Source organism: Trachemys scripta, chromosome 4 (assembly GCF_013100865.1).
Source record: "Trachemys scripta elegans isolate TJP31775 chromosome 4, CAS_Tse_1.0, whole genome shotgun sequence".
Taxonomy (NCBI): Eukaryota; Metazoa; Chordata; order Testudines; family Emydidae; genus Trachemys; species Trachemys scripta.
The window spans coordinates 61,208,491-61,280,579 of NC_048301.1; the positions used below are offsets into that span (position 1 = coordinate 61,208,491).

General features: G+C 43.9%; 1 protein-coding gene and 2 long non-coding RNA genes across 4 annotated transcripts in view; all 3 read right to left on the reverse strand.

Annotated features, from left to right (window-relative positions):
* The window catches only part of LTK (leukocyte receptor tyrosine kinase), a 169,277-nt gene extending 159,876 nt beyond the window's left edge, over positions 1 to 9,401 (reverse strand). Inside the window, exon 1 of the mRNA XM_034769117.1 lies at positions 9,317 to 9,401. The gene's annotated coding sequence lies outside the window, so the exon portion shown is untranslated. The remainder of the gene's footprint in view (positions 1 to 9,316) is intronic.
* Positions 9,402 to 19,126: 9,725 nt separating this feature from the next.
* Positions 19,127 to 33,457, reverse strand: LOC117876627. Of its 2 annotated transcripts, none has more exons than XR_004645499.1 (3): positions 33,419 to 33,457; positions 28,762 to 28,945; positions 19,127 to 19,600 (listed from the first exon to the last, which is right to left on the reverse strand). It is a non-coding gene; the product is annotated as an uncharacterized LOC117876627 (long non-coding RNA). The 2 variants fall into 2 exon arrangements; XR_004645500.1 differs by having other exon boundaries at positions 28,762 to 28,949.
* A 10,243-nt stretch (positions 33,458 to 43,700) lies between these two features.
* On the reverse strand, positions 43,701 to 56,277 carry LOC117876912. The gene is made up of 4 exons (XR_004645571.1): positions 56,101 to 56,277; positions 47,805 to 47,881; positions 47,260 to 47,361; positions 43,701 to 43,949 (listed from the first exon to the last, which is right to left on the reverse strand). It is a non-coding gene; the product is annotated as an uncharacterized LOC117876912 (long non-coding RNA).
* Positions 56,278 to 72,089: the final 15,812 nt, after the last annotated feature.

The window sequence follows — 72,089 nt, forward strand, 5'->3', positions numbered from 1 at the left end:
CGTGGGGCTGCTTCCTTGCAACCTGTACTTAACACAGCCTCCTCTGATTCCCAGTTAGGCTTTTTCCTAGGTCCTCCCTGCTCCTTTCTTACTATAACACTGCCCTCAGGACTGCCTCTCTGTGCCTTGCCCCCTTTCCAGGGCCCACCCCAGGGATTAATTCCATCCCTGTGGCCTTCTTCAGCCTGCCTTCCACAGAGAGAGGGATCACCCTGTCTCCTGGGTTTCTCTATCTTGGATCCTTCTACTAGACTCCCTAGTCACTCACTTCTTTCTTTTATGAAAAAGACCCAGTTCCTCCTCAGGTGGGCCTAATAACAAATCAATCCTAAAACACTCTCCAGGTGGGTCACTGAGTTGTCAGACTCCTGTTAAACCTTGTTCACCTATGGGGGGTAGACATCCCATCATAGAGACATGTAAGTAACCAAGATAAATAGATAGGCCTGAAGACTGAAATCCTCTTATGTTCAGAAATGGCAGTAGCTTTTCCTTATCACCCCATCTTTAATGTAAGGGGACCACTTCTGTGGATGAGGGAACAGTTTGTTCCTCATGACATATTCATAAAGTAGATTTGAATCAGTACTTAGGTTTAACACCCTTTATATCAGATGTTACAAGAGCATTACTTAGACACTTGTTCCCCCACAAAAGAGTTTTGATAAGGCATGAGGTAAAGTTGCTGCTGCCTCACACTCACTCCCTGCCTTCTACATCACAATGATGTAAAAGTTAAAAAAAAAAAACCCCTCAAATATAGCAAACCAGGAAAAACAGAATTAAGATTCCCTTCTCCCAGTCTGACCACACTACCATAATTGTGGCCACAGACAGAGACTACCAGGAGCTCCTTTTTCTCCCTCTACTCCAAGTGCTCCTAGTGCAGGACACAAGAGATATGCTGGGACAGAAAGAGGGCATTTCAGGGGTGGAAAGGAGTGTGGCTGGCGCTGTCTACACACAGCTGTCCACTGCTCCTATGATGTCAATGGGACTACTCACGTGTAAAATTAAGCTGCTGCATAAGTGTTTGCAGGAGTGAGGCCCTAAGGGCTGATTCATCACTGCGTTCCTTCAGTTTCACACAGATACAATTCCATCCATACTGCGTTCATCTGTTTTATGCCGGTGTAACTCCCCGAGTGAGGTTGCAGTGACTGAAACTCATAGACTTGTCACTGTAATTTTAAAAAGCTGTAACTGATTCATAATTTTCCTTCCCTCCAGAGGTCTCCCAAAGGCCAAGAATTTATTATTAAATCTAAGCAAATAATATTAGACTAAACGGGAAGGTTGGTTTGTATATTGACAGACCTACAGTGCTCTGTTTAACTACAAATGGGTTTTATGATGCAATTAAAAAAATAAAGAAACTAGCGAGAGAGGGAGAGAGAGAGTGCGCCAGGTCACAGAAACAAAACCTCCTGGTTTTTTCATTGTTAGTGAGAACTTCAATAGCAGAGAAAGCAGCAGTGAGATAGTTGTGTGTCTTGATTCCTGGCCTCTTAGGGGTCGAGGCATCCCAGGCCCATGACCCTAGCTTCTGGGCTCTTTGATGTGACCTCACTTGGAGATAGGGATTCAGACATTTTAGTACTTTATTTATCCCATTATCTGAGCATCTTGCTCTAGATCAGAAGTGTCCAACCTCTGGACCTTGGGGCCCTCAAGACTCTTAATTGTGACCCTCAAGGGAGACTGTGTTAAGAAGAAAATTTGCATTTGATTACAAAGGGGAATGAAGTACAAAGCAACCTCTGAGCTACTGTTCTGGACCCACTGTTTGGAGTTAGGAACCCAAGTTAGGAGCTGCTTTTAGGCTCCCAGTTCAATTTCTTAAGAACTTAGGAGAGCGAAGGGGCTAGAGAGGGTGCAGGGTGGGGTGGGAAAGGCAGCTTGAAGCAGAGCTGTGGTTCCTTGGCACATTGAAATAATATATTGGGCTACTGGCTGAGAAGGTTGGACCCACTGCTCTACATTGTCAGTCAGAAGGCACAAATTACTCCAGAGAGATTGGGAAAAGAAAGTACCTCAGGAGATGGGCAGACTGTTCCAAAAATCCATAAAAAGCTTCTCCATGGACAAAGGGAGGCAAATAGTGATGCTGATAAAAGCCAAGTCCCTTCAAGCAGGCGATAGACACAGCCTTCACTTATCTTCAACATGCCTGCATCTGTCTGCCTCTCTCATTAGTAAAAGAACTGAGAATATGACTGACTGCTACATGAGGATACAAGAGACATCTGTTCTCTCTTGCTGTCAGCAGCTGGAGATCCTGGAGCAGGAGAAGGAAGAGACTCTACAATGAAGGCAGCGAGAAGGTGCATTCAGGGCTGGCTCCAGGTTTCTTGCTGCCCCAAGCAAAAAAAAAAAAGCCAGAGTGCCTCAGCCAAAGCAAAAAAAAAGGCCAGAGTGCCGCCCCTTGAAAAGTGCCACTCCAAGCACATGCTTGGAAGGCTTGTCCCTGGAACCGACCCTGGATTCATTGGTCCAGTAGTGGGGGGAAGCTAACGTGTGTAGGTGGGCTTCATAGACTTGATGCTCTGGATTGGAACATGAGGCTGAGTGTTGAATACTGCTGGTCAAAGGAAAACCAGCAGACACCTGACATTTCTAACAGGAGAGGTACCAACCATCTGACATCATGGCTGAATTCCAGGGAGAATTCCTCCTCTGACATTTCTCGTTATTCCTGGCGGATTGGGAGACAACTGGCCACTTTTATCCCAAGATGTTTGGCTGCCTACATGTAAGTTCATTATCATTCAATTTGGCCTACTGGCCTGGAAGCTAAGCATGTGATCTTGTCATCAGGCAGACCTAGGACAGACTTTTACCAATTATTGCAGGTGTTTATGCATACTGATCAGAATCTATTATTTGACAGGAAAGGGCATAGGGAGGGGTCAACCCCTTACTGGCCTGTTACCATCTCTGTCCCTAGAGCAAGACATCTGTTAGACAGTAAGACTTGAGTGTTAATATAGGGTCATCAGGCAACCCACTCATTGCTTAAGCATGAGGACATTTATACTATTATAGGGATTTCCTTTCTGAATAAGACACCCATATATGGAAGAGTTGTGTTCTCCTTTGTTGTTTCTTTCACCTCTTCCCTTCTTTATCCATCCATCTTACATACTTATATGGCCCCCATTAACATAGTATTTGAGCATATTCACACAATGCCCCTCTAAAGTAGAGAAATACTATTATCCCTGCCACTTTTTTTAAACAGAGGGGGAACGGAGGCAGAGAGAGACTAAAGGTATGTCTACACTGTGTGCATGCTTATGCCCTGGATCATGTGCATGCAGGAGCAAGCCAGGCAAACCCTCCCTAGACTCCACATTTGCATGGAACCCTATTTATCCACATCCACATGGCTACGCTAGGGACACAAGCTGAGCGCTACGATTTTAGGAAGCATATTGCAGGTTCTTTGCATCAGATGCGGATACTCTAGGAACCAGTTTGTGGTGGTGTGTTGTGGATAGTATGTTCCTGTCATTCTGGTCCCCTGTGAGAAAGAGAGATTTTTCCTGCCTTCACATTTACTAGTGGCTCTTCCAGATGAGGTCACGCCTCATTTCTGTCCATTTAACAGTGGGTCAAAGCCATGGATCTATTGGATGAGCAGCTCCTGCTCCTTCTTCAGAGTAAAATGTTTATGCAGTGGGGTAGGCGCTAGTTGAGATGCCGGATAGCATTTCAGTAGCAGTTTTTGACACACTGAAGGCAGCAAGACTTGGAAGATGAAGACAGTTCAGTCATAACAGATTGCACAGGCATGAGGAATGCTGCTGTTGCCATGTGGAATCCCCTTTGGGTTTACCATCGCTTCTGGTGCAGGAGAACTAGCATGGGGTGGTGGGATCACATTGTGCGGCAGCCTCGGATGGCCAGCAGTGGCTCCAGAACTTGTGCATGAGAAAACAGACCCACATGGATATATGGGAGGAACATGCAATAACACTCCAGTGCAAGAACAGTCCATTGAAAGAAGCTTTATCGGTACAGAAGTGGGCTGCTATTGCCCTCTGGAAGCTGGCTACCCCAGCCAGCTACAGATCTGCAGTGGACCTTTTTGGTGTTGGCAAGTCAACTGCTGGGGGTGTGGTAATGGAGGTTTGTGATTAACACTGGGGTTTACCCCTGCAGACATACGAAATGTGCCTGAAATAAGAGCTGGCTTTCAGAAGATGGGGTTCCCAAACTGTGGTGGGGCCATTGATGGCACTCACGTGCCCATGGTTTGTCCGCCAGATGGGGCAAGTAAGTACGTGAACCACAAAGGGTACTATTCCATTGTTCTTTAGGGCTTTGGTCAAGGACAGAGGCAGGTTTATGATCACTAACATTGGCAGTATAGGAAAGACACATGATGCCAGGGTTCTGAGGCGATCTGGCTTGTACCTGAAGAAGAAAGCAGGGACCTTCTTCCACACGAATGATACTGTTATGAACAATGAATCTGTGCCAACTATTATTCTGGAGGATCTCGCATATCTCTTCCTGCCATGGCTCATGAAACCATACTCTAATGTCAGGGACCCTGGCAAAAGAGTGCAATTTTGTTGAAAACAATGGGCGCTACTACCCCTGAAATGGATCTTTACTGGCTCCCGGCAGAGCAGATTACTGTCTAGCCTCATGCAGTTCCTGCTTGGCAAACAGAGAAGGTGGTTATCAATTTTATAGATGGCTTCTTCTCTCCTTGTTTGTTCTTCTCAGCATTCTGGTCTGTCTCGGATTCTCTCGAGGCAAGGCCTTGGCTGCCTTGAGACCCCTCTGGTTCACAGTTCTACTCAAACCCACAGAGCAGAGTTTTGGCTACTCTGTTTAGCAGTGTTGCTTCTTTAAGCGTTAAGGAATCCCAACAGTAATTTAATTTGCTTGATTTTTATACTCTTTTTCCTCAAGGAGTCACATGTCTTAAAAGCATGTCCAGTGGGCATGTGGTTACTAATTTTTACCTAATTAGTATTTTTAGGAGGAGATTGCAGAGTGGTGCCAACTTAACATTACCCCACATTCACTCCCTTATAAATCATTCACTTCAGCTCCCTGCGTGATGTCCCTCAACAGGGTTGAGATGCCCTAGTCAGCCCATGCTCCACTCAGGATGTTCTACATGTGTTGTTTGCTTTGAAGTAGACCTGTTTGCTGACTTAAACATCAGTATTGATCATACACGCAGCATGGAGCCAATCAGTTTCATCTCTGCCATCTGCCTGATTCTAAGAGAAGGATTCTGCTCCCAGAATCCTCTTTCACAGTTCAGTCATGTCAAGCCATGTTCTCACACCAATTCAGCACCATCCCAACAGTCCCCCATTCAATATTCAGTTACCAAAGATAATTGTAGTATCGCATCAACCATACCCACAATTTGAATGCTATTAGACCATGTGTCTCCTTTTTTGTTTTTTATAAAACTTAAAGCATTATCTTATGATTTTAGTAGCATAATTCAACAATTTAATGTTATAATTTTTTGCATAGTTTTTTTTATATATAGTGCTTACACATCTGATATTCAAAACAGAAACATACAAGTAATAATGCTGCAGTTTCAGAAATTTAAAACAACATTGCCCTCTTAACTCCATATCATGCTGTTACTTGACATACAACATTATACCAAGTACACATTTGAGATCTTATTTTTTCTACAGCTTTTTCAACAATTTTATATTTTCGACCAAGCATACCTTTTACAGATATTATAGTGTCTAGCTGACTATTCTATTTGGTCTAGTGCATCTTGATTAGTTTGTATTTTCATATCCCACTCTGTATTATTTCACTCTATTTCCCTTAAATTTGGCAATGTTAATTTAGGGTAAGTCATAAAGATTTTAGTTATCTGAAGTTGCCATTGATATTGTTCGTACTGGAAATGACTTATATCTCCATGAGTACATCACATCCCTTGGTCCATAAACCAGGTTATTTATTACTACATTACCCTTTTCCTTTTTATGCCAACATATATCTTGGTTTATTTTATATAATTCCCACCAACCATTGTTCCACTGTAAATTCATGGTGAGGTTACCTCCTTTCCATTGCAAATTCCAATTTCCTTCTGTGATTAAGGTGCCCTGTTTTTACTGGGCTCCTATTATTTGTTTCCATTTCACTTTGGGCATTTACCATAATCCATTTCCTTTTGGTACTATTTTATAATACCCTGTTTTATTTTTTTTAGGTGCTGGCATATATTACCTGGTACACTTTTTGTTGTAAGTGAGTCTATGTGAGTTTTGACTGTTTTGCATAAATGTTGTGTGCTGCCTTAGTTTTTCTGTGTGTTGCACTAGATGTGTGATGTGCTAAGACCCGGTGCAGGGAGGGGGGGGGGCAGATAAGGCTACTCCAGTTGCCTGCACTGTAAGCTATAAAAGGTTTTCTTCGTAACCTAAAGCCTAGGAGGGGGGATGTGACCAGTTGACACTTTGCCTGGGAATTGAGCCAAAGACCAGGAGGAGGGGCAATGGGCGTGTTGGAGATTGGGTCACTAGAAGCTGGGCAGTCTGTGGTTGGGAGAGAAGCAAGGGAGTCCAAGATGGACTTGGCTAAAAGTTACCGATTCCCATGCCAACAAGTCTGTTCCACGTTGTGTACCTGTTAATTAATAAACCCTCCGTTTTACAATGTTGGCTGAGAGTTACAGCTGACTACGGAGTTGAAGTACAGGCTTCCCCAGGAGCCATGCCCAGGCAAATTCACTGAGGGGATGCCAAATGCCCCGAGGTCAGACACAGGAAGGCCAAGACTACTTAGGCTTTTTTGCCCCAGCAACAGTGTGAGGGGAGGCATGCCTTACCAGGATTTTGACTGGCTTTTTAGAGAGCAGTTTTAGAGCATTAGCCTGGTGACTCTGTGACAGACTGTTGATTATCCACTTTTTTGGGACTAAGATTACAGAAATCTTAAATTTAGATTTGTTGTGTATATATACACACTATGATTACAATCTGGAATCAACCATTTTATACTTTTAGGAGCATTGTCACATTCTTATGTTGATTTGGTTACATTAACCCATGTTTATCCTCCCATATATTACATATTGTCCCCATATGAGGTATGGCATCTTAAAGCATACTTATGTTAGGGTACTTTTGTTTGGACACTTTAAATACAGATTTATTTCCATACCCCCGTAAACATGTGTTCTGTGTGCACCAATTACATCTTCATTGACATATTTCCATATTCTCAGTGATGTTATACAATTTTACAGTTGATCCTATATTTATGACTGGAATTTTAGTTTTATTTTAAACCCAAGCCCCTTGAATTATATATTCTTTGGGTCCTTTTTCCTGATGGTGTTCGTGTGTCTGAGGGGTTCCTTATGTGGTGTAGGTGGGTCCCACAATTCCCCAAGTCTGAGATTAATTGCTTGGGATACTTTGGTCTCCCATGCATATGCACCATTTGTTACACTTGAGGTCCCTAAACACCTTTTGTTAGTTGGATTATATTCCCTCTTAACTACTAAAGTATGTTTTTCTGAAGTTTCTTGCCATCCTTTTGTTAATATCTTGGATGTTAATCCCTGTACCCACACAGAAATATATGCCTTATTTGGTACATGAAATGTCCACATTCCCTGAGTGTCTTTTATGGCATCAAAGGGAATGACAGATTCTGTTACCATAGAATGCCAGATTTCCCCATCTTCCACATTCTTCCTGATCATCCCCTTTACTGGGTTTAGCAACTTGATATTCCTGTATTGAGTTGTGGAGAGCTTTTGTACTGGAAAATCAGTTCTCTGGATAGAAATTTCTTTTATTCCCTTTTACTTTGCTTTCTTTTAGCCTCTTTTTCTCTCTTTGATCCTAGCGAAATAAATGCTGCTAGAGTGAACATTATCAGGGAAACAACTCTAACATGACTTTGGTACAGGACTTTTTGCAGAGGTTGGCTTCAAGTTGTTGCCCACAGTAAGGTTTACTCTGGCTAGGACTTTGATCAAATCTGCACCGTTATCTATCCCAATACTGGAATTTAGACTTTCCAAAAGCTTTTTTAAAACTTTCCCTTCCTCAGAGAATTAAGCCTGGAGGCTGCTTTTGGATTTTGAAATTTTCCTATACTGATAGTATATGAAAAGCAGGAAGCCTACTACACAACCAGTGAGGCCACTGGGTAATTAAGGTCTCCTTAACACCTTGGAACACCCAAGAAGAATAAAGCCGATATAGAAGAACTAAAGAAATTTGCATTCATCTTTACAGTTAAGAAATTATAGTAAAGATTAGTTGACTAGAATTCTTTGAGAGGATTAACAAGGATATAGAACCCTTATTGAAGGTTTTTAGGCAAGGTGAGCTGTTATAGGATAAGAGAGAAATTGGATCAATAACTGTTTAAAAGATAAGAGACAAAAGGCAAGAATAACTGGTTAGTTTTTAGAATGGAGAGAGGTAAACAGTGGTGTTTCCAGGGGTCTGTACTGAGAAAAGGCAGTACTGTTAAATGAGTCTATATAAAAAAAAGCAAACAATGAAGTGTCAAAAATTTGAAGATGATATAAAACTTCGAGATAGCCAAGTCCAAACCAGACTTTAAAGAGTTATAAAGGGATCTTACAAAACTGGGTGACTAAGCAGATGACATTCAATGCTGACAAATGCAAAGTAATGCATGTTGGAAAAACATAATTCCAACTAGACATATAAAAGAATGGGGTCTAAATTAGCTGTTACCACCCAAAAAAAGAGAAGGAGTAGTTCTGGAATCACTGTGTATAGATCCCTAAAAACATTCAGTTAATGTGCAATAGTCATATCTGAAACAAAGCACACCAAAAAAAAGCAACAAAAAAAATTAGGGGTCTGGAACAACTTTATATAAGAAAAGGTTAACAAGACTGGGACTTTCCAACTTGGAAAAGAGATAACTAAAGGGGGAATACAATAGAGGTCTATGCAATCCTGACTGTTGTTGAGAAAGTAAATAAGTTATTTACTTCTTTTTTTATAATACAAGAACTAGGGGTTACCAATTAAAATTGCTAAGCAGCAGGTTTCAAATACAAGGAAGAGATAAATTAATAGAGGCTATTAGCCAAGATGGGCAGGGATGGTGTCCCTGGCCTCTGTTTGCTAGAAGCTGGGAATGGGCTGCAATTATTACTTGATCATTGCCTGTTCTGTTCATTTTCTCTGAAACACCTGGCATTGGCCATTGTTAAAAGACAGGATGCTGGGCTAGATGGACCTTTGGTTTGACCCCCCATGTTTTTATGCTTGTGCCCCTAAGAAGTGTGCTCATTATATTGAAATTTAAGTACCTTAATCTTCTGGTTTATTCTTCAGATGGAATCCTGTAGCACAGACAGGTCTAGTAATCACATCGCCAACAAGCCATAGCAAATTTCACAGCATACTTCTTGCTTCCATAAATTTATAGATTAACCTGAAAAAACATAAGCAAACAAAACAAAACAAAACAAAAACAAAACACACAAGGCCTCTGACCAGATCTTATAGGTTAGTACATACTGGGCATTAATTTCTGAAAATTGTTATATTTAGTCCCTTGGCAAGTATAATTAAATTTGATCAGAATGTTTTTACACATCTCCATCCAGAGTGGTTACTAGAACTGCCACAGGATTGGCCATATACTTAACTGTTAACTGGAAAGGGTTTTCTTTATACGGGGCTTATTTTACCTTTGTTTTTAAGCATCACTGTGTTTTCTATTTTTCATCTATATTTTAATTATTCCTTTGGCTCTTCCTTTTGTTTGTGTTGATTTATCTGTCCAAATGTTTTCCAGTGTTTGCATCAAATTTGCTACCCAGATCTTCTTCTGTACCTGCTCAGGCATTTATTTCTTTAGTGTTAACAGGAATTCAGGAATTCTTATAATTTAGCCTGTTATTAATTCAAAGAGGTTAAAGAAAAAATTAACCCATAAATTCAGTACAGAGAACCAGTTAGCCCTGGCACTGCTCTGGCCATTGTAGTTGGAAGGTTGGCTACAAAGGTAGATTTACAATTATAATTTTTATAATATAATCATGGGATGTCATCTGCCATCCGGTTTCTGTACAAGCCAGACTGGGGAGTTGAAAGGGCTTTGACACTTACTACGACCCCTTGTGCTTTTAGATCCCGCAACAGGTTTTTTGGGGGGGTTTTAATGTGGGGAACAGCTTCTGCTGGATCAGAATACTGAGGAGCTGGCTTTACACATTTCCCCCCCACTATCTTTCCCACTGCCTTTTCTTTTTAGCTCAAACCATGAGAAATTCCCGTATCCATTTACTGTCTGGCAGTGCCACAGCTGCCATAGCTTTACAGGCTCACTTTCTTAATCCTTCTGAAGCAACCTGATTATTTACAGCCTCTTTCTTCACAACCAGCCCTTCTGCCAAATGAATCATTTACTTTTCCAATTGTGCCAGATCTACATTTAATACAGCTTTTTCAGTTACGCTGTTACAAACCACTGTATTTATTTCAAATTTAGTTTGGTCTACTACCCACGGCAGGTGTTTTAATACTTAAAGTTGCCTTTGCTCCTGTATTAATTAATGCCAGCAACCATTATATGTTTCCTTCTGTCCCCTCTTTCATGTAAGATTTACCAGTTATGTGGGGCTTTAATTTGGCTACTAACATTTACCTTTGGGGACAGGGGTTGCTAAGGGCGAGGCATTTTTACTGAAACGTGGAGCCACCCTGACAGGGAGCTGCCAATTTCATCTGAGCCAATTCTGGGGATAACAAGCCATAAGAACTCACCGGCAGATCTTCTGTACCTGTTCCCACAGTATCAACAGCCTTAAACCCTGGTTGCAGCATTGACTGTGATCTAGTCCTTACCATCAAATCACTTAAAGCAGCTAGCAAAGTCTTCAGCGGTTGCCCATCCAAACTGGCCATATCTGCCCCTTTCCTGAAGTTCAGCCCATACCTGTGCTCGAAACGATCTCCCACTACACACCCCATGTCTTCTACCATACCATCCTCGGCCTTGTCCTATTTCATTGCAACTATCACGTCCCATATCCATGTGGTTGGAGCCATTATAGCCTGCTTGATTGCTGTAAGGAGCCTCACTAATCACTTTCCGAAAAGAACTACCTGTTCCACTTACTACCCTTTCTGACTCCCGAGCCGCTTTAATCAATTCAACCTGATCTAAATTCAACCAGGATCCTATGAACACTTTAATAGGTTTCCTTAAACCATCATAGATTAAATCTGTCAGCTGTTTCTCCTTAATTTCAGAGAGAGGGCATGCCGCCAACAACCTAGTACAATAAGCCATAACAGATTCTCCTTCCTTCTGATGTATCAACAAAGCCGTCCTTCTCAATTCAGAGGAGGTCAGAAAGTATCGGGCTACCTTCTGGATAACAACGTGTCTGTCACCTTTGTTTAACTCTGCCTCAATTTCTGCCAACAAAGCCGTTCCTTCTGTAGGGCCAGCACAAGTTATTGTCAGTTCTCTTAAATCTTCAAGATATAAAGGTTTTCTAACCATGTATTCCAACAGCCAAGACAAACATGTTCTCTTAATCAAAGAGTCCATTTGTTTAGCCAGTGCCTGTTTTTTAGTTTCAGTCAGAGGATGATTTACTTCCTCTTGTATACGCCGTGAGGGGTTTTATTTTTGCTATCACTACTGGCTGGGCTGCCAGAGGCCCTGGACGGGGCTCTTCTTCCACCTGTACATGTATGGGATAAAGCTGTTATCTGCTGAGCCTTGGTTACATTTTGTGCTACAGCAATTTGCAAGTCACGTTTCAGGCTTTCGTTCTGCAATTTTAGTTTTTCCAATTCCTGTTCCAAACTTTCTTGCACAACATCTCGCTGACATTCCAAAACATCTCGCTCCTTTACAAGCTTATCTGCAGCACAATACATAGCACAGATGACATGTGCTGCTGTTTGGGCTTTCTTGGGAGTGTAACCCTTTCAATACAGCAACAGCAAGTTGTCCAAAACTTTCTCATGCAGTGTGGGTATGGCATCAGCTAGACATGGATCAGATGCCAAGTTTTTAAATACCTGTCTTAACAAACACTCAACCACCACACCTGGAGGCTTCGGGGTGTCTCCCTCCTCCTCCGGTTCGACAACCCTCCCCAGTCTGCGTTTGCGAATCATTGACTCAGAGAATGACCAATATAACCCCACTCACCGATATACTTCCCTCTCTTCGTACTGTAACTAAATCTGGCTCCCGAGCTAGAATTAATACAAGTCAGAATTGATTCAGAACAATATTTAAATGAATCCCTGCAAACTTTGTAACTCAATGAAATGACATAAGGTAGAACATATACATCACCTTCAAATGCCCCTAGAAAACCTTCAGTCACTGAGGGGTAGATGGAGTATGTACAGAAACTCAGAAGGCCCAGAATAGTCGCTGCATGACAACAGCACAATGATTTTTTTCCATTACCCTTTCACTACTCTTTTGTCCTTACGAAAAATGTACCCAACAGTCTAGTGCAATGAAATCAACACATCGCGGCACATGAATAAATTATTTAATTATTCATTTACCTTAATTTATCAATAAATTAGGGTAAATTAATGATTTAATTATTCATGTACCTTAAATGTATTGATTTACTTTTCCTACGCTGATGTGTATGGAAATGAAATCAATATTTAAAGGTACATGACTAACCTAGATAATTTATTCATTCACTTTGTATAAATCATTAAATATGATCTGTAATAGAATGAGGAGTTCTGCTACAATAATGGATATAACTGTCCATTCTATTATTGATCTTTTAAAATAATTTATACAAGGTAAATGAGTAAATTAATTCGTTCGTTCATGTACCTTAAATGTATTGATTGCATTTCCGTACACAACAGCGCAGGGAAATTACACCAATAAATTAAGGTCAATGAATAAATTATTTATTTTATTCCTGTACCTTAATGTGTTGATTCAATTTCCCTACACTGTTGTGTACGGAGATGAAATCACCACATTAAAGACAAGACTAAAAGAAGTAATTTACTCATTTACCTTGAATAAGTCATTTTAAAAGATCAATAGTACAATGGAGATTTACATCCAAAAATTATAGCTGAAGACCATAGAGTAAAGAAGTAAATAAATAAAGGACTGTGGACTTCAGCACAAGCATTGCTGCCAAAGGAGTTTCAGCCCATGCTGATGTAGTGTGGCGAGCACTGATTCAAGCAGAGTTCAAACCCCTCCTGCCCCCATCCCCATTTGCCTGCACACCCACCATGAAATGGATGGATTCAGAGGGATACTGATCTCACTTGTCCAACTTTCTAAGGATTGTGCCTTTTAGCACAACCTGTACTCATGGTTCTTTAATATATAGTAATGTTATAATTTAATATTTTTTCCCTCGGTGTCCATTTTGGACCACGCATTGCAGAGCGTAGTTGGAGGGGTGGGAAGGGGGAGGAGGGAGATAGGGGGACAGGCCATGCAAATGATGTGGTTACTGTACCATACCCCTTGCAAATGATGTGGTTTCTGTATTATACCCATCACCATACAGTCTATTATCCATGAAAGAAAGTTATCCAACAGAAATTTCCAGTGCCCTCAGTACAGTTTCTCCAGAAAAAAAGTGGAAAGTTGCAGGGACCTGCAGGATGGACACCACAAGGCAGAACTTACCAGCCTGGGCTTCCAATCCCTGGTCAGGCACAACTCCCTTTCCAGTATCTTTAGTAACGACTTCTTCAAATTGATCCTCCAGATAGAAATAGAGAACCACGTCCTGGCCTCATCCATGGGATCTTCATTGTTCCAGCTGTGGCATCACTCTTGCTATCCTGTCTCATAATGAACTTAGCAATGTTCATCAAGACATGAGTGACAGTAGGCTCAGTGCTGGGTGTAGTAAGATGAGGCCCTGAAACAAAGTCTTGTGTCAGAGGCCCAGTCTGAGGCCTGAAGCATGAACCAAAGTACTTCCAGGCATTGCTAAGCAAAGCTGGGCTATGAGCCAGAGGCAGGCCCCGCCCACAGAAGTTGGCGAGAAGAGGGTTGTCAGAAGCAGGTGCATTCACATATAAGTGCTAATAAGAGGAACTTGTGCCAAGATGGCACCTGGACATCCTGTTACGAGGACACTCCACAAACATAACAAGGAACAGCCAGGTGCATCTTAAAGACAGGGTCCAAAAGACAGCATGATAGATCGATCTGTTTGTTTGAAACAATGAGGAGGAGGAGACAGCACCCTAATGAGCCAAGGCGCTGTACCTCAATACGTCAGTAGGGATGAGTAATCTGTCCTGTAACTGTATAAAAGTAGGTCCCGGAGTGCGTATCTTTGTCTGGCCTAGGGGCAGGGCCGGTGCAACCCATTAGGCGACCTAGGCGGTCGCCTAGGGCACTAGCATTTGGGGCGCGGCATTTCGGGTCCTTCAGCGGTGACCGCGGCGGCCGGATCTTCGGCCGTCCCGGTCGTCGTCGGCATTTAGGCCAAGGAAGCTGGGGCATGGTGGCTTGGGGAGAGCCGCCTGTAGCAAGAAAGGGGGGAGGGGCGGCATGCAGGGGAACTCTCCGCCCCAGCTCACCTCTGCTCCACCTCCTCCCCTGAGCACACCGCCCCGCTCTGCTTCTCTCCCTCCCAGGCTTGTGGCGCCAAACAGCTGATTGGCGCTGCAAGCCTGGGAGGCGGGAGAAGTGGAGTGGCGGTGGCATGCTTGGGGAGGAGGCGGAGCAGAGGTGAGCTGGGGCGGGGAGAGCTGCCGGGGGTGGCGCCACAAGGCAGAGGGGGGGAGCTGCTGCGGGGGGAGGGGGCAGCGCGCAAGGTGGAAGTTTTACCTAGGGCGCGAAACATCCTTGCACCCACCCTGCCTAGGGAGCAGTGGAAAGTCCCGCCACTGACTGAGCTGGTCCACTGCCAGGGGACACAAATTTGTAGTATGTCTTGTAGAGTCTATGGGAAACTATTACTGTGCTTCGTTTGACAATAAACCTGGCTCAGGTTCCTTCGTACCTTACTAGAGTCTGTGGTCTTTGGGGGTTCTCTTGGGGTTTGCTGTGTCAGCGATCTGCGCAGAACTGGGGCAGCACACAGAGGGAACACGCACGCAGCCAACTGTTATCATCATCGAACAAGAGCAGAGCACCACACCGGTAGCTACTGACAACATTGGGGCCCTTGAGAGTGCCCAACAGTTCAGAATAAAATGGGCAAGTGGAGAGCATGTTCCCTGACTGTTTGAGTTCTGGCCCTCCAGTACTGCTGCTCCAAGTGCTTCATTCTCTCTCGGCACTGAACAGCAATACACTCAATGCTCAACTCCGCCGGCCTTCTAAATGTAGGAGTATATAGAAGGATGTTTCTGGGGCTGATGCTCGGAGTAAAATTGTGCTCCAGGCTATACTCCTGCCTTATATTAATTAAAATTTAGTGTCCTCCTCTGGCCAACTAGTTGCTCGCCGGCTTGTAGCCATTTTCAGTTGTTGTAAATGTTGTAGGCTGAAGCATGTAACTTCCATTGCATACAGGGGGAGTAGGAACATTACAGACAGGCAGGAAGATATGGGTACAGGGAATTGTGGGAATGGGAGTACAGGAGGAGTCAGACTCAAGACCAGGTACCAGCACCTTTGAAACAGCCACCCTACAAAGTCAGCTGATACAGGGGCAGGTCACAGCTCACCCAAGCACATATCCATACCCCTCAGATGAGGTAGCTAGCTTGGGATCTATTCAGCCCAAGATCTATTCAGACCACCTAATGTTCAGTGTGGACAACATGCAGGCAGGAGGGGTTGGGCACATCCATACACATGGACATGTGTAGAGGCTGCAGTGCAGACACACCCTAAATTACTTGACCAGGGGCACACAAGAAGTCTGAGGCAAGAGCAGGGACTTAACCTGGGTCTCTCAAGTGCCAGACTACTGCTCTAACAAGTGGACAAGCCTCCCTCTTCTCTGGTGTGTGATCTGTTCAGCCACACACCACAAGAAGAAAATCACGGAAGAACCTCTCTATGTACCAATTTTGACCAACATCTCTTCAGCCTCAAACTTTCCCACACTTAGCATTTCCTGACTTTTCTGAAGGAAATGTAACAAAGAGACCCTCCAGGATTTGCTACCTGCAGCCAAAGTGAAGAACTCCTATGGTTTCTCCTATATAAGACTGCTCTTTAGCTACCAGGTTCAAAATTTGAGAGCGGTGTATTTATTGAGTGAATTTTGTGCTGAAGGGTGTTCAGTTGGCAACCCTGAAAAATTAAGTCCTCTATTTACCAATGGAACAAGTATAGGATGGGCAGTGGCATACAAGCTTTGCCCACATCAGCATTTCATCAGCCTGCCTAAGCCCTCCTGAGGAGGGATGTCTTAAGGGTGGAAGGAGAGTTCAGTCTCCAAAACCATGTGGCCCTTGGCCTCTCTGCTGACTGGGTCAATTAGTTCTATTTATGATGGTGTTTTTTTTTATTAGAAGTCACATATATGTCTAATACCTTCTGTCACTACCTTCCATGCCAAGTGGAAGGCACATCTTCAACCTTGCCTTCTCTAATCTTAACGTAAGGTAACGTGTACATTAAAAAGATTACAAAACCAATAAATACAATTTTTGCAAATACCCTGTCAGACCAAAACACTACCTGGCGCACACAATTTCCCCCAGGGAAGAGGATGAGAGAAAGAACAAACCACACATGATAGAGGTTAGTCACACTGCTTAATGCTCTATTGGAAGGGGCTCAGATACAACAGTGATGCATGAAGCTAGTATAAGAATCTATATAGAATAGAATAGCACTGAGATCACCAAACTCATTTCCTGTTCCTGAACAACCATCAGCTGTTAATGACTTTCAGTCACTACTGACTTGGAATGGGCTCAAACCAATGAGATGGAGATGAAAGGCTCCATCTCCTTTAGTAGTCATTTGAACTGTATGCATTCCCCCTGGAAAGCTAGTGTACATGTATATTATGCTGCATGTACATGTTAAGCTCTTCCATAAGATAGAATTGATCTGTGACCATTTCTCCAGTTCATTAAGGCAGCTTTATGCTGGTGTCCAACAAAAAGTTGTTTTTCCTTAAGCCAGTTGATCTGACCAATTTCATTAATTTTCAAATCTGTTTTCCATTTCTGACTAGTGACAAAAATAAATCCCAAAATATCTCCACTCCAGTAGCTCTGGCAAGCAGCAAAATAGGATCCTGCTAATGTGTAAAGTGCCTTATTTTACAGAGGCAACCCAGATATTATTTTTGGAGGGGGAAAAAGCAATCCCAAAATAGAGATATTTTCTGAGAATTTATCTGCACTGATCTTTCCCTTTTCACTCAACATGCTTCTAATTAATTAGCTGAGAATATACAATAACATGAAAACTATTAAACCATTCAGCATGAAATGAGATGGAACTGGCCTGAACAGTGATAAACTGACCCTCACTCAATCTAGTTGCCTCTTTTTCTGTCTCCTATTCTTTTACTCACGGCATCTCTCCTTTCTACTTCTTTCTTGTCCTTCCACTTTTTCCTATTTTTTCTTTGTATTCTGTAGCACTGACGGCAGGTCTACACTACCACTTAAGTTGATCTAACTTGCGACACCCCCCTGAGCAATAAAAGTTACAGCAACCTAAGCGTTGTCCATACTGGCGCTACGTCGGTGGGAGATGCTCTCCCACCAACATAGCTTCCACCTCTCATGGAGAGCGCTCTCCCATCAGCATAGAATGTCTTCGCCAGACGCACTACAGTGGCGCAGCTGCGCCACTGTAGTGCTTCTAGTGTAGATCTGCCCTGAGAAGCCTTAGTCATGGACTAGGACGCCATTGTGCTAAGCTTTGTACAAATACCCTGTCTTCCTACTTCCTTGATTTTGCTCTCACTTGTGTGGCATTGTTTGTCCTCCATTTCTTTGCACTTCCTTAACTCTCTGCCATTTTTGTTTCCACTGGTATCTCTTTCACACCCTTTGACTTCTTCCTTCCTTGTTCTTTTGAAATTTATTCCCCTCAACTTAATAAAATATCTTTGCATTATTGTTAGTCATTAATAATAGATCAAATCATTAATATAGTATTATCCACTTAATTTTAGTATTTTCCATCCAGGGAGCTCAAACCTCTTTGCAATCACAAGTTAATTTAGCTTCACAGGTGGGGAAGTGTTATTATTCCTATTTTTCACAGGGTGAAAACTTAGGCACAGAGATGGATTTTCATAGGGCACTAGCAGGAGTTAAGTGTTCAATTCCCATGGAGTTTCAATTGGAGCTGGGCACCTAATTCCCATAGCCCCAGGAAAGCCCCTGCCAGAGAGAGTAATTGATAAGGTAAGATAGCAAGTTTGAGGCCCAGTCCTGAATTTTCACTACAAACAACTCTCTTTTACAAGTGATCTATTAACCCTTTTTGTGCAAAATGCCCTCCCAGAGAAAAAGCTATTCATAAAACATGACACCAGATCTCAGCTGGTACAAACTTGCATAGCTTCATTGACATCAATAGAGCTATGCTGATGTACACAAGCTGAGAATCTAACTCACGCAATTGCGACATGCATAAAGCTATCCCATTATGAATCAGGAATAGGCAGAGCTTCTTGTAACAGATAATGCCCACCCGTGGTCATAGAAGATGTGGACAGAACTGCTGCAAAAGCAATGGTACACACACCTCTAGCCAGTAGCCATAAAGCACTAGGAACAAAGGGTATCTTGAGTTACAAGTCCGGAGGGTGATAGGGACCACAGGGTAAAGAGGCAAAGTTATGAATATAGGGTTGGTGCCAAGAAGCAATGCTCATCATGAATAACCCAACATACAGGTATAGGAATGGAAATGGAGGCTACATCTACACTACAGGGGGGAGTCAATTTAAGATACGCAAATTCAGCTACGTGAATAGCGTAGCTGAATTCGACGTATCGCAGCCGACTTACCCCGCTGTGAGGACGGCGGCAAAATTGACCTCTGCGGCTTCCCGTCGACGGCGCTTACTCCCACCTCCGCTGGTGGAGTAAGAGCGTCGATTCGGGGATCAATTGTCGCGTTCCGACGGGACGCGATAAATCGATCCCCGAGAGGTCGATTTCTACCCGCCGATTCAGGCGGGTAGTGTAGACCCAGCCGGAGATGTGCACTCAGAAAGCATGTTCTACAGAGATGAACGATGAAGTGCAGAGATGTAGACAACACATTTCCAGCCAAGGGAGGCAGCCAAAAGCAAACATGGCTGCTGCCACTCCATTTACTCTGTATATTATGGAGGTAGGAAGAAGCATTTTAACAAAGACCTCAAAGTGATAGGCTGTTCAATGAAGTCCTGTCATTCACAGCCAGCTCCAAGGGACATTTCAAACATGTTCTTCATAAATGAGACTGTATAGAGATACGGTGAGTTAAAGAGCCCCACCAAAAAACTCTGCCACAAAAATAATAACTTCCTGTTATTTATTCTATGTCCAACTCAATAACTAGTGAGCAGCTAGGATTCCTCAGCAATAAAGGACCTTTCCTCCACAGATGTCATCTTGTGCCACTCTCTGAACCGTATTGGTGCCCAGCAAATTTGTTTTCTTCCTGGATAAACATTCCATTACAGCTGGGGGCATAAACAAAGAGAATATCTCAATGTAAGAAAAAAAGATTGGCATGAAGTAGGTTCTCTCGCTCTCATTCACACACACACACACACACACACACACACACACTTTTTGAACTGTGGGAAGAGCCCTCTGGGATCTATCATTTCCCTTCCCACCACTTTCAAAGGACTGTATTACAGTGACTTTACCAACTGTAGGAAGGGCTGGATGTAGCTCATCAAAGATGTTCCTTCTTATGAGCCATAGATGGCTAGTGTTGCCTCTTTCCACTCCAAGCTTCCAGCCCTCAAAACTGAAGTCACTATCTATGCAGCTCTCCCAGCCCACAACTCACCAACTCAATTGTCCTGGTTATCAACATAGACTCCTTGGGTGACAAAGGGGAACTTTTACTACATAAAAGCTACACGATATGATATATTAGATAAGGTACACTAACAAATTACAGTCTTGTGGCTGGAGCACTGGAAAGGGGTTAATAACCCAGGGTTCTAGTCCTGACTGTACCACTCAGTTATTGTATGACCTTGGGCAAGACTTCTCTGAGCCTCAGTAGCCACATCTATAAAATAGGGATAATATTTCCCCTCTTTTGTAAAGCACTTTGAGAACTTGGATGAGAGGAACTATATATTTGCAAAAATAGTATTGTTAGATGCTGGTTTGCATTACTTAAGTACTTGCACCCTTTTAATAAGTGTTCAGTGAGAAATCATAACTAGAATGCAAAGAAAAGAGAGAGAACCAAGTTTTATAACTGTACTAACATTGCACTACTGAGGTGGGTAACTTCAGGATGAAAAGATGCTATGGAAATGTAGGATATTATTACTACTATTCCAGGAGTAGTATTCTCTCACAAGTAGAGAAAACAAACTGTTGCATTTAACCAACTATGCATGGAACTTTATTAATGGGCAAATAGTGTTTTGCATTGTACTGGCTCTATAATAAATAATCCTCCATCTTGGGTGTCTAACTTGCAAGCCTTTAGATAAAGGTCACTTAAACAAGGTCATCATTGGCCAGATGCCCCTCTTTCTTGGAGCACTTACTCTCAAAGAAAAACCTCTCCAAAGTAATTGGATCACTGAAATGTTTATTAGTTTTACCAATGGTTCTTTGGAGACGCAAAGGCAATTCAACTCTGCAATCCAGTGTTTCTCATATGCCAAGAGCTTATGTTGTCTACTCACTATTTCCCTATTGAGTATTGTTTAGCCCTGTTTATTGTCTGAGGTTGAATGCTGGGCTTTTTGCATTCAGTAATGGTTCCTTTTTATGTTTTCCCAGTAAAATCATAAAAATCTTTCAGATTTTCCATTACCAGTCCCTGTCTCTCTTGTCTCCAGCCTTCTCCGCCTCCTGCTGCTGCTGCATTTTCCGAACTCTATGTACTTTTTGCAGTCTCTTGTTTTGTTTTCCCTCCGTTTTTCATATGCTGATGATTTCTCCTCTTTGCCCCTCTCTCTCAAAATACACAGTCTTCCTTTCCTCTTCCCCCTCTAATACTCACTTTTCTGTCTCTGATTCTACAGACCCCTTGTCATTTTGATCCCCCTTCCTCAATGAATCATCTCCCCTCCCATCTCTGCCTCCTTCCCTCAGTGCCCACACCTTGTCTTGCCCCTTTTTCTCCCTCCCCCAACCCCCATTGACTTTCGGAGTATTGCACTGTGGGTAACTATCCCACAGTTCCCGCAGTCTCTGCTGCCCATTGGAATTCTGGGTTGAGCTCCCAATGCCTGATGGGGCAAAAAACATTGTCGCAGGTGGTTTTGGGTACATGTCAGTCACCCCTCCTTCCATGAAAGCAAAGGCAGACAATCATTTTGCACCTTTTTTCCGTGCTTTCAGCAGACGGTGCAGTAGGACTGCTAACCATTGTTATCCAACCACCGCTTTCGCTGCAACTCTGCTCTCCTGCTGCCATGAATCCACCTCGCAGGTCCTCTCGTTGTTCTTTATAAATATCTATTCTCGTGGCCAGGGCCGGCTCTAACTTTTTTGCTGCCCCAAGCAGCAAAAAAAAGCGCCGCCCCGCCGAGCCCCCCCGCCGAGCACCGCACCGCCGGAACCCTCCCCTGAGCGCCGTGCCCCGCGCCGCCCCCCCCACCGAGCACCGCGCGCCGCGCCGCCGGAGCACCCGCCCCCCCCCCCCCGGAATGCCGCGCCACGCTGCCCCCCGCCACCCCAAGATTGGCCGCCCCTTACCAGGTGCCACCCCAAGTATGTGCTTGGTTGCCTGGTGCCTGGAGCTGGCCCTGCTCGTGGCATCCCGTCATCATCCACCGCTTCCGCTGCAACTCTGTTCTCCTGCTTGTGTCTCGATAGCGAATTTAAGGCCAGAAGGGACCATCATGATCATCTAGTCTGATCTCCTGCACTTTGCAGTCCATAGAACCTACCCCACCCATTCCAGCAATAGGCCCATAACCTCTGGCTGAGTTACTGAAGTCCTCAATGATTTAAAGACTTCAAGTTACAGGGAATCCGCAATTTACTCTAGTTTAAATCAGCAAATAAACCATGCCCCATGCTACAGAGGAAGGTGAAATCCCCCCAGAGTCTCTGCCAATCTGACCCAAGAGAAAATTCCTTCCCGACCCCAAATATGGTGATCAGTGAGTGATGGTGAGCATGTGGGCAAGACCCACCAGCCAGATACCTGGGAAAGAATTCTCTATAGTAACTCAGAGTCCTCCCCATCTAGTGTCCTCCTCTAGGCTTTCCCTCCTTCTACTTCCACATCTGTCTGTCAGGACCAAGAACAACCCGAAGACAGTACATTGGGATGGCTCAAAGAGAGGGACTTGAGATGAAAACATCATGAAGAGAGGTACTGCTGATATGCTAGATGCCACTGCTAGTCTAAGCAATTCTAAAGATCAGTGAATAAGAGGAGCCCATGAGTGGCCAAAAGGAGCTCTACTAGTGTGCTGCTTACAGCAGTGGTGCCTAGGAACCCAGTGCGGCAGAATATCTAGTGACCCATGAAAATTAGCTTCCTGATTCTCATAGCTCCAAACATTATACGAACTACAAGGCCATTTGCCACAGTATTACACCACTACACACCCGCCCCCCCCCCAACTCTGCTGTACAGTCCTAATACCACACTATTGAGATATTGTCCCTGGCATTTGGATCAGCTGGGACTAGGGTTTGTGATGATTAATATTTATAGGCTTTATATTACACCCAGAAGAGCTACATTAGACTAGGTGCATGCTGTTTCTGTCAACCATCCAAATTCTTATTCCAGGTTTTGGGTGTTAACTTCATTGTAGTTATGAGCAATATTTATCTCAGAGTTAAGCCTGGGATGAATTCAGGCCTCAACATATTTTAGATTGCAATCGTTTCAGGGCAGGGATTGTATCTTTCTAAGTGTTTGTATAGTGCCTAACACAACAGGACCCTGATTGGGGTATTTAGGTGCCATCACAACAGAAATAACAAACAATAACTTGTATTAATATACATGCAAGCACACACATCCTGGAGAGGAAGCACCCTCTTGATTGGAATCATTGCATATGCACTTCTGTTACCATGACCACAGAAACCCACCTTGACAACTCGACTCACCCCACCGATGGAACCATGCTTGGTGGCAAGAGGTGGTAGGGAAGCATACAATGGCATAAACTGCCCACAACTCCCTCCTCCACCTTGGGAGGCCTGGAGCTGACTGGTACAGTCCAGAATTGGAAGGTGCTAATCAGGAAAACAGCATAGCCAGGGCATCTGGAAGAGGTGATGATTCAGCACATCTCTTGAGCAGTCTCAACCCTGTGACAAAGTCTCATTGGTAAACTAGTCATTGCTATGGCACCTCATTGTGGCCATATCCGGGGATTAGCTCTGGACCAGTCTGACACCACCTTCCTTCAGGGGAAGGGGAAGAGGAAGAGAGGTTGGAGGGAGGTACATGTGTGTGTGTATATATACTTGATTGCTCCCTCTTCGTAATTCAGGGCACTCCCTCTTTATGGCTTGGCCCTCCAGCCAGCTTACTGTTGATTTTCACTGTCTCAGGAAATCTGCAGTCGCATTGCCCAGACTATGCCACTTCCCCAGTGGGCGGTAAGGAAACCCCAGCCTGCCTCTACTCCGGACTAGTTGAGACAATTTAACTAGACCAGTTTGGCTAAAATCAAAACATTCAAAGCATACAATTAAAATAGAAGTTTTTTTTCTGTCCCAGTTTCACCTTGCTATAATTAGCATTGCCCAGGCTTCCCTGTTAGAGGGTAACAATATCACTAACCTGCTGCAAAATGCTTCAGAGTTAAGGACAGCAGCCTGCTTCCTGCTCCTGGGCTCAGCTTCTCCCAACTCACACAGGGCACACAGCCTTCTGCAAAGAAGCTGCCCTGACGGTTTGCTCTCATGGAGTCTGACCCCATCAACAGGGAACCTACTGGAGCATACCCAAAACTACCACACCCAATTCCAGAAGCTTCTGCATGTGGAGTGCTTAATCTGCCTAGCAACAATGACTCAGACAGGCACAACTCACTCCTACCTCCCCGAATGGGTCTCTTAAAGAGATATTTCCCTATTAGGCACATGGGTTACACAGCTACCTAACTTCCCCCAGCAGTGAATCCCCCTTCCAGCACAGCTCTTCCTGTGGAGACATAGGAAATTGCAGGCCTCCCTTGAGCCAACACTGGTGAACAGACTAAAAGTGACAGTGGCCTGGTCAAGTGACAAGAAACAATAGAAGCCTGTGGGTAGTAGGCACAGCACAGGTCTCATCAGTGACAACAAGATAAATGAGTTATCTTTGCTGGACCACTCTGGTCTTGTTGAATACAAGAGAGGATGACATCAGAGTGAAACCTTTCATCATACACTGCATGGAATGAGGTTGCGAGGATTCCTGCAATTGCAGCAAATTTACTATATTCTGAGGTTATTAAGGTGCATAACATTATAAACGTTAATTACCTGATAGTTCTAGTGATTAGTACCGGCATGCTGAAAAATAGGTTGACTACAGTTATAGATTAATGCTCCCCTTTCTCAGGGTGTCTGTGCGTGCATCAAAAGGAGAAGTATTTCTCTTCTTGCGTAGATTGTTTTTACCACCTGCACCCACTGCTCATTGGAGTGCCTTCCTGTATTTATTGCTACCACCAACTTCCCTCTTGAACTTGGCTTTGATGTAAGATCTGGGGGGGGGGACACGACAAACATGGTTTCAGGGCAAAATCCCACAAAACTGGATTCAGCAACAGACCTTGCTCCATTCCCACCCAACTGTATATACAACTCCCCATTTCTCTCACTTGAGAGCCCATCTCCTGGAACAACTCAAGTTTAGACATATTCATATCTCAACTACCACCAGGGATTCAAACTCAGGACCTTCAGCTTCATGCGACTCTCTCTCTATCACTTCCTGATGTGCTTTCAAGAACAATAACTCCTGCAGGGTGCCTTTGGGTTATACATACAAATTGTGCACAAGCTCATCACCCACTTTAATATATCTCCATATATTTGCTGAAGCCAAATTCATTCCTGATATAACTGTCCTGCAATTAATGGGGTTATGAGATGGATGAATCTGGTCCATCATATGTTGTTTTTCTTTTCTAACTGGGTGGGTTGTGTGGGAGGCAGACGGAATCAATGGGACAATATTGGCATGTGTCTCACCGTCAACAGAACCTGGAGGGAAGGCAGTCTCAGGGAGGAGTATACAAATGACTCATGTAAGTATGGCACCCAATAGTAATACATACTTCACAAATACACTTGCATATCACCCATCATCCAAGGATAATAAAGGCATTCATTAAGCTTCATATTTCACAATAGCCTTATGAGATAGGTACATAATGTTATACCATTTTTGCAGACAGGGACAAGGAGAAACAAAGATGTTAAGTGACTTACGCCAGTATGTTAGGGGGCTTATTCCTTCACCCTCTCACTTCCCTGGTCCCTCTCGCATGAACAGAAAGCAATAATACCCGAAGTCCAAAGGCACAAACAATTCGATGTTTATTGGGGTGAACTTCCAGCAAGCATAATTCCAGTTTCCTTCCTCAATGTCCCCATTCCCAACTCTGACACCACAAAGCCATCCCTGTTCCGATTCCCTGTTCCCTTTCCCCCCTTAACAAAACATGATTCCAATTTCCCCACCCCCTTTCCCTGTTCCCATTCCCCCCTTACTTCCTGATTGACTGCAGACTATATAGTAAAACTTGAATTCTGCTTAGCTATACCTTAACCAATTACTTTACTGAAATTTAGCTAACCAATCCTAACATACTGTAACATGGTTATTTAACCAATTATATTCCACCACCTTAATTGGTTTACACCCAACAAAATTAATTATACAGCAGACAGAAACAATTACAGAACCAGATAGAGACCATGCAAATAAACATACAAAACAATACAGAAGTGAGGATTTCACAACTCCATCTACGCAGACAAAGGTTTTCCAGCTGTGTCTATTGGTAAGTGAGTTCTTACCAGACAGAAAACTATCACCCTAAGTTTCCTTTTACATCTTCTAGGCTCTTTCCTTTCTTTCGAGGTGATAGGAATATCAGGACAGGATTGTATTCCTAACAGCCAATAGCATCTTATTTCCATGTGACTAGTTTGGAATGTGAGGATGTGACCGTTCACTTCTTAGCTTATGGCTGCCTCTGCTACTTAGCCAAAGGCCTTACTTAGCCCCAGAATAGAGCCTCAGACTGTCCCTTTCACATACAGAGAGTGATTTTGATTCTCTCTTTTATATCTCTATAACTAGCTAAGTGATAAGAATACACCTAAATTCTTAAAGTATAGGCCTTTACAGACAGGCCTGAATATCTATGTCCTAACAGTGCATAAAACAAATTGATGACAGAACAAGGAATAAAATCTAGATGTCCGGTCTTCCAATCCCATACTCCAACACTCTCTCTCTTTTGGGATTTTATTCTGCTGTCCATCACTGTAATATCTGAGCACCTTCCACATAAAATCAATAGCAATAGCAAGTCCCTAGTGGGCTTCATGGAGTCTCTGGCAATTCTCTCCTTTATGGCAACAGAACACTGTTTGGGGAAAGGGCTTTGGTTTTAGTTTTTTGTTTGTTTGGAAGGGATTTATTGGGGAAAATGAAGTGTCAGGTTTATGAGTGTCATTCTTATGGTAGAAAGGCAGCCTGTTACTATTAGTTCATTGCCTGGCCATTTCCCCCCTCACACTCAGCAAAAGCACAACCATGTCTATTGCATTTTGAGCACATAAGAGGTGGCTCTACTCTTACTGAGTCTGAATAAAAATCCTGCAGCAAGAAGGGAAAACACCCCATCAACAATGCTTCTCTCGTAGGGTGACCAGATGTCCTGATTTTATAGGGACAGTCCCGATTTTTAGGTCTTTTTCTTATATGGGCTCCGATTACCCCTCACCCCCATCCCGATTTTTCACATTTGCTGTGTGGTCACCCTATTCTCTCGTCTCAACAAAGCTTCTGCCCCTTCACTTGTTTTCTCTTGTTTTGTCATGGCCTCCCTCAGTGGAGAATAGTGCATCCCCAGAGTCACGAGCCGCAGGGTTTGATACATACTGCCCTCTACTGAGGGTTCCTGCCTGTGCTCAGAGACCACTCCACTAACTCAGCCACAATCAAACCAAACTTTTGTAAAGGTTCCAGAAAGTTCCATTAACCTGTTCAAATACAATTGTTTTTCATTCTCATGTGCTTTTGCCATGCATTTCCAGCCAGGATCAGAAGCAAACACACCAAAATACTGTGAGAAAGGCTCTTTTTGTGGTATTTCCCATTACATCTGTAGCAGGAAGCCCTAGAAATCTCCCCAGAAAGCCTGTTCTTGTGATACTGCCAGCTTTGCAGGGGTTCAGAGAGGACTGATATGCTTTGAATAACAATCAGATACTCAGAGATATGGTGACAGGGTGGCATAAAAACCTATATAGAATAGGATCAAATCTGAATTGTGCAGGCTGATTCCTGGGTCCATCAAGTGTATGGATCCAGCCAATGATGGCATCTCTGGCAGAATACAAGGGTCTTATGAAAAAGAACAGGAGTACTTGTGGCACCTTAGAGACTAACAAATTTATTTGAGCATAAGCTAAATTTGTTAGTCTCTAAGGTGCCACAAGTTCTCCTGTTCTTTTTGCGGATACAGAGTAACATGGCTGCTACTCTGAAACCTGTCATTATGCGAGGTTCTTATGCCACCCCATGTCAATGCCCCCCATCTATGCAGGGGGTGTGGCTGGGGGCCATGGTGATCCCTGGCTGTCAGATAAGCCCCTGCAGGCTGTTGGCAGCAGGTGTTGTTTAGTGCATACCTGGCCATAGGTTTGGAGAGGCACAAAGAGCTAATTTATTCCCCACCTCACCCCCACCCCAGTTGCACTCAGTATTTCTTGGCCATACCCAAGAACCTGCCCCTTTGTTTCTTAAATGAAATTAACCTATAGCCTTTTTGAGGTTCACCATCAATAATTAAGAGGATAAAGTCCTAGGGTTTTCTATTCTTCAGCATTCAAAATCTTATACCCAAGATATACACCAGAGGGGTCAAGGAAAGAAACAGTGCTGCAGCATCCTCAGACCAAGGGAAGTTTAAGAGGACATAGGTTCAGTGTGTTGTTACCCAAATACAGCAGCCTGGTGAGTGTTCAACAGGGGGAACTCTACCAGGGCTGTCTGTGACAAGTGCCTGGATGTCAGAAATGATCTTTAAAAACCAACAAACAATCTCATATTCTGTCTTTGTGTGACAATGCAGATACTGTCCCTTTTAAAGGCTCACAAATGGGCACAATTCCTGTTTCCTGTGAATAAATGTTACTGGGGAGTCAGCAGGGAAGAGTCTGTGTGGATATGAGATCTTCACACAAAATGCACAAAAGCAATCAGTGTTGCCTCTTGGACAGGGGAATGGCACTTTTAAAGGTCAATGTTAGAGCAGTGAAATGCTGCCTGGAACATTCCCTCCACAGTCTTTCCCCTATAAACGTCACCTCTGAAATGCTTAGAACTTTGGGATTACAGTTTTCTTCTTTCCCTTATTCTATCATCAGAGGTCAAAGCATCATGCAAGCATCTGCCATCTTCATCTGTCCAAGGTGGCACTAAGGTCTATCTGCTTACCGTCTCCTTTGATGCAATCCATCTGTTGCCTCCTCAGTGTCTCTTTCCTACCACCATCTCCTGCCATGCTATCTTCACCAGATCCTCTTCATTCATCTTCTCTAGGTGTCCAAACCAGCAAAGTCACACTTCCTGGATGTTGTCAGAGGATTAATCTTCATAGATCCAGTTGTGATGTTACACCCTGTCTTGTAAGGTATCATTGGAAAGGTTATAAGTTACAAACTGGATAATCACATTCAGTGTGCATATATCATTTCTGTATCTAACGTTAGGAATATGGACTATGTAACAATTACAGCTGGGTGTTTATTTGGGAGAGTCCCACCAGACAACAGGCCATCAGCCTCAATGGACCAGGAAGAAACAATAAGATTTTAAAGATACTAATCGCTCTCCTTCCTGAGAGGCATCCTGGGATGCGATGTAGCTGTGACACTACTAGGTCAGGTGGTCCTGGCACCTGGTACTAAAAACTATCTTGGACTTCTAGTAAATTTCCACTAAAAGGAGGGGGAGGTCTCTCCTCCATTTACTACTCAAGAAGGAGGACCGCTGAAAGTACCTGAAAAGAGAAAGGAACTAACCTGGTGCAAAAGGCAGGGGTGAGTCCAGACTGAGACAGGGGTCCAGTCTGTCTTTCTGCAGCTGTGTGTCACTGCCTGTGTGTGTGCTAGAGGCGGTTAAGAGCCTGGCTAAGCAAGACAGGGTAAAGGAGGCCAGGCTGGTGGAACAGGTGGGCTCATGGTATCCCAGTACATCAGGTGGTGCCTTAAAGTGGGGCAACCCATCACAGTGGTGTAGTCGAGCAGGGTAACGTGCACAACTTATTGCTCTGAGACACTGGTGGTGATTTAAAGTGAGTTTTAAGTGTGCTGGCTGGAGAACAGAAAGTCGTTACTGGTTTGTTATTTTCTGTTTCCTTATTTCGGGTAGGGAAGTAGGGACAGGAAAAGCAGGAAAATGAGTGAAAGTGAAGCTACCAAAAAGTTGGAGCTCCACAGGTTGCAAGTAGAAGAAAATGAAAGGAAGCATAAGAGACAGGTGGAATTAAAAGACTGAAATGGATGAGCAAAAATCAGCCCACCAGAGAGCCATGGAACTGAGACAGCTTGAGGTTGATAAGGAAAGGGAAGCCCAGAAGCTAGCCATGGAGATGCAAGCCAAAGCAGAAGAAGCCAGGCAAAATGCTGCACATCAGAGAGCCATGGAACTGAGACAGCTAGAGGCTGAGGAAGCCCAAGAATGGAGAAAGCTGGAGGCTGACAAAGAAATTGAAGCAGAGCAGCCAGGCATAAAAATGCCCTGGAACTGAAAGACAAACAAATGAAGCATGAACTGGCCATAATGGAGTGGAAGAGACAGAACCCCACACCAGGGGGTCCCCTCTCCAAAAATCCACAAGTGGGAGCAGTTCTGCCCAGCCTATAATGAGTCTGGGGACATTTCTGAATATTTCATCATCTTTGAGAGGCTGTATATGCTCCATGCAATTCCTGAGCATCAACAGATGGCCACTCTGGTTGCAAAGTTGTCTGGAAGAGCTCTGGGTATATTCAATAAGATGCCAATTGGTGATGCTTCCAACTATGGTAAATTTAAGAATTTGGTTTTAAAATAGTTTCAGATTACACCTGAACTTTATAGAGTAAAATTTCGAAGCCTTAAGAGAGGGGCCGTATTAAGTAATGTGGCTTACGTGAACCAAATGAAAAATCTACTGGATAAGTGGGTAAAGGGAAAAGGTATTACAAGCTTTGAAGGAACGTGTGATTTGGTTGCTCAGGAATAGTTCTTGAATATGTCTAATGATGATGTAAAATAGTGTTTATGGGATAAAAAGGTAGAAACGGTCAAAGAACTTGCAACTTTTACAGATACATTTGAACGATCCCAAGCACCTAGTAGAAATAAATCACAGGCAGAGGGGTTTAAATTTGGTGGGAAGCAAGGTCTCTGTTTTACCCCTGGGAAGAAGGAAGGTGGATGGGAGGCTGGATACTCACCTCCCCAAGTTCACTCCTCGAGTCCTCTTCCCAAATATCCTGTAAAAGCAGAAGAGCCCAGAAGCAGGTGCTATCATTGTAATTCCACTGAACACCTGAGGAATAAATGCCCTATGCTGAGTGACAACAGGCACAGGCAATTAATGGAAATGCTGCTACCCAGAGCACCTAGGCACCTCAGGCAGTTGCCACTTATCACACAGGGTTTGTAAACGTGGCCACTACACCTAAAGGCTGTCAGAGTAAATGGCAAAGAATTCCCTGGATGGAGAGATACTGGTGCAGAAATCTGTGGTCAGGAGAGACCTGGTTCAGGAGAAAGACATACTGCTAGGACAAATGGCAGAGCTTTTGCTAGTAGGGGGTCACAAAAATCCTTGTGCCTTGGCTAAAGTGCACATGGAAACTGAGGATTTGCAAGCTGAGTTGACAGTTGCAGCTGTCCCTCATAACCCAACACAAATTATTTTGGGTAACGACTTTTTTAGTGTGGCTCAGGCTGTCCAGGGGTCTGTCAGCAGCAAGGAGAAATTTTGTGCTGAAGCCCCAGTGGGAAAGAGTAAAACTGCTGGGGGAAATGGGAGAATGTCTCTTTAATTCCTCTGCAGCAGTGGAACACTGTCGGCTGACAAGGGTGGGAGTGGTTGAAACCAGCTCTTACCCAGTGGCTAAAGATGGGTCTTGGTCCAAGACAGAAGGGAAATGTGTCCTGGAGGGAACCCTAGAGAAGGGTAATGGAATCCTAGAAACCTCTACAGTGGGTGCAGATTCAATGGGCTCTGTAACTGGAGGCAAACCCAATTCAAAGACGGAGGAGGGTACAATGCTTACCAGTGAAGGGTCTGTTCTGGCTGTTAGCCCACAGCTGAACAGGGGGCAGATTCCTCTCTAGAGAGCACAGAGGTGTGTGCTTTAGAGGGGGGCCCAGAGAAGGAAGTTAAGAAGGAATGTACGGAAGGGCAGAAATGTTTCCCCATTTATTGCAGGGAAGGGTTTGTCCAGGAGCATTTTGCTGGATAGCATCTGTCTCTCAGGATTTAGGAGGAAACTGTAACTGTCCTCCTGGAACCTCTTAGGAACAGAGAAGGGGTGACAGAGAGTACCTCAATCCAGATCCCACTTATGCAAAATGTTTTTCCTGCTGTACTTGTGAAAACTAACTCTGTCTCTTTATGACAGGGTGGGTTTTTTCCCCCCAAGCACTCCACTGCCAGTTAAAATGCTAATGAACCACCAAGGAAGGGGAGGAGACAGCCATTTCCCAGGCAGGTAAACCCCTCCCACCAGCTAAGCATCAAACACTGAGTAATGGGGGTGAGCAACATAAAGGAATCCCAGGAGGGTGCATTCTTCCCATGGGTTTAACCCTGGAGAGGAAATGCAAATCCACAGGGGGTGGGTCAGTAATATAAAAGGTCACCATACACCCTTTCCTTGCCAAAACCCCAAAGACATACCTAAACTAAGAACCTTTACTGAGGGGATGAGGAATACAATAAATGCTGAACAAACTGGTCTGTTTAGACAGAAGACATGGTATGATAATCATATTTGGAAGCCCCTCCTTGTCATAAATTTGCTGGTAATTTTATGTCTCTTACTACACTCTGTGGGTTAAAACAAAGAATTTAGTACTGGTGGTAAATGCTTTAAAATAGGTAACATGAATGATTTTTGGAAGAAATTTTGGTACGGGCTAAAAGTGATAACATGAAAGTCCTATAAAATATTACTTCTCAACTAGTACCTGTGAACAGGCTTAGAGGTTGGAACAGCAGAGAAAGCATAACCAACCTAAACTGTTGTGTGGAAGGGGAAATTGAGGAACACCATCTCATAGCATTGGTGGCTACATATCAAAACACTTACACTTTAAAAGATATTGATATCTGCATTATAATGACAAGGTTACACACCAGAATGTTTTCAGGCAACCTGGGAACAGAAACCCAGAACTTTGCAAAAACGCCTCTGGATAACATTACAATGTTTGGTAACACTTGGAGGTTGTATAACCAAAGCCAAAAGAGGAAGTTGGGCACAGTGCCTCCGCACTGGTCAGCGACCAACCCTCTGGCAGTAATGTAAGGGGGGGGACGTGTGACGTTAAGCATAGTTCTATAAGAATATGGGGTGTATGATATGAATGGCATAACAGATATATTTTATGTAAAATGGGTCTTGTAAGGTAACATTGGAAAGGTTATAAGTTACTGAATGTGATTATCCAGTTTGTATGCATGTATCTTTTCCGTATCTAAAGTTAGGAATATGGACTTTGTAGCAATTACAACTGAGTGTGTATTTGGGAGACACCCACCAGACAACAGGCCATCAGCCTCAATGGGCCATTAAAAAGAAACAATAAGATTTTATTTACAATAAATCTCTTGTCTTCCTGAGAGGCATCCTGGGACCCAGCTGTGACACTACTAGGTCAGGTGGTCCTGTCACCTAGAACTAAAACACTATCTTGGACGTCTAGTAATTTTCCCACTAAAAGGAGGGGGAGGTCAAGACTGGGACACAAAAGATTCCCGCCTTATGTAAATCTTATTTAAGGCTGGGCAGTAAGGAAAACCGGTCTCTCCTCCATTGACTACCCAAGAAGAAGGACTGCTGAAAATAGCTGAAGAGACAAAGGAACTAACCTGAGGCAAAAGGCAGGGGTGAGTCCAGACTAAGGCAGGGGTCCAGTCTGTAAGAAGAAATAACAGGAACTCTAAGTTACAGAAACTCAGCAACTTGCCTAAAACATTTAGGTGAGAAATTATTTCTTGAAACCAGTCTCTTTAAGATCTTAAGATTAGTATGCGTGTTTTGTTTTATTTGCTTTGTAATCTGCTTTGTTTTGTTTGCTATCCCTTATAATCACTTAAAATCTGTCTTTTGTAGTTAATAAACTCATTTCTTGTTTATAACATAACCAAGTTTGTGCAATCCATATCTGGAGGGGGATGAGCAAGAAGCTGTGCAGATCTCTCTTCACATTGAGGGAGAGGGTGAATGTTTATGAGCTTGAGCTGTGAAGATCTTTCTATACAGTGCAAGACAATATACCTTTGGGTCTGCACTCCAAGGAAGGTGGGCACCTGAGTGCTGGGGAAAGTCCCTTATGCTAAGTCTTTCCAGAGCTGATCTCAGTGTCTGTGTCTTTCTGCAGCTGCGTGTGGCCCTGCCTGTGGGTGCTGGAGGAGATTTAATAGGTGGACTCAGTGGTATCCCAGTACATAAGGTGACACCTTAAAGTGGGACAATCCATCACACCAGTAACCATCCCAAACACACCAAGAAATCTGTTATCTACAGCCAGGCACTCAGATACCACGGAATATGCTCCAAGGAGAAAGTCTGGGATATACCCCTTAATACACTCAAACCCACGTTCACCAAACAAGGACACTCCAGAGAAGTAGATCACATCATGGAATGGGCGCTACCCAATTACCTAAGATAACCTGCTTCAATACAGAAATAAAACCCCCTCCAGGTGCACACCCCTAGTTGTCACCTACCACCCTACACTGAAACCCATAGAGGGTATCAAACAACTACAATCCATACTTGATGGTGACCCCATCCTGAAAGAAATCTTTCATGAATCCCCTTTTCTGACCTTCAAGCAAATCCACCCCCCAACCTTGTCATCAGAAGCAAGCTCCACACAGACCAGGACACAGCAACTCAAAGCGGCACCAGACCCTGCCAGAACAGATGCAAAACCTGCAGACATATCTCCACTGCTACAATTATTAACACCACCCACAACACACCTTTCAAGATGCATGTGTCCCATACATGCCTAGCACAATATGTGGTGTACCTCATCCAGTGCATTAAATGCCATAACAACAACTATGTGGGTAAAACCAGACAATCACTATGCTCTCAAATTAACTCATACAGGAAAATGATAAGACAAACACCACATCACCTGTGGGTGAACAGTTTTCACAAAGTGATCACTGCCTATGAGTCCCCATCCTCAAAGGAAACCTATGCAACACTTTCAAAAGACGAGCTTGGGAGCGTAAATTCATGACTTTGCTAGACACTAAAAATCACGCTCTTAGTAAAGACAGCAAAAAGAGTCCTGTGGCACCTTATAGACTAATAGACGTATTGGAGCATGAGCTTTCGTGGGTGAATACCCACTTTGTCGCATGCATGCAATGAAGTGGGTATTCACCCATGAAAGCTCATGCTCCAATACATCTGTTAGTCTATAAGGTGCCACAGGATTCTTTGCTGCTTTTACAGATCCAGACTAATACAGCTACCCCTCTGATACTTAATAAAGACAGTGGATTGTTGGCCTATTACAACAGTCTAACCTACCAACCTCCCTTTTTGTCTTATAACTACAGGGGCCACTTAGCATATATTCTAAGGTGAACAACTTATGCTAAACTAGCTGTTTGGTCTTGTATTTAGCTGTGACACTCTGAGTACCTTTCCCAGGCCAGAAGAAGAGCTCTGTGTAGCTTGAAAGCTTGTCTCTCTCTCACCAACGGAAGTTGATCTAATTTATTTTATTTAGTGTGTGCATAGTCGTCTAGCCAAGTGATGGTATCTTCAGTGGTGTGATGCCGTTTTTTTAGGCTACCATTGAACCTAGTCAGCCAGCATTCATTGGCAATGTGTGTCATCGTCTGTGTTGCACCGCAGCTGCACAAAGGGCTGTCACGAAGGCCCCAGCGATACTGGTTGGCTGCACAGAGACCTTGCCCGGTTCAGAACCTGTTCAACAGGGAACACTGGCAAAGGGGCAGGTCAAAACCAGGCAGGAAGATTGTGGGATCGGCGATGAGGGACTGGTTGGAGAAATCCATTCCTCTCGCCAGAGTGTTTCCACCCTAACATCCTGGCGTGGCAGATGAGACCATAATGGGCGACATGATGTGAAACGTGCAGCTGGTAGTTTAAAAAGGTCACTGTGCCCAGACTTGAGTTGGCACGTACTTTCTCTAATGAAAGTATGGTCTAATGAAAGATATCATCTCACCCACCTTGTCTCTCCAATATCCTGGGATCAACATGGCAACAACACTGAGGGGGGAGGGATAGCTCAGGGGTTTGAGCATTGGCCTGTTAAACCCAGGGTTGTAAGTTCAATCCTTGAGTGGGCCACTTGGGGATTTGGGGCAAAATCAATACTTGGTCCTGCTAGTGAAGGCATGGGGCTGGACTCAATGACCTTTCAAGGTCCCTTCCAGTCCTAGGAGATGGAATATCTCCATTTATTATTACTGCATACCTAGAACTTTTACACATTTTTAAACCTTTTCTTTTCTGGCCCAGACAGGCCTTCCTTGAAGCATCATTACTAAAATATGAAGCTAATGTAAGATTTAACAGCCAGGGGCAGACTTTCATTGTAAATTGCTCCTGTTACAGTCAGGCAAAATAAGTGTGTGCTTTCAGGATCCTCATTGTGAAGGGTGCAGTCATTTAAAAAGTAGTTGTGTTTCTCCTTTGATTTCCTTTTGGCTGAGGCTGTATTCCCTTGTCTGATCAACCTATAGGTGAAGGCATCATTCTGTATTGATTAAATACAATTGGCCAGATTCTCAGCTAGTGTCAATCAGCATAGGTCCATTGAGTATCTGGCCCAATATTAACAAGTGTGCTAAAGAAAACTGCAACAAAGATAAACATAAATGAACTTAAAATCTAAGTCCCAACTCCACAAGCTTGTATTCATGCAAATAGTGATTTCAGGGGGACTACTTGTGTCAGTAAGAATTTGGAGGATCAGGCTTTAGATGTCTATATCTGAAAGTGTTACCAGGGGTAAAAGACCTTCTTCCTGCTCACCAAAGCTAAGGAATTCAGAATCAAAACCTAGTGGATAGATCAGCTTTATCTCAAATATTAATAACCTTTAACATAGGATTCCTTCATCCTTGGCTTTCACGCTGCTGGCTGCTCTCAGTGTCTTGTGGCAGCAAGAGAAAAGTTCCCAGTCTCCCTGGTACAGACACGTCCCTGGACACGGAGTCGGGGATCTGTTGTGCAAAGCTGTGTAGCAGCAAAACTGATACATGAGTGAAATCTGTGGAGTTATAGAATTATGCAAATTGATGTGAAAACAAAATGGAAACCTTCCTATGAGAAACATGTGTCAGTATGTGGTTAGAGATTTAGTGCCAAGCAGCCTCAGAGACAGTAAGAGAACAGACTGCTGATGCTGCTTCATCTCTGGTGTAGTGTAAGAATTCTCTAGAAAGTGATTGTGGCTAACTAGTATTGGCTAACTGCATTGCTCATGTTCAAATTATGACAAAAAAAAAATCATATCAGACAAAAAAAAAAAAAAATTCAAAGAATAAAATAACGGAAATGTTTGAAGAGCCACCTGCCTGCCAGTTACACTAATGATCAGACATTTTTGGCCAGGTTTCAAGTGATTTTTGCAGATTTCTAGTAGATAGTCATAGAATCACAGGGCTGGAAAGGACCTAGAGAGGTCATCAAGTCCAGCCCCCTGAGCTGAGACAGGATCAAGTAAACCTAGATCATCCCTGACAAATGTTTTGTTCTTAAAAGCCTCCAGTGACAAGGATTCCACATCCTTCCTTGGAAGCCTATTCAAGAGCTTAACTACCCTTACAGTTAGAAAGTTTTTCCTAATATCTAATCTAAATCTCCTTTGCTGTAGATTAAGCCTGTTACTTCTGGTCCTTCCTTCAGTGGACATGGAACTATTGATACTCATTCTTTAAATATTGACTAGTAACAGGGCTGATTCCTGTAGGACACCACTAGATACACTCTCCCAGTTTGACAGTGAGCCATTGATAACTATTCTTTGGCTAGGTCTACACTACCCGCCTGAATCGGCGGGTAGAAATCGACCTCTCGGGGATCCATTTATCGCGTCCCATCGGGACGCGACAATCAATCCCCGAATCGATGCTCTTACTCCACCAGCGGAGGTAGGAGTAAGCGCCGTCAACAGAAAGCCGCAGAGGTCGATTTTGCCGCCGTCCTCACAACGGGGTAAGTCGGCTGCGATACGTCGAATTCAGCTACGCTATTCACGTAGCTGAATTTGCGTATCTTAAATCGACTCCCCCCTGTAGTGTAGATGTACCCTTTGAGTATGGTCTTTCAATTAGCTGTGCATTTACCTTATAGTAATTTCATCTAGACCACATTTCCCTAGTTTGCTTATAAGAATGTCATGAGGGACTGTGTCACAAGCCTTATTAAAATCAAGATATATCACAACTCCTGCTTCCCCCAATCCTTTAGGCCAGAAATTATGTCATAGAAGGAAATTGGTTTGGCATGATTTGCTCTTGACAAATCCATGTGGAATATTCCTTATAACCCTATTATCTCTAGGTGCTTATAAATTGATCGTTTAATAATTTGGTCCAGCAACTTTTTAGGTATCTTTCCAATTATGTCTCTCCTGAGCTTATAATTGTACCCTCCAGATACAAATGCCATGAGCAGTCCTCTAAACTCCCTTTTTGTGCTTTACACTGCACACTCAGAATAGAAGTCAAATACTCCTAAATATGCAACAAGAGTATATCAGGAGTATATGTTCTGTATGAAAAAGTCTAAGATGTTTGTTTGGAATATTTAAACAAGTTTTCAGCTTGTCCGTTTTCAACTAATAATGCTTAGCACTAGTGTTTTTCACTGCCCCAGAGTTTTCCTCAATGATACATAGTAAACCAGAGTCAGAAGCAGGAAGAGAACTTGGTGTCTTATCTCCCAAGCTTATGCTCTATCCACTGCACTACCTCCCTCCTAAATGCAAATAATTCATTGGGGGGGGGGGGGGAAATCCAGGGGCTAGTGCTGCTGGTGCATGTCCTGTACACACCTTCCATGCATGAAACTTCTGTGGACCTCAAAGGGAGTTCAGTGGTTGGAAGGAGTCTAGTGAATGCAATAGTGATTTGCATGGTGGGTAACAGATTCCAAGTGTAGTTTTAAGAGAAGAATTTCCCCCTTCATTTTTAAGGAAAGATCTTGGCACGATCTTCCTATCTTGGCATGTTCGTCATTTGAAGTCTGAGTCGATTATCTCTCGGGGCTCTCCTTATACTCTGCTGGGAATGCTATAATATCTCATGCTATGATTATCACTTGTGGCTTGAAGTGCCGCTGCATATGAAAAAAACAAAAACTATTTTAGAAGACTGGTTCTCCCTTAAATGGTATTTCTAAGATGCTACTGTGTTCAATTAGTTTGTTTCTTGAAAGATTATGCATGATGTTGTTTAGGCGATTACAGTAAAAGTCTGTCTCCTGCGGGTTTGAAATGTCAAAGATTTCTAGAAAATATTTAAAATATTGTGTCAGATGCTCCTTTGAAACATGCTCTTAAGCGTGTTTCAGAATTAACCAGATACTGTAGGCCATTTTATGCTCAGGGCTACATGCCCCAATAGGTACTTAGACCTTCCAATAGCTTATCAGCTTTCTCCTTGTACTCCAACTCCTTAGACATATGTTAGTGACTAATGCGGATGATTAGAGACATTCCTGCTGGATTTTATTCAATTATAGGAAATGTAATTTTTCTTAATCATGGGTTTTACTTAATGTTGCCTGCCTAGAACAGCTTTATAAACTGTCAAATCCTTCACGGAGATCCTTAACTCAATAAGTAAGAGTCCAGACCACAACATAAACTAACAAACAGCTCTATTCAGCCAGATTCAATCAAAGTTTCTTTATTTTCCTAGCAGCTGACAAATTGATGCCAGCTTTATGAAATCTTAAGGAGGAAAGCTAAGGAACTGAAGCTGCATAGGGCTCCTCCCTGCCAGCAGACCACAGCCTAATGATTTTTTGGGGGGAGGGGGGTGTCTAGGGACAGGCTGGGGCTCAGTTTGAAAGCACACAGAAAAAGGTATAAGAGCCTAACAAAAAAGAGGAAAAAATATTTTGAAATATTAGAAGAAAACAATTGCATCTAGCGAAAAGTATATGAGACCAGAATGGAGAGAATCTAAACGTTTTTAAAAAATCAAATTAAATTAAAGAAAAACTGAATTCAAGCAACCTGAATTAAACATTACAATAGTGAAAAATGTTATGAAGGAATTTCCTTTTAAAAACAAAATCATGGGACAATAATCACTTTAGAATCAGAAATTTCTTTCAAAGCTGATATTTTGGACATGTAAATATAGTATTTGATTATGATAATACTTAAAACTTAGCATTTAAATATAATCAATTCATCCAAGAGTAATTTTTAATGCTACTAAATGTAGGCAAAATTGGGTGGTATATAGATGGCAGGAAATGTTTATTACTCTATGTTGTTGTCATTATCCCTCAGGAAGCCAAGAGGCCAGATTATCTTGGCTCTTTGCACAGAATAGAAATGCAAATAACCAAAAGCAGGTAATTTGTCCTGCTCCCCTGCTGCCTGATTCACTGTTGTTCTGTGGTTACTGTGGGCCAGTTGGCTGGTGAAAAATGACCACAGAGCAGCTATATGCCCCTGCCTAGCTCCCCTCTAGGACAATGATCCCCGTGTAGGGGCCTCTGTGTGAGCCACAGATCTGACGATGTTGATTCCATAGCCCCCCTCCAGGAGCCCCTGGTGCATTTGCGGGAGGGCTCAGGGCAGGATGAGGTGTGGGCAGCGTGCTCCTATGCCTGCCTGTTCCCTGCCACAAGCGCCACAGGGGCAATATGCAGCAGGTGCAAGTTAGGGTAGCTCTGAGCTGCACTGGGCGTTGAGCTGGCCTGTGGCAACTCCAGAATCAGAGGGGCACAAGCTGTCCTCAGTTGCTGCACTGGCCTCGGTACTGGCACAGAGACCAATTCCCTCCTATGTGTCTAAGGCACAACACCTGGCTGTGCACTCCCCCTTCAAAGCACAAATAAACCTGACTCCAGGATAAGCCAGCGGTCGGTCACTTCTACCCCATCCATCCCTGCCCCACACATGGCTGAACTTAAACCATTGAGGATCTACTGTGCCATTCTCTGTACCGATTTTGGGGCAGTCACTCGCCCTAGCACTTTCTTGCCCAGACTAGTATGATTGAGCCCAAGAAACATAAGGAAGAGCAGTAGCGCTGTTCTTCTCTCTCTCCTTACCTCTATTTCTGCATATCCCTGGGTTGGTTATGGGTGGCTCTGATCAGTGGCAATCTAGAAGTCCATGTTTTGTTTGGGTTTCCCATGCTTGCAGGGGAATATTTTAATTTTCAGTTCCTTTTTTACAATGAACGTGTCTAGAAAGTGTCAACAGCTCTATTCACACTAGTATTCATCATCCTACTCTTCAGCCTGAAACTAGGTGGCAGTTTTCCTTCAAACTTCTGATCAGATATTGCCTCCTCCCCAGTTCCGGCTGTTCACCGTGGTTCTGATCATGTACCATGGAAATCAATGGGAGCTTTGCCATTGACATAAATGGACACTGGATCAGGTCCATTGTTGGGCTTTGTGGACAGAGCCCTCCTAACCTAATCAAATACACACATTATTGCTTAGGGGAAGAGAACTCATATGTCCTTTAATTCATCCTCATATCAAAACAGCCCATACGAAACCAATAAGCCTTTGTTCCAGTGTACTTGAGTAAACTGGCTAGTGTTTATCAGTGCCCTCTACTGGATGGAACTAGAACTGCCCAACTCTGTCATAGGCTGCACATTGCTAATTGTTAATGGAAGCTCCTCAACTCAAGTGATAGAGCTCTGTGGTTTTGAAGCAGGAAGGTCTGGATTTTATCCCTATTGTCAACAGGAAATTCAGTGGCCAAGTTGTATAGACTACTGACAAACCCAAAGTCCTTTTTGGCCATGCAATTATTGTAGTATCAGTATGGCCAAATCCTACCCTTAGCTACAACTGAGCAACTCCATTGGCTTGAATGAGTTTCACGAGCAAAAGGGAGAACAGAATTTGGCACCATGACTGCTTTGAGGTGGGCTAGTGCCTCGTGTTCCAGGAACAGATCAGGATATAGGCTAGTTGTGTTTTCTGCTGTGTTAGAAGGAAGATGAAGGAAGGCCGTTCATTTTGAATATTGTGGGGGGCTCCCTCGGTGAATAGCAGGTTGTTAAGTTAGTAAGGAGCGGAGAGCTGCACACCTCCAGCTGGGAGAGGATGAGTGCAACCAACCTGAAATAGCACCTGTACTGAGCTGAGTCCAATCCTCCTCTCCCCATCTCCTCTTGATAGGAGATGAAATCCATATGCTGCAGAGATTACTGCACTGGGGAGGGATGTATTAAAGTTCTCGGATATTAGCCAGCATAATGGATTAGGCTGATGAAGAATGGGAGTCTTGTTTTCATCTAACAGAGCTCTTTTCCTGTTCTCCTCAAGACTGATTTCCCCTCTTATCTTATGAAAGAATGGCCCCTGCATCAAGAATGGCAGATGCTGACCTCCAGGTCAGGCTGACAATACAAGAAGTGGTTAGAGAAGGATAAACATAGAGGTTCTTCCTTTATTATGTCTCATCCTCATGCACCAAAAAAATGCCCCCAATAAATCGTTGTATATAGGGCATCTCCTTAAAAATATCACTTACTAGCATATTCCAAGATTCACATTTATCTTTAAAATATCCATTAAGCTGCCCACTAAAGACTTAAAGTGCAAGAGAAAAAGAATCCTGTTACATGAGTCTTGATCATGTTAGAATTTAAAACAGCCCCTAGTGATCTAATGCAGCCACATACTTCTCGCATTACTGCCCCAGAGAACACCAGTGCTCAAGTGATATGAGTATCCTTTAAGAACTGATAAGTCTGCCACTGTCATGAAAAGTACAGCCAGCAAAGAACTGTGCAACAGGGCATACACATCCCCCTCTCCTCCCCCCCCATCTTCAGCTAGACAGCTTGCAGTTCTTCCCCACCTCATTGCCAATCCATAAGTTCCCCTCCACCCCTTAAATATTTTCTTTTGGGCCTTGGTAATATGCTACATATATCATACAAAGACTCTCACTTTCCTCCTTGCTCCTTCCACTCTATTTAGCATCAACATTCTCTCACTCCCTTGCCATTGCTGATACAGGAGCCTTCTCCTCTGCAGCGCTACCCACATGGAATAGAATTCCTGTACATTTCTGTTTCACTGCTTCTCCATCTCACTGCAAGTCACAGCTGACAACCTCTTCTCTCCCCTTTCCCATGCTCAATTGGAAAGGTGAATTGTTCCACCGAAGTTAATTACACAACTTGTGTAAGAATTACTTATGGGAGTAAAAAATTGTGGGATGGGGCCCCAAAGTTGCAGAATTTAGCTTCAAAATTCCATGCCATTGTATACTAATGCTCTCACAAACTTCAATATTTTTCTCTTGCCTTTTGATACATACCAAGTGCAAACATATACTACAGTAAAAGAAAATACAAAGATAGTTGAATGATCTTGAAAGTACTTTGTCTAGTATGTTATATAATCCCAAATCTGTCCTAAGGGAGAAGGGAAATATAGTTTGGTTCTTACATATACATTTTTAAATGCCACATTTCATGATCATCTCTCTGTTTCTTTAAGTTTCTCACAGCTCAGTCATCTAGCACATGAGGCCAGTAAGTAAAACAACCTGATTTAGAGAAACTATTGCTTAGTTTAGACCAATCAGTAATCCTGAAGATTTTCGCTAGGACACACAACCATTTACAATACATTGGGGAATTTAGGTTACATTAAGTTAGGGAGGCCAAAGTGATGTCTGTGAGCACCATGTAGGCCAGGGAATTCTATAACCCAGCCTGCCACCACATTTCTCTCAAATACAAAAGAGTCACCACAGAGACTCCAAGTATGCACCCCAGTATGCATGTTCAACCTGGCTCTTGGATCCCCCTAGAGAACTGCACTCTGGGACTTGTACTTTTCACAGCCTGCAATTCTTATTAAGAAGGTGCATGAAATCTCTTCCATTTTAGGAAAATTAGGTGAAGCCAAAGGACTCCAGAAAAATGCAATGCATGAATCCCTTGGGTGGGCAATTTTTAGTATTGAATAGATAAAAAAGCCCTACCCAACATCCATCTTGTTCCTGGTTGGTGCTACTTGTATTTAGCCCAGTTTAAGGAGGACAGTCTTCAAAACTTGGAATGTCGGCTTCCAAGTTGCAATGTCTTGAAAAGATCCTCGCATTGTTCCTGACCACTGAAAAACAGGCGCAGAGACTTCCCCTGAGGAAACTAACCTCAGTCAGATAGCCTGCAAGGTGGGACAGTAGTTCTAGTTAGTTCCATGTAGCCTACAGTCTAAGCTAGGTGTAATCAAAAGCTTCTAATTCTTTACCTTCTGACTGAGTATTAAAGGCTCCTTCGAGTAACCTGGGACTCAGCAGTCAAGTCATTGGTGAGATGAACATGCTGAATTTTGAGAGTAGCTGGATTCATTCTGCAGCACCTGCCTAAAGAAGCTATCTTTCTGGAGTCTTCTTAGAACCTCTAGAACTGACAGAAGCAGTGGATTTTTGCTTTCTTGAGCAAACTACATTCTTTTTAACCAAGTTACCATCCTGAGTAACACCTTTTAGAGGAGATCTGGTTATGCAATTCCTATCTTAAAGGTCCCCATTCTCACCCCCAACAACTCTTGTCTATAAATACTTTCATATTATACATGAGCTTAGTGCTCTAAGTGCCAGCATGACAGCCCGGAGGAATGAAGGCCTCTCTTTAGCGGCTACGCACACACAGCAACAGGCAGCAGCAGTGCACGCTTCCCCCTCACTGTCCTGCCAAGGGCCTCAGTCCCCATACAGAGAAAATGCTTCTGAGGGCAAGAGAGAAGTTCAGTTTTTAAGGCCCATTTAGTCCTTGGCCTCTGTGGTGAGATTAGCAACTTCAGTATCAATTAGAAGCAGTTTAGGATAACGGCTGTCTAGACACCTGTCAACTACAAACCAGACTGAGCCCCACAATTCTTTTCACAGTCGGAGCCCTTATTATTTGAGATAAAGTGCGTTGAGATGCATTAACAGTGCACAGTTCTCCTCCACCTCTTCCCATGATCAAAACTCCTGCTCCCGCTTCTAATGCAGGAGGTAGCTTCTTTTAAAAAAAGACTCATCAGTATACAGAGAGCCACCATCCAAAAGCTCTGTAGAATTCTGCTTGTTAATTTTCCATTTCTTTCCCTGCTCAAATCCCCCAGCCTGGCTCCACCCTCACCTCCTGAACCCCATGTCTGTTAGCACAGCGTTAACGACTCTAACCTGCTTGAGCACCCAGTTATATTAACTCCAATTTTAAAGCCCCCAAATACAGCAGTGATGCATAATTAATCAGTTTTGCTTCAGGTTTGCTGCTGCAGCAGCCGCTGAGGTGAGATTTAATGAAGCAGAAAAGACTCTGATTCAATGAAGAGAAGCTGTGACTCTTGGAATCTCAAGTCATTCAGCACGGTTTTAACACTTTGAAGCCCCATGTGGTTCAGTTTCTCTCTCCAGTGGCATCAAAAGACTCAGAAAGGGAATTATTATTTTGTCAGGAAAGAAAATCGCTTGATCAGGGCATTCATAACAGTGTCTCTCCTGCCTCCACGAATGTCTGTACAGGAGGTGAACGCACTGTGCTTGGAAGGACAAACCAACAATGGCATTTCAGTTATTTGCTGTATATGGAATTTCAATGGTACCATTTTGAGTCATGCTCCTTTATTTGGCAGGTGTAATGATAGGGCAGACCAGATGGTGGGGGCTTAATTCCAACTGATGTGTCCTTTAAAATGACTCATGTTGCCATGGGATTAGGTCACAATAACAGGTCTGCAAATGCCACAGTACTTTCCCGACCCCTCATGCTGCACCTCCTATCAGTTCCAGTGTCACGTTCAGTACTTCTCGCTCCGTGATGCTCACAGAGCACAGGGACCAGAATATACCACATTAGAAAAATGGATGGCTTGGGGACTGCTCAAGGGCTACAAATCTTCTCGCTTCCCTGTTATTGATTTCAATCCAGCACAGACCAGTAACAGCCAAAAGTCATTTCCATCTGCAGCTATTCTGTGGCCTATGTGAAATAAGTTTGGGCATCTCAGCCCAGTTCCGAGTACACAAGTGTCCACATCACAAAAACTGGGAGGTGACAGCAGCAACCAAAGGTGAATAGGATGGAGCCAGAATGAGCCTTTCATCCATAGAAATGGTCCCTCCAAAATAAAGCTAAGGCTTATTGGCAGGACAGCACGAAACCTTTCCCCCCCCCAATACTCACACAACTCTGATACTCAGAATGTTATGCCTGGTTCTATTGTTAGGCGAGTTTGTGCTAACAAATGGCTTTTGGACATAAACACCCATGCGAGCCTCTTATCAAAGCTGTGGGGTGCCTTGGATATGAGGAACCAACTTCAGAGGTGATGTGAAAGGTGGTACAAAAGTTACAGTCCCTTACACTACAGTTAGATTCCCCCTAAACTTACACAGCCCCCTCTCTATAGATACATAAGGAGTCTTGGCTGGAGTCAGCTACATGATAAACTAGAAGATGTAACAAGATACATATTACAGAAGCCTCCAGAGCTCCTCAGCATGTAAATCATATCAACTTAGCCTCCCTTGCACACCTTAGCTAGATTTCCCTAGTCTTACAATCACAGTAAGTGTAAGGGGGTACTAATTAATGCTCCCTTACATAGGGTTACCATCCGTCCGGGTTTCCCCAGACATGTCCGGCTTTTTCAGTGTTAAATGGCCGTTCGGGGGGAGATTTCTAATCAAGAAGAAATGTCCGGGATTTCCCCCTTCCCCTCCTGCAGAGTGCGGCGCAGCTGATTGGACGCCTGGCCTGATTGAAAGCCGCTCGCAGCTACTAGGGCCTCTAGCAGCCAGAGTCCCTCCCCCTCCTCCTCCCCCTCCTTCCCCACAGAGCAGCCGGCAGTGTTTGATTCCACGTGGAGCCTGCATTTCTCCCTCTGCCGGGTGAGTGGGGGGAGCAGGGCAGACGGGGGTGTGTGTAGAGGCTGCAGGGGCTGGGCAGGCAGGGGGCGCAGAGGCTGCAGGGCGAGTGGGGAGCAGGGGGCACAGAGGCTGCAGGGGCGGGGGGGTGCAGAGGCTGCAGGGGCAGGGCAGGCAGGGGGCGCAGAGGCTGCAGGGCGAGTGGGGAGCAGGGTGCACAGAGGCTGCAGGGGCAGGGGGCGCAGAGGCTGCAGGGTGAGTGGGGAGCAGGGGGCACAGAGGCTGCAGGGGCAGGGGGCGCAGAGGCTGCAGGGTGAGGAGGAGCAGGGCAAGCAAGGACATAGAGGCTGCAGGGGCTGTGGGGCGAGTGGGGAGCAGGGAATCACTTAGCAACCCCCAACCAAGATCAGAGCGGGAGGGAGAAGGGGGAATGCGGGGTGCTCAGAGGAGGGGGCAGAGTTGGGGCAGGGACTTTGGGGAAGGGGTTGGAATGTGGGCGGAGAAGGGGTGGGGTTGGGACGGGGGCGGGGAAGGGGCGGAGTTGGGGCAGGGCCGGGGGCGGGACCGGGGCCCCGTGGAGTGTCCTCTTTTTTAAATGTTTGAATATGGTAACCCTACCTTACAAACATCCACCATCTGCAGACACACCTCAGAAACAAGACAACACCCTCCGCTCCTGCTGCCTTGGTCCATTTTTTCCCCTCTCTCCTAGAATTGAATCTATGGATTTTGAATGATGATGATTAAAATCTTGTATACAGTGCCATCAATTTACAGAAATAGACGTGGTCCCTGTCCTAACTAGCTTGAGAGCAAACCCAAGACAAAACCTAAAACAATCCAGGGAAGTGAGGGTGTGGAGAGATTATCAATGAGGATAACAAGGTGAAAGACATTTCTGGAAGTAGGTTTTAAAGGAGGGATCACGAGGAGGAGAACAAGGGGGCAGATGGTGGACAGGAAAAGGAATAGTCTTCCCAGATAGGGGATAGTATAACAATGAGTGAGAGAGACAGATGAAGGAAGCAGTAAAGCCAATAGATGTGAGAATGGGAGTTTGGAGTATGAAATAAGAGGAGATGGCAGCAGCTGGACTGGTGCAGGTCATGAGAGCAGCATGCCGTCTAATAGCTGAAGCCATTTTGTTACAGAACATAAGTCACCTGTAATGTCTGCCATGAAAAATAGAACTCCACAGTGTCCGGGAAGCACATGGAGGACCATGCCAATATGGAAGAATCTTTAAAAAAAAAACAACGGAATTGTTGGAAGAGCAGGTGGCAGTGATGCTAGAACAGAAGCATCACCAAAAAAATGGCTGTACATACATCTGCTGTGCAGCCACAGCATCAGCAGGGTCTGGATGGAGACTGGACCACAGTAGTGCAGTACGGGGTACCAATAGCAGTGAAAAAGGAAGAAGAGGCTGAGCCCTTCATAAGAAGTGTCTGTGTCACCCACACGGACATGCACTAAAACTCATGTGCATACACAGATCCTCACACATACGGAGAACCAGATACACAGAGTGAGGCACACAGAATATCATTAATGATAGCTATGTGCGTTTAGAAACACTGGAGGTTATTGAAAGTTTTCAGAGGGAAGAGCTTTTAACTGGAAAATGCTAATTTGACAAACAGACCGTTTTGCAAGAATATATCAATTTCATTGAAGTTTTCAGTGATCAAAGCACTCCTTTTCAACAGTGTCAGAGGGCTTTGTTTCAACTTCAATTTCAACATTTATATTAAAGTCAAAATTAAGTGTTTTGACCTTTATTGAAACAATGTTTTGGTAAGGCTGTTTTGACAATTCCAAAACAATTTTGCTTTGGAATTTGTTTTGCAGGAAACAGCAAGATTTCAACTTTTTGTTCCAATTCAGGATGAAAGGAAATTTCAAAATTTATTGTGGAAAGAAAATTTGTTTTTTGACTAGCTCTAAGACCCATGGACCAAGACTGGACTCTGGTCCAATGGGCACAAAAACCCACCTGCACAAACATACATTAGCCACAGTAACACACACACATACCACACACATACATGAATCAAGCTCTGAAAACAGCACACACAGAGGCACACACAGACAGCAAATGCATTCTTGGAGTGAGTTCCTCCTTGCCCTGTGGATTAACTGCATTAATGGGATCGGCAACCTTTGGCACACAGGTTTCAGGGTAGCAGCCGTGTTAGTCTGTATCCTCAAAAAGAACAGGAGTACTTGTGGCACCTTAGAGACTAACAAATTTATTAGAGCATAAGCTTTCGTGGGCTACAACCCACTTCTTCGGATGCATATAGAGTGAAACTGATTGATTTTTCCTTGTTTTTAAGATCCAAGGGGTTTGGATCTTGATTCACCAGGAGTTGGTGGGAGGAAGGAGGGGGGGATAGTTAATTTCTCCTTGTTTTAGATCCCAAAGGGATTGGATCTGTGTTCACCAGGGAATTGGTGAAAGGTTTCTCAGGGCTTCCCAGGGAGGGAATCTAATTGGGAAATGGTGGCAGCAGAACCAGAGCTAAGCTGGTAGTTAAGCTTCATCTACAGCCTCAGAAACAACCCTCAAAAAGAACAGGAGTACTTGTGGCACCTTAGATGCATCTGAAGAAGTGGGTTGTAGCCCACGAAAGCTTATGCTCTAATAAATTTGTTAGTCTCTAAGGTGCCACAAGTACTCCTGTTCTCTTTGGCACACAGCTCATCAGGGTAATCCGCTGGTGGGCTGCAAGACATTTTGTTTACATTGACTGTCCACAGACATGGCCCCCTGCAGCGCCTAGTGTCCGCGGTTTGCCGTTCCTGGCTAATGGGAGCTGCGGGAAGCGGAGACCAGCACGTCCCTGTGCCCCACAGCTTCCCGTAGCTCCCATTGGCCGGGAATGGCGAACGGCGGCCACTGGGAGCTGCGGGGGCCTGTGCCTGCCGACAGTCAACGTAAACAAAATGTCTCACGGCCTGCCAGCGGATTACCCTGATGGGCCACATGCCAAAGGTTGCTGACCCCTGTGCTATTTTATCACCTCCCCTCTGAGAGCTGCTTGCCTCTAAGTCAGCCATTAAGAATTGAGCCAGTTTATCCATACGAGACAGCTGCATGAAAACATCACAGAGCAGCTTTTCTCCCTCTGACATCCCTGTTGCTGTTGGATACTCAGCAATGTGTATATGCCCAAATGCCTTTCACACCACAGCCTAGGCAAGCCATTCCTCCAGCTTTAAGCTGGACAGCTCTGCTTTTCTAAGGTTTGTCCTCTAACCAGTACTGAGACAAAACCAGACGATCTTGTCTGGGATCACATGGGGGATGCCATTTTTAAGAGTGAGCTGCCTCACTCCCACCAATGTGACCTTGCATGCACCATGCATGCGAAATCATGGGGCCAGGGCGCTCTTCAAAGTGGCATCCCCTATGCAGCAAGACCTTGCACACACCATGAGAGGTCACACCAGCGGAAGTGGAGCCACTTCTGCAGGCGGGAGTGAGCCCAAACTCTTTCCAGAAGTACTGGAATGTCCAGAATTCTGGGGATCCATGAGTGGTCACACTACTACAGCCATGATGATATGGGGAATTTTACTGCCAGACAAAAAACATTGTGCACAGTTGTGGGGATGTATCATCCCTACACCAACCTAATGGAAAGTTCCATGAGGAGGTAAGGGTCACAATGGGACACTTGCAAGGTAATAAATCATGGCCTTATGTAAGGCCCCCTGGTGGTCTAGGGATTATATAAGATGAGGTAAACAAGGTAATAAATCATGGCCTTATGTAAGGAACGGTTGAACCAATTGGTGTGGGGCTATACATGTGATAAACACATGATTTTCCTTCTTGTCCAATCCGTAGATGTGTGATTATAGCCTAATTGGGTTACGTAATGTTGAGAAAAACTATAAAAGAAAGCTTGTAATAAACGGATTCGGATTCAGCTTGCAACCACATTGGTCGTGTGCTTTATCTGCTCCGCATGGAACCCCACAAATGGTGACCCCGACGTGATTCGGCTTGGACATCGAGGCAGCCAACTGAAGCGTTCGGTGAGAAAAGGCGCAGGTGGCAGCCGCGGCAGGAGGTAACGGAGGATACTGGCTCCTGGTCGTCCGAGAGAGACGTTCGTGAGCTCACAGGTGAGCAGCTGCATTTCATAAAATGGGCTCTGCTTTGTCTGCAGAGGAGGAGACGGTGCATGATTTTTTATTACGCATCGCTGAAAAGCGGGGAGAGAAGCTTCCCTCTGACGTGTTGTCCCGTTTGTTGAAATGGGGGCAGAGACGCGGGTTTTTTGTTACTCCTGATACTGTCTTTGATAAAGCAGTCTGGGAAAGCCTCGGCTCTGATCTATGGAAATCGGTTGCCCACGGCAACAAAGAGGCCGTGTCATTGAGCCAAATATGGTGCAAATCTAAGAAACTGATAGAGACGCTTGTGGCAGAAGCCGAGGTCCAGTCGGCCATTAATGACCTCTTTCGGCCAAAAGAGGAGACGCCTTATGTGTTGCCGGTGGGAGCCCGTAAGTTCTTTGGGGGTAAGGACACTATCATACCACTCATCTCCAGTGCAGCCGAAGCTGATCCTAGTATCGTCCCGTTACCGGACGACCCCGCGGATAAAATGAAGGTCTCGAGCCCAGAAGGGGATAAGTTACAAGAATTTCGGGTGGAAATGTACAAACAGGGCCTTCAGCTACAGGACATGCTAAATCAGTTGTCCCATTTGGCCGGTGAGAGCCATCCCCCGCAGTCCCACACATTGCGAGCCCTGAACCAGCCCGGCTTTCCTGTCACCAATGATGTTTGTACCCCAAAGTTCCGGGCGGAGTTCCCGGGGCAGGGTAAGCAGTTGCGAAATAGGTTGAAAAGAATGGCGGAGCGAGGCTTATCTAACTTTAAAAGGACATATAGGAAAAAAACACCGGATAAGATCCCTCCGGCCGTGGCTCAAAACACAAATTGCTGAAGAGCCCGACGCCGCCACGCAGAAGCCGGACAACGACCGCACGGCACCGGCCTTGCACTTGTTGTTTGCTACAACCTAGACACCTGATAATGCTGTACTTCTATTTGTTTGGACTCCTTATTATAGGAGCAGGGGTCTTTGTATGTCCAAACTCTGTACCTTTTGTTAACCCACGACAGAATGTTTGGGTCACCTGGGCGAACCAGACTGGCCAAGAAGCCCCTTTTTGCTTGTCCATGGCCACCCCATCGGATCCCTTTAAAACATGTCTTATTGGCTATCCTTATTTACACACCAATGGTTTTCATGGGCATTTACGTAATATTACGTTTCTTACAAAGTTCCTTATTTAAGAAAAAGGGGGGAGGTGTGGGGATGTATCATCCCTACACCAACCTAATGGAAAGTTCCATGAGGAGGTAAGGGTCACGATGGGACACTTGCAAGGTAATAAATCATGGCCTTATGTAAGGCCCCCTGGTGGTCTAGGGATTATATAAGATGAGGTAAACAAGGTAATAAATCATGGCCTTATGTAAGGAACAGTTGAACCAATCGGTGTGGGGCTATACATGTGATAAACACATGATTCTCCTTCTTGTCCAATCCGTAGATGTGTGATTATAGCCTAATTGGGTTATGTAATGTTGAGAAAAACTATAAAAGAAAGCTTGTAATAAACGGATTCGGATTCAGCTTGCAACCACATTGGTCGTGTGCTTTATCCGCTCCGCATGGGACGCCACACACAGTGGGCAGTTTTATGGTGGCTGATCCTCATAGGACAACACCACAGTAACTGATACATCTTTGTTTTGCACTCAATCTTTCCCACTAACTCTGGGTCCAAATACTTGATTTTTCAGTGACCACTCTCCAACATACTGCCAATTCCGCTGATTAGGCCCTTGACATCAGCACAGTACCCCTTCCTCCTCGACTGGAACGATGAGAGCTCCCCCTCTTTTAATCCACTTTAACTACTGGATATCAGGGAGCCTAGTAGGGTGAGCTGTCCCAAATGGACCTACTGGGGAATGAGAAGAAAATTCATAGGACGGGGCTAAACCAAGCAGCAGCAGTGTGCTGGAAGCATCCTAAAAGATTCATTAAAAGAAGAAACATCTTTTCCTAGCAACTCTCCACCTGTTTTACTTGCTCCGCAAAGTCAAAGTCAAGGCTAAAGGTAAACAGGACTAAAAATCAAGGATGTGGTGCTGAAAATTGAGCAGACAAATGGGATGATCAATACCTTCTGGAACCTCATATTCAGCAATCGCCAATTGGCTTTGACAGCTTACTTGTTTTTGGCTATGTTAAAAAAAACACAGTGGTCTTGACTTCCCCCTCATACCCATTTTACATTAGTGGAGCGACTTCCGATTTACACTTCTGAGAGTAAGAGGAGAGTCAGGCATGAAAAAGAGAGAGTGAAATGGAATACCTTAGCCTGAAACACAGCTGTTAGGGCAGGGTCTCCCAAATCTTTTCAGAGCATAGACCACATTTTAAAATCAATGAGTGTTTCCTGGACAATCTAGTGTCCTGGCCAACCCTCCCCCTCTTCCATTGCATAGACCACCTTCCATCTTAAGAACAATCAATCATATCTCTGGAGCAACCAAAGCACTGGCTTCCAGGGAAATGTAATATTAAGACGTTTAGTGTACAAGTTCTATTTAACGTCACATAGTGAATAGACACACTGAGGAGCCAGCAGACCAGCTACCTCTTGGTGTACCCTAGCAAGTGCTCTGTTACCTTCCCCTCTCTCCTGCCTCCCCCACATGATCCAATTTAAGAACCACTAGACTACAGTAAGAGGCAAATTCCATGTTGAAGTAGGTATAGCCATACCACAGGGGAAAGAATAGTTGAGATCTGTTGTGATAAGCGGGCCCTACAAATTTATCTTAATTGTGAGCTCACCTGTAGAACATAAGTGAAAATTCATAAGATGTCAGAATAACCTATGACAACAAATTGTGATGGGGAAAGGTATGAAAGGGAAACTGGCTGGATTACTCCAGAACAAAAAGATGTAATGATGTAACTCAAGCACTGTGGTCAGATCCTGCCTGATAAACAAGAGGAGTTGAGGAGTGAAAATTCATAAACCAAAATTGGTACGTTGGATATATGGCCTAATTGGTGGACAAAATAGTGAGGGGATGGGCTATTCCACCCATCACTCCCTTTTGGTGTCCTTAAAGAAAGACTTAAATTTGACTACATGGCTGCCATATCCATCTCCTCCTGGGATCCCAGACCTTCTTTGTTCTAATCCTGAGAGATGTCCTGACAAGACTGGGACAAAGAAAGGGACCCAGATGACACTGTCACCTCCATCAGCTCTGGCTAAATCCCAGACACCACCTGGGATGTGTGACAGTCTGCCACCCTTCCCTCATCCAATGTGTTCTTGTCTTTCCTATCTCTCTCCCCTTCTTCCTTCTCTCTAATAAGAGTCCAGCTTAACTGTCCAAGACTGCTAAGAGTTCACTAAAAGCAAGACTCTAAACAGCCTGATGCTGGTACAAGTTTGCCAGGTCTCAGAGTGCCTGATAAGACCATAGGCTAGGCCTATGGTTTTCCAGCAGTGAGATAGCAAATTAGAGTCAACACCTAGAAGGTGGAGGGGTAGCTCAGCGGTTTGAGCATTGGCCTGCTAAACCTAAGGTTGTGATGTCAATCCTTGACGGGGGCCGGCCACTGAGGGACCTGGGGCAAAATCAGTACTTGGTCCTGCTAGTGAAGGCAGGGGGCTGGACTTAGATGGCCTTTCAGTTCTGAGATAGGCATATCTCCATATATTTATTTTAAGCTGCATTTTCTAGTTTTTAAATTCTTCTCTCCCCATTTGCACATTTGTCTTGTTTGTAGAAAACAGGATTGAACTTTAGCAACAACAGCAACAACAACTCCAGCCCATCTTAACTTCTTCTCTTTTCCTCAAAAGAGAGGGTTATTACCATCTTTAAGACTATCAAACAAGGTGGTTTTTCCTTGCAAAAATTCTCTCCAGCTAATGGGAGAAAGATGATATTAAAATGAAAGTCTTACTCAATTCTTTACATTTTATATGCTTTTCCTTCTTTTCTGTATCTTTAAAAAACAAAAACAAAAAAATGTTGAAAGGCTGTTTAATGGTGTATTTGCTTGGTGCTAAGCAGGCTGAAGTCTCTGTGTATCAAACCCTGGCTGTTGTTTAACACACTTTAATGTTGGAGAATGACAGAGTCATGTTAAAATCTTTGCCTCTCTGGGCCCAAATATTTAATCTAGATTAATACAACAGCTCCAGATAGGGTTACCCCCCGCTCACCAACACCCCTCTGATCCAGAAGTGCACAGGGGAAACAGCCCCAGTCTGGGGCACCAGGATCCATGTGACTTCCAACTGTCCCCCAGTTAAGTAAGCTCAAGAATACAAGGAACAGCTTAGAGGAGCCAGCCAGAAATTGAGCCACTAGAGGTGGAGAAAAGCTGCTGAAGCAGGGACCTGCAGCCTCAGATCTCACCAGCCTCCAATGGTTTTTAGAGTTTTCCTCTGGATATTTCTTCCTTCTCTGCTTGCTCCCATTCTGTCCCATCCCCTTCCTCTCAGTCTGTCAGCCTTCCCATGTCATGATCCCCTTTTCTCATTCTGGCAGGAACGGTTTCTCATTGTTTGTACAGTGCCTAGCACAATGGGATTTCAACCTTAGTTGGAGCCCCTAAGCACTATATGGCCTGGTGAGCTCTAGTGTTCATTTGAGATACACAATGGGAGAGAATTCACAGCTATCATATCCTGACCCTGACTGTCCGCTTGTACACTAAAAACCCACGCAGCGCCCAGAGACGCACAAAAGTGGTCTGGAATTCAGGTGCATATGATACCCCAGGGACATCCCCCTCAAGATTTCTGAGGAAGACTTTGGAACAATCAAAGCAAAGACTGCCCTCTGAAAATCCATCCCAAGTTTCACACTCAACTCAGTGCTTAGGAGACACAATTATAGGGGTTTATTCAGTGCTGTGTAACACTCAGACAGCAGGCAGGCATTGTAAAACTCATCATTCACGTACCTCACTCTTGTGTTTCAGTGTTCCGTTTTAAGGACCTCAAGTAATTTGGTAATTCATAGATTTTAAGGCCAGAAGGAAACTTCTGTGATCATCTAGTCTGACCTCCTGGATAATACAGACCAGAGAACCTCACCCAATAATTTCTGCCTCAATCCCATACCTTCTGTTGAGCAACAGGATATCATTAGAAACAGAGTCAGTCTTGACGTAGAGTCTGCAAGTGCCACTATGCAATAGCACAGCCTATAATTAAATATTTTCATGTACCCAAAATAGTGCTTAGCTCTTCACAGAAACCAATTCCACAGTGATGTTATGCAGCTCTTTAATCGTACATCTACTAGCACACACTATCAATGACGAGCAAGGCCAGCTATATGGATCCTACACTCAAGTTGCATAAATTGCCTGAGGCTGCTTACCTTATGTTCTGCTAGAATCATTGCTCAGTGCACTTTGGAGTGGGAATGCTTACAGCATAGCTTCATTTCCCCTTGTAACCCATGCCCGCTTCTTGCCAGCTACATGAATTGCTTGCACTGCCGATGTGTACTGCCACCCTAAGTGTGCTGCAACACTAAAGCAGCAGTGTCACTGTTTCCATATAAATTCCTTATTCCCCCACCACCTGACTTCAAGGGGCAAGTCACTCCATTTCTGTGCTGTACAACTCAATGAATACAAAGTACTTGGAGTGACAGCCCTTCATTATTGGCTCCTCCCCAGAGAACCTTCAATGCTGTTGATAGCATTAATCTAAAACAAGAGTGAGAGGTCAGAGAGGAGCCATGGGGAAAAAAGGACATATGTGCTTATGTGAGACCTTCTAATGCATTGTGCTAACCAGAGCTTGAGCTATGCTGTCCCATGTCATGGAACATCCAACTTGGCAGAGGGCAATGTCACCCTGAGTAATCAGAAGGGACATGAGAAAAATTTGAAAGAGCCAAGTATTTCCTGCTGCTCTCAAAACTGTTGCTGTCATCTCAGGACTGTTTACATGGCAGAGTGTTAAAATAGCACTGGCACTAGATACCAGCTGTCCATGGATGTCCACTATCATCAGAGGACCTGCTGGAAGCATGGTTAACACTTCTCAGTTGCTTTGAATCAACCACTATCAACTTTGGATCTGGTGAAGACACAGAGGGAAGATGCCAGGTGTCCAGTATTGCCCACTGAAACTCACTGAAAACACAAGCATCCAATGTCACTGAGTGTCCTCTGTCACCCGTTATCACCCGCGAACCTGCTGCAAGTACAAGGAAAAACTGCCATCTGGCACTATTGTCCATGAAGCCACTCAGATGGAGAACAGATGAGTCACCAGTGGCAAACACTGGATACCACCACAAAAAGTGCTGTATAAAAACCTTAGCTAGATCACATGAAACCATGGGGGACAGGTGCCCACTATGGTCTGCAGACCCACTGAAAGTATAAGAAACAGATTCCATTTGCCCACAGGTGCCCACTTTTGCCTATGGAGCCACTGAAAGTGCAGCAATCCTCTACCAACATCCTGCTATGGCCAACGAAACTGCTGAAAGCAAAAGGACCACGTAGCTGCCTATGGATGGCCATGCTCACCCAAGGACTCGGCAAAAAGCAAGGTCTGAAAAAGGCACTTCCATGCTGTGACTTAGCTTTTCAGTCTTTCCAAGATGTGCTGCACATCAGCTGGGTGATATGTTCAGTAAGGGCAATCAAGAGAGGGGGAAAAGCAGATTTAGGAATATGCCAATCTTCGGGCATAATGAAGGTTTTGCTTTTCCCTCTGGGTCACCTGCAGTGGGGAGAAATTGCTTCTACTTCATGTTAGAGTTTTATACAAAGACATGATATAGCTGGGAATGGGGCTGAGGCGCTGCTGGGACTGCATCAGCTGAAAGGGGTTTGCTCACATGAAGTCCACAAGCCTGGCTGCTAATGGCAGAGTCACTGGAACCAAAATGTCAGCGGATTCACAATTGTCATTTATTTTTCTAGGCGCTAAGGAGTGGCTGGTCCAGTCTCCCTTTTATCTGCCATTCTGGAGAACTTCCAGCCCCATTCAGGAGGAGGATCAGCACATGTGCCTCAGAGCAAGGCTGAAAGCTTAACTCTCTCTGACAGCTGGGAGGGTCACAGTTCCATCAGCTCCTCTTTCGCTCCCACACTTTGCATTTGCTCCAGCAGCGCTGTTCAGAGTGAAACGTAACAGACATGGAGGAGACTTTTGTCCTACTTGTGGCCCAGTGCAAAGGGAAGACTGAGACACAAGAGCTGTCAGATCCTATCTGCTCTTTATCACTTGGCTTGTTCTTTCTTCCTGAAGTGAAGTTGCAGCTGCACTGGATGGAAGTGCATAAAGCAGTCCCTGGAGATGGAGGAGAAGTGCTGACTGGATGAATCTTTCAGCTCATTCTGATGCCATCCCCCTGCCCTAGGCACTTTTTTCTCCTCTCCCCTCAAATAAAATGGGCATTAACAACCTGCTTCATTTTTCACAGATGGCTCCCTAGGGAGTGTTCCTGTGAATGGCCAACACTCCCTTCAGCTCTAGGGATTGGAAAGGCCGAGAGTTAGAGTCCTGCCCCGTGCACTGTGGAATAAGGTCAGCATTTCCCCCTTCCTCCCACCATCACCTGGACTTGCTAGGAAGAGGTAAGCCCCTTCTCCCATTCTCACCCCATTGAAAAAAATCCACCATCCTCCTAGTTCAGACTCTGTAAGGATGAAGCCATAGGAAAGGGCCAACATTCCTATATTCTAGGCTGTCTATTAAAGCAGCTGGGTACCCCATGCCCTGGTCTCCATAGAGAAGAATTAGTCCTCTCCCTGTACTGGGCTCAGGATAGCCAACAGCAAAACAAAACATTCCACTGACAAGACAGGAGTTTCTTCACACAAGACTGAAATAACACAATTATTTCAGGCCAACTCCTGAGGGTCTCACTCAGTCAACCCCCTCCTCCAACTGAAGTCAGTGGTTAGGACTCAGTAAAACCTGAGTAAAGGTCTCAAGATTGGGTTCATAACAACTTGGTACCAAAATCCTTCTAGCTGATAGGCCAAATTCGGTGGGAATTTGCTTGAGTGAGAGGTCAGGGATGGGGGGAGGGAACGAGTGCAGACCTTGGGATTTAGCATGATGGAAGTGCTGAATGCTCAGCACCCCTCCAGATCAGTTCCTGTGTCTGTAATGCAGAGCACCCTGGGCCATTGCTCTACAACTGAGACGCTAACACACTGTTACAAACATTAACCAAGTCCTAACGCTTCTGTTACAAATGGAAAGGACCAGAGGTGAGTCCAAACTGCAAAAGTTCCCCTTTCAGGAGCAGTCATAGATTCAAGGAAGTTTGAATCCTAGGTTTTGGGTTCAACCCATTACGGAGATGGAGACTGTTTGCAAAAGTCAGATCTGGGTGAGGAGTTTCACCATCGCTGTTTGATTTGAGCCCATCTTTAAAGAGGGCCTTGGGTATTTTAACATACAGACAATACAAAGCTGTCTCATTCACAGACACATGGATGGAGATCTCCTCTTAGGGCTGGTCCACACTAAGCCCCCAGTTCGAACTAAGATATGCAACTTCAGCTACGTGAATAACGTAGCTGAAGTCGAAGTATCTTAGTTTGAACTTAAAGGTACTTACCGCAGGTCCACACGTGGCAGGCAGGCTCCCCCGTTGACTCTGCCTACTCCTCTCGCGGAGCAGGATTACCGGCGTCGACTGCGAGCACTTCTGGGATCGATTTATCGCGTCTAGACAAGACATGATAAATCGATCCCAGAAGATCGATTGCTTGCCGCCGAACCAGCGGGTAAGTATAGACGTACCCTTACATCCAGCAGTTTCATATGACTTTCTTGAGTCGTTCTATGTACCCAGCTGCCTCACGTGGGATGTCTTGGAGCAGGTTGGGAAGGCAGCCTCCCAGGCATTTGAAGGATGGGCTGGAGCGTCCCCATGAGTGGAGAAGACAGAATAATGACCTTGGATCACCAAAAGAGACATTGTGCTCAATTCTCTGTTGCCCTGCCCCTTGTGTACTCATTTACACCAATGCAAAGTGCAAATGTTTCCATTCTGATGCAGCAGCATTTTACACTCATTTTGCACTGGTGTGAAGGAACTACTACACAGGGCAATGGAAAAATCAGGCTTGGGTCTATGCCCTTTTCCTAACCATCTCCTCCATCCCTTCTCTGACAACAGAGCTAGCCTCCCCTCTATAGACCATTAGCAGCCTTTTCTTATCCACCTCCCAATTAATCCCAGCAAGACTTTTAAGCAGGTTAACGCTTCCTGTAGATTTATCTTTAACATAGTCTATATGATCTTTCCAAGTAATTTAGTATCAAATATGACTCCTGGGAATTTAAACCTTTTAACTATTCTTATTTGCTCTCCATACACATACAGTTTACATTCCCTTGTAATTTTTGTAAAAATCTTTTTGTAAAAATCAGTCCTTTGGCAATGGAGAACTTCAAAACCCCCATGCATTTCCCCAATCAGAGTTCTATCATAATGCTTCGAGTCTCTTTTCTGTCACCCCAATAGTTCTGCTCCTAACCCACGGAACACAATCATCTGCATCTAGAGTGGCATCTACCCTGACACTTGTTTTGGGAGATCAATTATCAGAATATAAAATAAGGTCAGGCTGACAAAAATGGTACACCACAAGGAAGTGTTAATATATATAGTCAACATAATTTTCCCAATTCTGATATGCATGGTCCCTTTACTCAAAAAAGTCTCTAGTCCACCCATACATTCTTCCCCTTATCCCTAGTGCACTTACTTTGTACAAGCCTTGCCTCCATAGCACTTCATATACCTTTTCAATATCTAGAAAGACAGTTATAAAACCCTTGTCCTTCAGACTTTTTTGTATTTCACTTTGAAATATAACAGTGTGTGATGAATGGTATATCTTCCTCTCCTAAAACCACTTTGCACTTTATCTACAATACCATTGTCTTTCAAGTAGGCAATCAATCTTTCATTCACCATTCTCTCCATAGTTTTATCTACATAGGACATAAGGGCTATAGGTCTATAGGCATCCACTTTTGTGAATTGTTTGCCTGGCTTTCATATTGGAATTATTATGGCATATTTCCACTCTACTAGTATCATTCCTTTTTCACATATAGTATTATATAATTCCAAGAGAACCCTCAACCTGCTTTAAGAGAGAGATATGGGGCATATATTATCTTTACCTAAGGATGTATTCTTGTTGAGATCAATAGCTTTTAAAGTTCCCATATACCAAACGATTCATTCAGTACGGTATCTTCATGTTTATGCCACCTATACAATAGTTCATGATTCTCTTCAATGAATTGCCTTTTAATCTGGTGGGAAACTGCACTTTCATTTTCATTAAAGGTTCATTTCAGAACGTTTCTGCTACATTTGCTTTCACATGATCAGAACGTCTAACTATTTTGTCAGTCCCATTAAGACCTGGGCCTGTAACTACTCAGTCTGAATTCCATTCATTCTTCTAATTTGCCTTTTCTGATGTCTTGGAATCTTCATTTATCAGTTCTTCCTCCGATTGTCTTTTTTTTTTTTTTTTTAAATAATTCCATGTACTATTGCCTTACTTCTTTTATTATACTTCATTAGATCTTTACTATTCATTGTATTTTATTTTTTGCCTTTTTATAGGCTTTGTTCCTTTCTTTAGTTGCCATTTTGCATGGCTCATTCCATCATGGAAGTGAATTTTTAGTTCTGTGGCATTTCAATATCTTAGAAATGGCTACTGTAGCTGCTGTAAACCCTTTATTACACAGTCACTGAAATTCTCTGTGTCATCACTCACCCAATGAGCATTCACAAATTCAGTATACTTACTTGTAAAGAGCTCCCAGTTAGCTTTCTGAAAATTCCATGTGGACAATTTTCCATTACCTTCAACCTTCCCTTGCTCTTGAAAAGTAATAAGCATAGCAAAATTGTCACTCCCCATTCCTTCTTCCTTATATATTTCCCAGTTGCATTTATTTGGAATATCTATTGTAATAATTCCCAGGTTTAAGCAAGAAAAACTACCATCTGCCTCACTTACATCTAGCTGGGGTGCCATTATTTAAAACCACTAGATTGTTTTCAAAGAACTTTCCTAAGTATAGGCTACTTATCACTGGTCTTACTGCACCACAATTTATTATGACAATTTAGGTCACCATATATATCTATATATTTTAGCATTCTTCACTATTTCTTGTAATGCCAAGCTTTCTAATTTCCTACATGGGTTAGAGATATTATAAATCCTTAAATAAACATTTCTCTTCTACCATTAGAACTTAACACCTTAGGGGAGGTGGGATATATGGCTTGGTACTAGAGATCTGAAACCCTAGTGTTAGTTAGTTTTTTAGTTATTTAGTGATCATCCCTTACATATAATCTGCACTGCTGTTGGTGGCTTGCTTTCTCCTCCCCATTGATTAGTCACTTAATTACTAACACTATCTTCTCCTATGCTTTTTGTTGTCTCTATCATTGCTCAGTTCTAATAGCACTCCATATATTATGACCCATTTCAGTCAAATGCTTTGGAAGCTGGTAACTTATTAACTTTCCCTAGCATTTTAATTTTTAGCTGTTTATCAGCCTACTCTGTTTTTACATGGCTGTTTTTACATTCAACTAAAAGATCCCCATCTCACAACTTCCTGACTCTTACTATATCCCTATGCTTAAAAAAAAAAAAAAAAAAAAAAAAAACCACACACTAATCTGCTACTTTCACAGCATTAACATCACCTAATCTTATTTCTTTGGCTAGGGAATCTTAAAATTATAGCATTTTTGGTTTATTTCCTTCCTCAGCTTTGCTTTTTTGGCCAATATCACAATCATCTGATTCTACTTTCCTCTGCCTCCTCCCCCCATTCTTTATATCCATTCTCCTTCTGTAATAGACTTTTGTTAGATTCCTGCATGATCTCACATGGGCTCAGATAATCTCCCCACTCAGCTCTTTCAGCCAAGCTTCCTCGCTTTATAGTAACCACCCAGCTGGGACACATCTTTAATTGGGCCTGACTCACTAGTAACCAGGTGCCCGAATGAAGCTCTGCAGCTCCCCTTAACCATTTCAGTGCCAGTGTATGGTTTACACCCCATCACAGAGGAATACACTAAAGGATGAACAGACCTGCCCAGGAACAGGGGGAAAGAGTAGAGATGGCCCAAGGATCTGAACTATTTGCCATGTCAGAACTTTCACACAGTCCAGGGGAGTTTGGATCCATTACTTTCATTAGGCCCAATGTAAAAAAGAAGTGTGTGGGAGGGAGGCGGGGCAGGGTGCACAATGTTCAGATCTGCATCCATATTTCCACAAAGTTTGAGCATGATCTGATCTGGGGGCTTAGCATGGGCCTCATTTCAATTCCAATTGTGGCAGGTGACATTATCTGTGATCTCTAATTTATCTGTGATAAATTATCTGAGATTTCTAATTTATATTTGGGGGCATAACAAGGAAGATGGCAAGTGAGAAAACAGATAAGGGCTTTGATGCCTGCAACCCAAAATCCCTCTCCCCATTTCCACGGTAGCCAGGAATCAGGTTTTTTAAACCCCTTTGCAAGCCACATTCCTTTGAAGTGCCAACCTCAAGATTAGAGCCTAGGTACTATTGTGGTGGGCATCCTGGCAATACCTAAGGTTCTGTAGATCTTCCATTGTAATGTCAGCACTTCAAAGTGATGCACCCAGTCCCAGAGGACATTGCCTTATAGGTGATTTGCCCTACATCTCGGGTATCAGGATTCAGCAATCAAAGCAGTTGAAGGAAGAATATTAGGTACTTGAGGCTTTGTTTAAGAGTCAAACAAACATTTTAAAAGGGCTCCACAAAATCAAATGGGCTGTATGCAGGAGCCTCCAAAATGGCACATATAATTTTTTGGGTGTGAGGAAATCAGGGGACGGAGGGGTCTGGTGTTGTGTAAAACCTAAAAAACTTTCAATATTTTTAATTTAAAGCTTTGTGGTTCACAAAACTGCCTCTCCTGCGCTTAATTTAAACAAAATTTAACCCCCCCCCCCCCCCCCAAGAGAAATATCATTTTAAAAGTTGTATTTCTAGGTAAATTGAAGCCTGTGCTGTGCAAGCAAAGCACCCCCTGCTTCGAAGGCTACCAGATAAAGTTGGGCCCAAGCCAGCAAATTCCAATCGGAGCTTTCCCAGTGATCAGGACACACTTCTACTGACAGGGGAATACAATACTATATTGCATATCACACATCTCAGATCAGAACTCATGCATTGCCAGAAGCAAATACAGCTCAAATGTCAAAAGCTCAGTTTTGTTCTAATTCCAGAATTCACCCTTTTGAGTTCTCCTATCCTAAGTAATTAAGAAATAGTGGTTCTTCTGTAAAGAAAAGACATAGCTATCAAAATGGTTTAATGTAAATTCGTAATGCTCATGTGAGGAAAAATAAGCATCTATAGCACTCACTTTCCTACTCCCCTCCGGATGTTGCATTTTCTGTAGATATTTCTCTTCTCTTTGTCCGCTCCTAAGCCTGAAATTGAAGGCCTCTATTGAATCAGTGCTGTTAAAAATTCCTTCCTGGGTCAGCCATGTGACAGACTGTCACTGGAGAAAGATGATCAGAATGTACTGTCAAACTCACCATGAAGTCATGTCCGATTAGCCTTTTGCCTCGGAGCTGTGGATGCTATTTTCTTTTTCTTAAAGTGCTGAGGGAATTTAATTCTGTGAGTCATGCTGGTAAATTTATGGGGTCTAAGACTCAAAAGTGGGAGGTTAATTAATTTAAAAGAAAAAGAAATGGGTGAGAGAGGCAAAGATGACAGCTCCACTGAGACACCCACTTGTGAGTCTATGTCCAAAAGCAAGGAGAACTTTTAGTATCACAGACGGTGAACTGCTCGGCTATGGACACCACTTGTTTGACTCAGTGTTTGTACATATGGCATCTCTCCTCGAGGATTATGGAGACGGTAGTCCTATTTGGAATCATTCCACACCCTTTCTGAGATCTCCCAGCCCTCCTCTCCTCCATCCCTAGTTAAAGGCTCCCATTCTGCCTCAAACTAATCCAGCCTCTTCCCATTCCTTATGTGCACACACAGCCTGGCTTCTCCACTGATTATCTTTCTCACTCTGAGTTTTATTTATTTTTAGCTCTTGCTTCTGATTGTAAATACATTATGAAAGGAGAACTCACTGTTTTTCTTCTGTCCCTTTCCCAGTATATGTTTATGCTGGGATTTTCAAGGGAGTCTAAAGGAGTGAGGCACCCATTCCATTGAAATTCAGGTCCATTAGGCTCCTGTGAAAATCCTAGCTTTATTTTCAGGCAAAGTGTCTTAAAATGAAAGCTGAGGTACTGAAACTTAAGAGTAAATATCCTTGCAAGAGCACACATCATAGTATTTTATTTTTGTACATGCGTACACATAAATATCTAATTCTAATGTATATTTAACTATGGACTTTAAATAAAGTTCACCCTGTTAAATGAGATTGAAAAGCATAGTCTGGCATGATGCATCTCAATAATAGAAACAATAATGCAAAGAAACCATGAAAGACCTGCATACACACAAAGTTATTAAATAGAATAGTATACAATTGGTTTCAAACAAATCATCAATACAATACATTTGACTACTACCATATTACACAGACATTTATGGTCCCCAGGTATTGCATGCACTCAGTCACTTGCTAAGACACTCTAAATAAATATGTAGGCATATAGAGTCATTCACCATCATGTATCTACCCTCTCCTTCATCACACAAATGCCATCTCACACACTTTGTGAATGGCAAACCTGTATGATAGATACTCCACCAAAGACGCACACACATACATGTAAGAGCTGCACTGTTCAAGATTAAAGCCTCTGACACTTTTCTGGAAAGGCTTTCCCCAACCTTTCAACTGTATCCAAAAGGGAAAATGGACACAGCGAAAAAGACGAGCGAAAGCTGGCAGCTGCCCATGATGCCTGGTAGGCTTCTCAATCTACGTCTGTTGTGAGCACAGGAAGTGTGAAAAGTGCAAAAGCTGAGCTGGCTGAAAAATGTCAAAATTCAACATTTTTAAACCAAAAAAGGGACATTTTATTAACTAGGTTTCACAAAAAATGGGTCCCTTTTTCAACCAGCTTTTCTGCAAAGCTCGTCTATGGCAGAAATTGCCCCCAGTTCAATGCGGCAGGGGACTGGCACTGTAAATGGGTTTAATGCCCAGAGGAGTTTTGGATGTAAATGGAGTTTTATTCCTCAAGAGCCCAGGGGCTGTTAACAAGGTTTAAATCCTTCACTTCCTGAATGTGAGATGCCTTTATTGGTATAAGATGTTATCTTTCTACAGAGGGCAGATTGTATGGCTTTAGGTTGCAGTAAGAAGAGGACACATCCAGGGCAGACTTTGTAAACAGACAGACAGGCTTTAGAATACACAGTTAGAGTCGGAGCCAAAGCAGGACAGGCTGGTGCACAGTGCACATTGCTAGTAGGAAATTCTCTGAAGCTCATTTCCGAGGCCTTTGCTTGGAGAGAGGTCATTAAGCTCTAATTAATGGCTTTGGGAGTTAGATGGATCCGCTGTGGTTTCCATTAGGGTGGAGGCTAAAATGTCAGCCCAGTATTGGCATTAGACAGAACCTGGCACAGTTCCCAACATAGGCTTGGCTAAGGGCACTGCCTGAAAGCTCACACACCATAGGAAAACATACAGCTTTTCACTGTGTCTCGGTGATGGATAATTCTGTAGTGAATTTGCTGGCTCATTACGAGGCACCTTCCTTCCGCCCTGGCTGAGCTGGAGGGAAAGGCTCTAACCAGCGGAGGAGACTGTGTCACCCAGTTCAACATCCAACCAATAGAGGGCTCCATAATCCCCAGAGCACAGGAACACAAAGTAATATCCTGAGGTCAGAGGGCACCGTGTCTGTAGGCAGCTGACGACCGCATGGGAGTAAGAGCAGTAGCCCAAGTCAGCAGCTTTGGTGCTGGTTGTGGGCAGCAGATGGCCTGAGTGCTGGAGCTGGAAGGCTGAGAGCTTGGCAGACACACCCTATTGGTTGCTGGGGACCCACAGGACCTACAGCAGGTGGATACAGGATGGCAGCCTGCAGGTAGGCCAGCCACTATGGAAGGGTTATGAGACTCTTATCCTTATACCCTGGCTGTATTATACTGCCCATAAGGGCTGGATTAGAGTCCTGTTACTGTTACAGTAACAATGAAAATCAAAGTAGTTAAGTCATCAAGACTAAGGGATTTGCACCTTTTGGTTTCTGGCAGCCCTGCTAAAGAAATCCTCAGTTCCACACAGCATGAGAGAGTCTATGGGAACCCGCAAAGGCCTGGAGCCTGAGGACCCTATGCCCTGATCCTTAAAGGCATTTAGACACCTAACTCCCTAACTGATTTTATTGGGAGCAAGGGAGCTAAGTAACTTTGTGGATCTAGGCCCTAGTGCTCAGAGCGCCGACAGCGCTTACTTCCAAGTCTGTGGTACTCAGAGTGCGCTACCAGGCATCCAGAGGGGACTGGGGTACCGGGACATTCACAGCAGTACCCTTCAGCAGGGTCCAGTACAGTACCTACCTCGGTTACTGACACCAAGTCTGTGGTTCATGTCTAAGCGAGGGCCCATGCTTTGCTTATTCTGCCCCCATGAAGTGGTCAGTCAGGTATTAATGGCATGGAGGCACACGTTACAGTATTTTTCTATGAGTAAAATTTGCAGTGGATAGCATTCCTGTTCTGATATTGCTTGAATAGCCTCTGTGACCTCCTGTACAACCAACAGGTAACACTGGTCTACAATTTTTGAGAAGTCGTCTGCTTCAGAGATAAAATGTGCTATTTATTATGTATTTTGATGTGCTGAATTCAAATATGACAATTAAAACAACTGATTGGCTACTGTTTCTAAGATATTTAAGTTTTTACATTTTATGTCTATGTATATTGTGTAGATAGTAGAGTTTTAATCATAAATTGTAAACCTAGGTCTTTTCATGTGTTTATGGTTGCTTTACATGATAATATTTCACCTGTCCTGTTTATATAACACTTTAAAAATCAGCAAAAGGGTTATATAAATAAAATTTATTATGAAACAAAAGGCAAAAAACTATTATGTACATAGTTTAGTCCTATTCAGTGTCTACTCGGTGCTTTTTGGCTTGTCTCTTGTATTCATTAAATGGAGCATCTCTTGTCACTGTCCAGCAATAGTCTGCAAGTATTGATGGGCTCCATTTGCCCTGATAGCGTTTCTCCATTGTTGCTATGTCCTCGTGAAATTGCTCGCCGTGCTCATCGCTCACTATTCCACAGTTCGGTGGAAAAAAATCTAGATGAGAGTGCAAAAAATGTATCTTTAGTGACATGTTGCAACCAAGGCTTTGTATGCCTTGAGGAGGTTTTCCACCAACAACCTGTAGTTGTCTGCCTTGTTGTTTCCGAGAAAATTTATTGCCACTAACTGAAGGCTTTCCATGCCGTCTTTTCCTTGCCACGCAGTGCATGGTCAAATGCATCCTCTCGAAGAAGTTCACGAATCTGAGGACCAACAAAGACCTTTATCTTAGCTTCACTTAACCTTGGAAATTTTCCACGGAGGTACTTGAAAGCTGCTTGTGTTTTGTCAATGGCCTTGACAAAGTTCTTCATCAGACCCAGCTTGATGTGTAAGGGTGGTAACAAAATCTTCCTTGATTCAACAAGTGGTGGATGCTGAACACTTTTCCTCCCAGGCTCCAATGACTGTCGGAGTGGCCAATCTTTCTTGATGTAATGGGAATCTCTTGCACGACTATCCCATTCGCAGAGAAAACAGTAGTACTTTGTGTATCCAGTCTGCAAACCAAGCAAGAGAGCAACAACCTTCAAATCACCACAAAGCTGCCACTGATGTTGGTCATAGTTTATGCACCTCAAAAGTTGTTTCATGTTATCATAGGTTTCCTTCATATGGACTGCATGACCAACTGGAATTGATGGCAAAACATTGCCATTATGCAGTAAAACAGCTTTAAGACTCGTCTTCGATGAATCAATGAACAGTCTCCACTCATCTGGATCGTGAACGATGTTGAGGGCTGCCATCACACCATGGATGTTGTTGCAGACTACAAGATCACCTTCCATGAAGAAGAATGGGACAAGATCCTTTTGACGGTCACGGAACATGGAAACCCTAACATCACCTGCCAGGAGATTCCACTGCTGTAGTCTGGAGCCCAACAGCTCTGCCTTACTCTTGGGTAGTTCCAAATCCCTGACAAGGTCATTCAGTTCACCTTGTGTTATGAGGAGGAGGATTGGAGGTTCAGAGGAGGAGGATGGGAGAAAATGTGGGTCCTGTGACATTGATGGTTCAGGACCAGAAGTTTCATCCTCTTCCTCTTCATCGTCTGACTCAAGTGAGAATGATTCTGGTGCATCAGGAACCGGCAGTCCTTCTCCGTGGGGTACTGGGCGTATAGCTGATGGAATGTTTGGATAATGCACAGTCCACTTTTGCTTCTTTGACACACCTTTCCCAACTGGAGACACCATGCAGAAGTAACAATTGCTGGTATGATCTGTTGGCTCTCTCCAAATCACTGGGGCTGCAAAAGGCATAGATTTCCTTTTCCTGTTCAACCACTGGCGAAGATTTGTTGCACAAGTATTGCAGCATATGTGTGCGGCCCACCTCTTGTCCTGATCTCCAATTTTGCAGCCAAAATAAAGGTGATAGGCTTTCTTAACCATAGTGGTTATACTGCGCTTTTGTGATGCAAAAGTCACTTCACCACAAACATAGCAGAAGTTATCTGCACTGTTCACACAAGTATGAGGCATCTCTGCTCACTTTGGCTAAACAGAAATGTGTCCCTTTGCAAAATCAGACACTGACAAATAAGAGAGCACGACACTGTATGATTTCTAGAGCTGATATAGGGCAATTTGTTCAGCAGAGTGATGTAAGCTTCGTTATGATTGCATCATCCATGACTTCTAGGAATAACATGATGCAATTCATATCATGTATGATGCAATACCAGCTTCAGATTGCATCATTCATTGTTTTGCCTAAAAAGCAAGAACTGTCCAAACCCAGTCATAGATTTATTCATAGATCCAGTCAAAGATGTATTTTAGTCATTTCTGGTTTAAATTGAGATCCCTTCCCTTTATAACTCACTTATCCTCCGCCATTCCCAAGTCAAGGGTCGTGTATACTGACCCAATAGCATATCTTGAAAACTAGAACCAATCAACAATTTTAAGCATCATTTTCGTTCTCAGTGACCCAGAATTAGTAAAGTTTGACTATATTTATTTCAGAAGCATTTTGGCTGTAGAGCAGTGTAATCAAACAAACCCAGTTTGGTGCCTGAACCTGGTAACTCACTCCCCGAACTGTAAAAGACTGGGGTTACTGATTGGATCCTGGAGATGGCAAGACTGATCCAGCTGGATTGCCATTAACTAAGTCCCAAAGGAAATTGGGACCAGCCATCGTAAGTAGGAAGCAGTGAGGAAACAAAGACCCACCTTTTTGAAAATAACAATACTTGCCTTTCTAGAGCACCTTCTATCTGCAAATGCCAAAGTGCTTTACAAACCTGATCTCACAACACTTCTACAAGGTACCACACCCAAGTATTATTATACCTATTTTATAGATTGGAACAATGAAGCATGGACTGATTAAGAGCCTGATTTTCCAAATTAGGTATGCAGAATCTTATGTTGTACAATTACTCCTAATGTACATACAGTTACCATAATTTTGTGCACAAACTGGGTAACTGTGTGTGCAAGTTACCAGTTAGATATTGTAGTGGGTTAGCAGTTCTCCCTCCCCCTCTGGCTCAGTGGCAGGCTACTGTGCCTCACTATGTCACTGCGATGCTGCCCACGAGCAGGGAATTAGCAAATTGAGCAGAAGGGTCTGCAGCCCAGGTGGCTTGGCAGGGCCGAGCAATAATATGGTCTGGGCCCCTCAGGCCTTAGGCCAGGGCAGAACAAACAAACAGTGTTAGGGGGCTCAGGCAGGGCAAACAAACACTTAAGGGGTAACTTAACAAGCCACTTAAGGGGCACAGGCCCTCAGGCAGGGGCAAGCAACCAAGGAGTCTATCACGGGTCGCCTTAGCTCAGGCAGACGGCAGACAAACACAGGCCTCTTGCCTAAGGTAGGGGAGGCTACCACCCCAGGGGTCGGGTTGGCAGCAGTGGGTAGGGGGACCCAGGCCCACCCTACTTCACTGAGTCCCAGCCCAGGGCCATAAGAGTGGCAGAGAGTTCCAACCACTGGGTCAGTGGAGATCCTACCACAACACACTGCCTCAGGTTTTCACAGCAAAACTCGACCAACATCTGGTTTCCCTGGACTACTTCCTACCATGGTCTGGATGAGGGGTTCCATAGTCCAGTGGTCCTCTGTCTCCTTGGGGTATACAGCAAGCAGCAGTCCCAGCAGTTCTTCAGCTGGGTCAGTCTCTTCTAGGGGCTGGATGTAGCACAGCATAGGTTCAGTTCTGCAGCAGGCTGGAGACATCTGCTTCCTTCCTTGGATGAGGCTCAACTGAGCTAATTGCCCTGCCTTTTATACTTCCCACCCCACCCCTTAGCTTCTGGTGGGAGGGGCAGGCCTGGCCTGGCTCTGACCACCAGGTATCTGAGAGTGGCTCCTCCCCCCATGGCTCAGTGGGAGGCCACTCCACCTCACTACAGATGTGCAACTGGTCATTTGCACATACAGTTACTCATTTTGCACTTGCAGTTGTAATGCCAATTCAAATTAGACATACTGCTGAGCCTGCCTTTTTGAATGCACACTTGTACATGGTTAAATTTGAAGATTAGAGTTCCAGTTCCAGTGTTACCAACCAAATTAGGGTCAAAGCCAGAAGCGGGACTCAAATCTCCCGGTTCTCAGTCTGGTGCTTTAAGCACTGACCTTTATTCTTCAAAGCAGTCAGACTCCCCACATCATGAGTTTGGCTTAAATTTAATGAAAATTTTAAAAATAATAAATTTTGGGGTCTTTTCATTTGTCTTCTAGTCAGAAGATTTGGATTCTATTCTTAGTTGCATGTAGCCTTGGGCAAGTTGCTTTCCCTCCCTGGGTTTTAGTTTCCTCATTTGTAAAATGGACATTATAACACCTGCCTCCATCTTAGGGGTGTTACAGAAATACAAAGTATTGGTTTTGGCTCCATAAGTAGTCTCATGAAAAGCAGGATTGGGAAGAAGCCTGTAAAAACAAACTCACATACTGAGCTGTTTATGTTGACTGAGATCCTTTGGGAGGACGAATGCATGGCCTGTGGGCATGTGTACTATAGAGGTGTAATTTCCAGTTTGAGTAGACACACTTGCACTAGCT